The 72,089-nt window shown below is 46.0% G+C and overlaps 1 protein-coding gene and 1 pseudogene across 1 annotated transcript; both read right to left on the bottom strand.

The window, feature by feature from the left end:
* Positions 1-19,325: 19,325 nt before the first annotated feature.
* Positions 19,326-52,210, bottom strand: LOC149328204 (uncharacterized; annotated as a pseudogene).
* On the bottom strand, positions 47,407-51,760 carry LOC149328205 (uncharacterized). The gene is made up of 2 exons (XM_089561084.1): positions 51,725-51,760; positions 47,407-48,826 (listed from the first exon to the last, which is right to left on the bottom strand). The coding sequence occupies exons 1-2, from the start codon at positions 51,758-51,760 to the stop codon at positions 47,621-47,623; spliced, it is 1,242 nt and encodes a 413-aa protein (XP_089417210.1). The 3' UTR covers positions 47,407-47,620.
* Positions 52,211-72,089: the final 19,879 nt, after the last annotated feature.

The raw sequence follows: 72,089 nt of genomic DNA, 5'->3' as shown, positions 1-72,089 counted from the left end.
CCTCTCATTTCGCTTCCGGCAAAAAACAGCTCCCGAGGCCAGGTTACAATTCCATGATGGCAAACAGGAGAACATAGTGCCTTCTTCAGAGTGCAAACTGAACAATTTAAATACAAAGCTCTAAAAAACTCGCAGGATTAAAATTTGCCGCACAGCATAGCCCTTTTTTGCTCGGCCGCAAAACGATTCAAAACCGAAAAGTGGTTTTATCTTTCCTTCATAGCATCTCTTTACGCGACGCAAACGGGGATGAATTGCAGAAAAACTTTCGAATCTAGAGTATAATAACGGCTGATAAGCTTCTTATTCGAGTCTGACTTAAATCCCTAAATACAAATCATGCAAAGCGCACTCGCGCCCCTTTTTCACACCTTTTCCGACAGAACATTCCTAAAGATATCTATTCACGAGTCTTTGCAAGCTGCGGGAACGTGCTCATTTTCCCCATTTCTTCGGCGTAATATATATGCACCCTGCCCCCCGTCTACATTACTATGTCGCCTTCTCCCGTCCCTGACGGAGACTATGTCGCTTGCCCTGTCACCGCTGTGATTCTGCATCGTCAGGTGGTCTTTCCCCACACCGTGGTCCATATCACCGACATCTGCACCAGCCTCCCTGTCCTCCACTTCAGCCTAACTCCTCAGTTACTTTCCGCCGGCATTTCACTTGCTTCCCTGTCCCCGTTAACCGATTGCACAGTTCCTGATCTCGCTCCTGGCCCAACGACCGCCACCTCCAACGTCCCTGCATCGCATCCCTCCCGTACGGATCCTATTTACAGGATGATCGCGGCCGATCTGCGCCCTGCTGATTCTGCAGCTCTTCACAGTCTCTTGTCCTCCTACAGCGATATATTTTACTTAGGAGGCCGTCCCTTGGGTCAAACCTCGGTTGTCGCCCACCGCATTGACACCGGCCAGGCCCGTTCTATTCACAGACGGCCCTATAGGGTCTCTCCCTCTGAGCGTCGTGTCATTCAAGCGGAGGTGGACAAGATGTGGGCCTCCAACATCATCGAGTCCTTGGACGTCCCCTGTCATGCTTGTTAAAAAGAAAGATCAAACCTGGAGATTTTGCGTCGATTACCGTCGTTTGAATACCGTGACAAAGAAAGATGTCTACCCTCTGCCTCGACCTGACGACGCGCTTGATTGCTTGCACGGCGCCACCTATTTTTCCTCCATGCATCTTCGCTCAGGATACTGGCAGATCGCTGTCGATGAAAGGGATCCCGAGAAAACCGCATTTATCACCCAGGATGGCCTGTATAAATTTAAAGTAATGCCTTTCCTCCTCTGCAATGCCCCTGCGACCTTCGAGTGTATGATGGAGTCCCTGCTGCGAGGCTTAAAATGGACCACCTGCCTATGTTACTTGGATGACGTTAGAGTTTTCTCGTCCACATTCCAAAGCCATCTGCGCCGCTTTTCTGCCGGATCATCCGCAAATTTACGGAAATCGCCCTTCCTCTTACCACACTCCTCAAGAAGGGCGTCCTGTTCTCTTGGTGGGCCACCCAAGCGCCAAGGAGAGGGGGGCGGGGGTCATGATACGGACGCTGGGAAGACGGCGAAGTGTTTTTGGGAACGAAGACGACGCTGAGGTGCGTGCTTCTATGCTGTGCGACTGTTTCAAGCCGTCGATCCTTTGCCTAGCAGATTACCTCTGCTGCCTACAGCTATCACGTAACAATATATATGCCTCAACCTGCTACCTTTGTTGAGCGCACAATTTTCATTACCAACCTATGTAACTCTTCCAGCATACGTCCCAGGAGGGTCTGCAGTGTGTGTAAATAGTAATTATATAAATATCTCAGTATTATTTTTGCCTGGAATGCGAGAAAACGTTTCTGACGCTACTTTTTCATTTTTGTTAGTTTGATTCAAAAATTCTGGTGAGCTGATTGGCTTCTGCTCAGAACAAACCGCGTTATCGGCGTCAACCGTGATTCATTATAACACCTTGGCTTCCGTTGCCTTTGGCCTATTGGCCATCGCCGTAACCTCTCCACTACAAAGAGGCTACGGCAATTGCCGTAGCCTCTCCAATAAATTGCCTGTGCACGTGTTCGTTTCGTCTTTTAGCGGGAATGCAAGGCTTTTATAGCTATAACTGTTGTAATTGATTGCCACTAGAGTGGGATAGCTGGCATCAAGGTCTTTTATCGAAAATATGGGACAGCTAGAAATTAACATCATATAAAGAAGAAAAATATTCAGAGATTTTATGCATGCACGTGATATTCAAGGGCCATCCGAATGCAATAAAACATTATATTACTGCACTTCCTACTCTTTTCTTGCGTCGACTTATTTCGCATTTAAAAAAAACGACAAGTTGGCCGACCCGTCTTCAATTTCTCAAAAGCCTCTCTTAGGAGCGCTATGCTTTTCAACAAGACAGCAAAAAGACAGGGAAAACATTGGCATAAGAATGTTTAGGCCAGCGGCATGCGTCAATTAGTAAAACACTTATAATCGGTACTGCGGAAAATCGCCACGCAGGGTGAAAACGATGTTTAAGAACGTTCCGCCGCAGAATTCGGGAACTAGAAAAACTCGTAGAAATGAATTGTTTACGTAATCTGCTTGACAGGTACCTGTCTGTTTCTTGCTGTGCGAAGCTTATGCGAGCCATGCACACTAAATTCAGATTAAACCTTTCAGTAGGACTGACAGATGAGAAACTACTTCCATTTTACGTAACTCAACTTGGAGCATGTGTCGAAGAGAGCTTCGTTTTGCGATTAAACCTCTTCCAGCAGAACGTACAGAGTGCCTAATGAAATATCGTCAGGGTTCTGTTTTGCGAGAATTCTGTTTTGTTTCTTTCCTTCTGTTACTTAAATACATTAATTCAGCCGCCAGTGAAGTCACGGGTAATAGCTTGCAGCAATATCACTCACCGACTAAGTACGAAAGCTGGACTTGACCAAAGGTATTAGAGAAAGGATAGAAAAAAAAGAAAACTTACGAAATTGACAATTGACCACGACCATGTTGCAGCGAAAGGCACTCGTGCTGTGGGCATGTTGCGTAGATTAAGGAATCTCCGGTCTGGAATGCGCAGAGATGCACTTTTAATGATTTATGTTATGTACGTCCGACCAATGCTAAAATTTGGATCAGTGCTGTTTTCTGGTTGAGCTGCTTACAAAATTCGCCCGCTTGTTCTTTTAGAGCGGGAAGCTATACGGTTGTGCCTTGGCCTCCCTAAATTTGTAGCTAACGACATGCTTTACCTTGAAGCTCGAATTCCACCTTTAGTATCTAGATTTAAGTTTCTCACTGTTCAGACGTACCTCACGATATATGACTCAAGTTTCCACCGTTCCTCGTATGTGTTTTGTTGACAGCCGACCTTCTTTTTTGGAATCTACTGGCCTCGATTTCATACACCGCAGGTGGTACTGCTACAAACTTTACTCCACCAGTTAAATGTACTCCTGTCTGACATACTTCCGACACAAAACAGTGGGCCTTCCGTGAAAATTGTCTATGATGACATTTTCCCGAAGAATGCAAAGCATTTACCATCAAGCATTTTAAATGGATTATTAGAAGACCATTTACAAAGCCTACCTGTTTCCGTCATGATTGCTACTGACGCCTCCCAATGTGATGAAAAGGCAGGAGTGGGAATATAATGCCCGCTTCTGGATTGGTCTTTTTCTGTGCGTCTTCCGGCTTTCACCCCAATTTTCCAAGCGGAGTTTCTGGCGGTGGTGCTTGCTCTTCGCAGTCTAGACCCTTCTTTCTCCGCAGTGGCTGTCATTACAGACTCCTTTTCTTTGTGCTCGTCCCTTGCCTCAGATATGGATTCTCCAATCCTCAACACCTTCTTATCATTACTTCCTCCCCATTTGAGCCTGTTACATATGATATGGGTACCAGGTCATAGCAGTGTGGCAGTCAATGAAGTGGCTGATAGCCTGGCAAAAGCGTCCCTCAATGGCCCCGTGCTACCTATTCTCCCGGCTACAGCGTACATCACAGCAGCGAGGTTTCGGAGAAGCATTTTGTTAAGCATGACATCTGGATCAATTTTAAGATCTGATGATTTCCTGCATCTTCAATATCCGTGGAGCAAGAAATCATGCCATTCGCGACAGCTTGAAGTCTCTCTAACTAGGCTGCGCTGCCGGATTCCCCCCCCCCCCCCCCCCCTTAAATTTTTATTTGCACAGGTCTGGTTTGGCGCTTTCTCCCGTCTGCGCATTCTGTGGTGAACAAGAATCAATAGACCATTTTTTGTTGTTTTGTCGACGCTTCACCGTGATGAGACGTCGATATTTAGAGCAACCACTGCAACAGCTTGGCCTCAGTTTGAGCAGCCCGATCATATTGTCATTTGGGGCCACCATTCTCGATTACAGCCACAGGTCTGTTTTTACCGCCATTCAAATTTTTTTACTGGAATCTAAACGGTTACCTTGCTAACATTTTATTCTTTATTTATTTATTTAATTTTTACACATCATTACATTTTTTTCTATCCCCCGTTACTATTATTATTATTTTCATTCATTTATTTATTAACTCCTCTGCTAGAGATCTTGCTGAGTCCAGCTCCTGCGTGCGTTGTGCTTGTCCTGTTTCTTTTTGGTCTTTCTCCTTTCTCTTAAAGATTCTCTACCCGAGCATTCTGCTATTTCTACTTATCACTTAATTTATTTATTTTTCCCTAGAAAACAAAACCAAACAAACAAACAAAAAAATCTAAAAAACTCCCTATGCACCCCTCTTCTTGCCCGAACCCCCTCTGTGGGTATGCGCCATTCCATGAGGTGAACAACAACAACATAGTCGGAGTGCGAAGAGTAATTTGCGCTGGCTGTACGATGATGGGTATATTTTGTGGTTGAAGTAAATCTGAACAGGCTGCAAACATCGGCGCCTAGGTCTCTGGATAGCTACACACCTCCCGCATACCTTTCACTCAGCTTTCAAGTGAATTGCGCCTCAACCCGCACACCTGAAATTACTGCTGGTCTATGGGACTTGACGGACACACGTGGCGCGCGAACTGCAAGCAATGGCTCAAGTCGTGGAAATAAAAGGCTTTAAGAGGTCCAAGCGAACGCTCACCAAATATGTTGGGGGTGCCTGACGACTGGCTGAAATCCGCTGTCCCAGGGCGTGCGCTATAATCAGCAACTGAGTCGCTCTCCTCGTACTCCACGCTGTACCCCATGCTTTGCCGCCCCTGTCCGCCTGCTCTGGCTGGAATAGCGTGGCTGGCCACGTGGCTGGCCACGAACTGCCCGGCCCCGTCCGCGGTGGAAGGGCGGACGAGGTAGGGGTCCTCTCCGTCCCCGTATGAGAGGCATCGGTTGCTCATGTTGAAGCTCCACCCCCTGCTGTGCCTTCTCTGTCCGCTTCCTGTGGAGGGTTTGGCGTGGCTGGCCATGAACTGCCCTCCCTGTCCACGTCGGAAGGGCGGCGGAGATAGGGGTCGTCTCCGTCCCCGTAGGAGAGACGCCGGTTGCTCATCTTGGAGCTCCGCTGGAAACGTCGACAACGCTGGGAAGAAAGCGTATACTAGCGGGGTACAATGGTTTGTTGGTGTCCTGTGGTCCCCGTGTGTGTTTGTGGTCCCCGTGCGTGTCCTGTGGAACCCGTGTGGTCGTGGCCACGCCACGACCACATGTGTGCTCAGTGAGAAAGAAGAAAACAATTGGAACCAGATTATTGCAGGTCAAGAAAAGCGAGATAAACAGGAGCTGCACAAAGAATCTGGCGGTTAGAGATAATTAGTATAAACTAAGGTGTAGGCCCTAAAGGACAGCTCCGGAGATTTTTGGCCGCATTCATTTCATGGCTGATTAATAATGCTGTGAACGTTCTCATCAGATAACCCCAGTTGACGGGTCTAAAATGTGGAAATAATATGTTACCCGTCCAAAACAAAAATTGCCGGGAAACCAAACATCTCACGCGCTATCATTACGGAAGCCCATGGAAAGCGAGCTACCATTGCAAGGTGTTACATATGCGCTGCATAGCGATGCACCAGGAGTGAAAAGGGCCCGGAGGAGGACCTACCAAGACCGATATCAAATTAATGGTGTTTACTCCATTTCCTCCAATACTACAAAAGAAGTTGGCGGAAACGTTACTATAAATATTCGCCCTTTACAAAACACCCAGAACCCAGAGAAACCAAGCCTTACCAGGGTAAATGCCTGCCGGAAGAGCGCGTCCCTTTTTTCTTGTTTTCTTTTTTTGAGAACGGTGCACTGTTCCGGTCTGGACACCAACGTTAACGATGCACCAGGAGGTCATCAATCGTCATGTGGCGCATACAGGGCATGCGGCATGGTACAGAACTTAGAAAGGGTGGGTCACTTACTTTGGGTCAGATAGCACATGCACTTATGCGGATTATACATAGCGCACTGATAGCGCATGGGTGCTCCCAGCCACTATACAAAAAGGATTAACTTTAACGCGGAAGCCTTATATGGCACAACGACTATGAAACCCGGCGTTGGCGTTCAACAGGAGCAGAGGTTCTAAATTTCCATTGGACGCCAACGTGGCAACAAAGAAAAAATGAATTTCTTCCGATGGTGCGGCGAATTCAAATCGGACTTTTAGACCGTGAGTCGAGGGTATCCTTATATTTATATCAACTTCTCAAAGCAGACAGATCAATCAATACACACATTTTTGTGAAAAGAATTGGAGGGCAGATTTTTTTCTCGTGTTAGAGTGATCAAAGAGCAATGCTGTTTGAGTTTGGTTCGACTAAGTTAACCGTCATTATACTCGCCGTTTAAGTCCCTTGTCGTCCATATTACCCCCCTTCCCCCCTCCCCCATATTAAGATCAACGAACGCTCAGTCATCACTACATGCAAGTTTTTATTTCAGTACCACTCACGGAGGCCGGACACCCTCTGACGGAGCGGACGACAATACAATATTTGTCGTCCGCTCCCACAGGGGGCGTCAGGCGTCCGTGGGTGACTTAGTTGCTGGGAACACCGCTACCACTGCGCACAACGAAACAACCTCCAGCTTAAACAGCATCCCTGTTAAGACTTGTGGCACTTCTTCCAAGGGATAAGGCGGATCGATTTTAATATGTTACGGTAAAAAATGAATCCCGCTAAGCGGACTAATTTTGCAGCATTGCTGTGATTACAGATCTCGAAGTTCTTGACACCATAATAAAGCAAGAATGTAGTGAAAACAGGATCATTTGACAATGCTAAGTAATGCGCCAGAACTTGCAGGCTAGCTCCTCCAAGAGAGAATTCTTGCAGGCGTAATTAGGGCCCCATTCTAAGGCCAATGCGCGGCATATCAATGCATGGCCGCTAGTCTATAGGCGACAAAGTCAAACGTTTTCCTATCACGCACTTTAATTACAGCTTCTGTCGACTTCTCTAAGAAATATTCAACACTTTAACCTTCGTTGATGAATAAGGTCGTTGATGAACCTGGTAAATCTTATGCGACAATAGCTGCCCTTTAGCTCGGTTGCAGGTGAAATGTTTCCCTTCGGAACCTACTCATAGTCTGTTTACACCCATCTTGCAAAATTGTTGCATATTCGTAGGCATGCGGGTGCTGTCTTCTTGTGCTGGGTCATTGCGCATCACTTGAAACATACGCGACGCCAAAATTCAGAGTGCGCGGCACCACCCCCTCCCTTCGCCCTTCTCCACCCGGTTTCAAGGTCCATGCGCAGGGAATGGGAACGCAGCACCGCATAGAAAAATCCCCACATCAATATTCATCTCGCGCGGTCGTCTTGAAATTGGTGGTGGCGTTCGTGTAGGTCCGGCTTCGCCGGTTCTTGGAAGCCTCAGCTCTAAGAGCTTGGGAGGCACTGGTGAAGTCGGTCAAGCTTCTCGTGGCGTTTACCAAGTGCCACCTAGTCTGGTGTTCAGCTGTGTCTGTCTGGAGAACTGCTACGTCCTTCTTGAAGTCAGCTGGCGTTTCGGTGCCGTTGTAATACAGCCTCATTGGCTGCTCCTTCAGGCGACGTGCACGCTACACCTTGCTTTCGCAGACGTCCACGCACTCTTGCATAGTGTCGAACCTGCATTTAATCCATGCAAGAACAACAAAAGGCGCTGCAGTGAGCGCTGCGCACATGCAAATCAAGCCCGCAAGATGTAAGCATTTCTGGGCACCCAATAAAAATACCGTGATTCGGTAACTGCATTTTTGAAGCGAAAAGCTTCACTACGAGGGTAGCAGCCGTGCTTCGCGTAAGGGCCGTTTCACATGCACGCGATTCTCGCCTGCGACGCTGCGAATTCTGTCGGTCTTCGACTGGGGAGGGTCATCGGTGTAGCCGCAGACGGCCTGCGACCAAGTTCCGTCCGGTTGGAATTCAGTCGCAGCGTCGGTGTGTTCGCTCTGCGACCGACCAATGGGCGGTTCCGAGACGGCGCGTGACATCGCGTCGCGCGCCGTCTCGGTGGGGGGTCACGTGGGAGCTGTTCCCTTGGCGTAAGCAAAACTGTTTATTCTAATCAAAACATACGAAATATTGCCTTGCATCTAAAAACACGCTGGCCACAACATCATCAACACACTCCGTGCTGCGTTTCTGTCGCGTTTAATCGTGGGTTGCCTATGCGAAAATCGAGCAACCTTGCGTGTCCCTCCGACCGAATTCGCTGGGTACGCGTTGCATGTGAAAGCACTGTGCGAAAATCGCACTGCGGCGTCACCGACTAGGCCGACTATTTTCGTTCTAGTCGCAGCATGTGAAACGGCCGTAATACGTATACCTTATACCGTGACCGCGTGACGTCACGTGCATCGCTGGTGCGGCCGCGCGCTACTGCGCATGTGTGCTGCCTTCTCACAGCCACTACAACTGCGCGCTTCGCCTCCTCGCCCACCGTTTGACCTTTCTTTGCAGCCGCGTGTTACCCACGTCGAAGACGGCAACCCTGCTCTCGGCATTCCTGCGGTCAGTTTTAACCGCGCCGATTTCCGTCTCCTCCTCCGCCTCCGTACAGGCAGTGTGTGTGAACGGCGGAACGCCGTTACCGTTATCGTGGTGCTCCCAGTGCATTACGCGCGAACTGCGACAGCCATGACGTCAAACCACGCATAACCGAAGCTTTCAGCTTGTATATCCAGGCTTAACTAGAGGTAAGCCACTACCCTTATTTTTTTTCTATTTTACTGCTTGAAACAATCCTCAGCAACCGCATACAACTCGTTCCCTACTCTATTCAGCCGAGATAAGGCGGCAGAGTTCCAGCTCAAGATAAAATGACGAGAGAAATCTAGAGCCTTAGCCGCTGTGGAAGTATTTGCTGGTGGAGTGATCGCCTTCCCGTTGCGGCTTTGAATTGAACTTCGCCGTTGCGGGCTTCTCGTGGGTACTGGTGTTTGCAGGGTAAAAGTGGGTGGATAGCTTGTGGGTAGGTGGTTCTGGTGAGTGGAGGTAGGTGGTCATTGCTTATCACGTTTCCGCTGAATGAGAACAGGTGGGATTGTGGTGGCAGGCAACTGCTGGACGGTGAAAGTTGGGGATAGGCAAGGGTGGAGGAATAGTGGCCGGCCATTTCTTGAGGATCGAAAGGGGTGGTGAGAGGGTTGGATGCGGTCTCGAGGGTCGCGGAATCAGGAAAAAAACGCATGGATAGAAATGCATTGTGCCCCTACAATGTGCAATATCTGCAGATTCGCGAAAAGAGTAGGCCTAGCCGGTGTGCTAGATGAGATTGCTATGTTTCGCTGATTGCGCTTAACATCTTGAGCTCTAATATGGTTATCGGTCTAGTATAGCCACGTTTATGCAGACGACATATGCGCAAGAGAAACTGTGGAAAAAGCCATTATAGATTGGTGCTGCTGCAAGAAAACTGGGCTTTACTTGTTTACACGACTGACGTTATTAACGCGATCAACTCTACGCTTGCAAGAAGATGCACATAATAGCTCAAATAGAAAGCATAGAGCAGACCATCAGGTGCACTTTCATTACAACGAAGTACTAGTCTTCTAATGTCAATAATTCTATTCGCTAATATAGGCTATATAACCGATTTATAGTTTACTGAAATTTAACGTCCCAAAGCAACTCAGGCTATGAGGGACGCCGTAGTGAAGGGCGCTGGAAATTTCGACCACCTGGGGTTCTTTAAAGTGCACTGACATCGCACAGCACACGGGCCTCTAGAATTTTGCCTTCATCGAAATTCGGCCGCCGCGGCCGGGATCGAACCCGCGTCTTTCGGCACAGCAGAACATCTTAGCCACCGCGGCGGGGCGCTATTTAACCAAAGCGAAATTGAAGATTGGGACTGCATTCTAAGAGTGAACAGCGGCCTCATCTACGTGCTTTTGTACAGCTGCGTGCTACTTTACCTTCTTTGCCGACAAACGAGAACCTAACTGCAAATAAAGTGCGCTCGCACGGCATCCCGAAGTCTTTATTTACCAACACTGATGATATGCAGGAAAATGAGAATTGTGACACTAAGCAACTTTTGTTTCGATTATTCCAGTCACGGAGAAAGTAAAGTTGACATAGTGGGGCGAACGGGAACAGAAAAGATAAGCAAACGACAGGACAAGCGCTCGTCTTATTGTTTGTGTTTCTTTTCTTTCACAATTGAACGCGTTTACTTGCCCGCAGATGCAAGTGTTGAAATAGCAGGTTTAAAGGAATTACTCCGGCACGTTTCACTCTAGCAAATTTGTCTGGTATTGCAGTTATACACTTCTGCGGCTTTCATGTTAATTAAGGCGTTAACAAGCAACCCCGAATCTTCCGTGACTGTGCGGTGACATTTGGGCATGCGCGCTTAAAGACGGAACATGTCTTCACAGGCGCACGCTGCAAAAGTGACGTTCACCGGGTTCCTTCTGAACAGCTGCTGCTTCTTACAGAATGACAACACACAAACACGAATATGCAAAGCAACAGACTGAGGAACTGGTTAACCGGCAACACACGAAATTTGTGCATTGTTGATGCCGCCCGCGATACAGCTTCCGCTATCATGCATATTACCTGCATGGTTGGCGTCATACAGCTAATATACCAATTGGCATGGGCATATTTAAATGCAAATTAACATTGTGAGGACCACGTAGACAACGTAAATTAGCTATATCTTATGACGCCGCAAAGCTACTTTCGCGCAGAAGGTATAGTTGATTGGAAACTGGCCATCAGTTGTGACAGTTTTGACTTTCCAGCGCAAGCGAAAAAAAACCGAAACTGGACGTTGTTGGCTTTTGGTTCCGATGTCGCACTTGGCCGGATCGCAATCCTTGCAGGCTTTGAATTTTATAGCCCGCTTAACTTGTATGTACGACGGTTTATTAATGCTAATAGTGCGTAAGCACTTAACCGATGGGCGTCAACCCGAGCTAAATCGTCCCTTGTCAGCCTTAGCAACTGGCCTAGCCTGAGCGCTCCGTACCGCGACACGCGTATTCGCCAACTGCAGCCTGTACAGCCACAAGGCTTGAAACCACGGTGAATTGATCACGGTGACTGAACATTGTCACAATGGCTTACCTAAAAGGGATAATAAATCCTCTTAAACGGCGTTATATGCCACTAAGCATAACGATTTGCGACCTAAAAGGAAAAAGATGGAAAAAAATGAAATTAAAAAATTACAGTACAGAGAGCGGAGTCGAACGGCCGACTTTCCATACGCAACACGTGCCTCTAATCCACTGCGCCATAGCGGCGATGTCAAGCCGTCGTTCTGAATGAATATTTATAACCAGCCTTAATATGGCTGCTACCTGCCGGTGGGCGGCGCTGTCATCGCTGGCTGTACCGGCTGCATTTGGCGAACACGCACCGCTCGTCTTTACATCTTGACAGTGCAACGCCGAAACAAGCGTTTCAACTCACAAAGCCTATTTTTAAAAACTTTGCAAAGTCTTAGGTGCAAGGCCCTGTATATGTCATTTACTTGAACCTGAATAAATAGCTTGACGGCTTATGGGGGTTTAACGTCTAAAAACAGCTAGCCTATGAGGGGCGCGCCGTAGTGAAGCGCTCCAGAAATATCGACCACATGGGATTCTTTACCGCACACTGACATCGAACAGTACACGGGCCTCTAGAATTTAGCCTCCATCGAAATTCGACCTTAGCTGTTGACATAACAGTCAGACAAAACGCTACTCCTCAGGCAAATAGCAAGAGCTTACATTTTACAGTCTTTGAATTAAATGAATCAGACTGGGACCTGTGTCTATGCCTCGTGGTGCTGCCCACAAAGAAGTAGCTGCAAAGGAGCAGGCAACATATGCAGTGTAACTGCGCTTGAGTTTCACACAATAAGTGCAAGACATGGGGAGGACTGCATGCACAATGTACAACAAAGAAAAGCGGGGGTTATTTAATTTGAATTCACAGAGAAAGTTGTTCAATATTCTTTATTAGAACGGATGTGTGCAATGGCATGTAAATGCATGGTTGTTGAGAAAATGGGAGGTTCAAACTTTTCTACAAATTTTCAACCAACAAAACTACCAGACATTGTCGTGCCTCTGGTAATGCAATGCATCACAGAATAACTTTGTTCTGGGGAATAGCCCTGAATGCTGAAGAGAGTGCCCAGTCAAAAAAAACCATTGACATTTCCAATTGGAACCAGTTGATTTTTGGGCACTATTGGAACCAATTGGCTAGAAACTATTGGAAAGACCAATTGGTTCCAATGGTGTCTGAAAACCAAATGGTCCCAATGGTTTTTTTGACTAGGTAGTGCCAATCAACATTTTTCTACGGAATTGAAATTAACATGCTTTTATGGAAATCAAAGCCAACAGACACACATCACACACAAGCAACACTGCACATTCAGGCACTAGTAGCATACATTAGCTCAATATGTACATCCAGAGAACACACTTCTGCTCCAACTTATATACCCAATTTATTAGGCTCTCATGCTGGGGCCGGTGGTGCTTGCCCACTGAGCGCAGTTACTTAATTTAATTTCAGCTCCAGTGGTGGTGTAGGTGATGAGTACAATTTATTAGGCTAAGCTGCTGATAGCTCTTATTGTAAGTACCATATTAGTTCTACCTTTTTCGTCAAACATGCAAACATTCATTGGATAAATTGGGTGCAGTTCGGCGGACCAATTGGATGCAATGGGTAAGATCAATTGGGCTCACCAATTGGAAACCGAAATGGTCCAATTGGATAGTCCATTTGGACCATCCAATTGGAACACCATTCCAATTGGAACCAATTGGAAACACAAACGGTCCAATTGGATAGTCCATTTGGACCGTCCAATTGAAACACCATTCCAATTGGAAAGTGACCTCGTCCAATTGGAACCAATTGGAACCCATTGGAAATCCAATTGGTTCCAATGGTTTTTTTTGACTGGGTGATAGAAATTCTTTGCTGGATGCAAAGCATAATGATGTCTGTGGATGCTTCAGGTAAAATTACGGAAAAAAAATAACAGTACTTTTTTGAAGAACTGCCCTGCTTTTCAATTTTAATGCACAACATTTCAAGAAAGTGAGTCTTACAAATAGCCAGAATGCATTAAACGTTTTGCAAAGGCAACTGTAATAAAATACTCATGTGCGCTAAGCAATTTCTCAAAATTAGCCAAACTACGAGCTTTACAGTACACTACAAGATAACAATGTTTTTCGCAGGCACCAATCACGGTATTTCTTGTTTCTGTAATCATAAATCTTGCAGCTTATGAACACTCTTAAAGCCTGCAAACTAACACAAGATGCATCGTTTTGAGGCTGAACACCTTTTTGTCAACACTCACTCCTGCCACTAACACTGCTAGAATAAGCACACAAAGATAATCACAAGAGCACAATTTTCCATCATGTTTTCAATTTCAGGGACACTGTTAGGAATTTATTAATTTATAATGAACATGGCAGTAGGCTCCCGCACTATGTCAGAGCAATTGTTTGTTTGGGCTGTCTATGGGTGAAAGAAGTTCCAGTTTCTGACAAGTTTGTTAAGATGAACAAAACTTACAAATGTAACTAGCATAGGGGTTATGGGATATTCTGCTAGAATCTCGTTAGCTTTTACACAAAATGGCAGCTAACAAAACATACTGTCTGGGGTCATCACGGACCGCTGCTATTCGTTGTGTCTCGTCTCCATGTGGTTTTTCAAAAATTCCCTCCGAGTGAATTCCTTTTGGCACAAGTCACATTGGAAGGGCTTTTCACCCCTATGGGATCTCCCGTACCTCACAAGACCTAAGCGTCCTGTAAAGGCCACGGGACATAGCTGGCACTTGAATGGTTTCTCGCCCGTGTGGGTACGGATCTGTGCCACTAGGTTACTCTTTAATGGAAAGCTGCTGCTACTATCCTCACAGCAGTAAGGGCACTCGCCTTTGTGAGTGTGCTGGTGTTTCACTAAGGTGTTCTGTTGTGCAAAGCTACTATCACAATAGTCACAACGGTAAGGACGCTCGTCTGTGTGAGTGCGCTGGTGTTCACTAAGGTGCTCTAGTGTGCAAAGCTACTATCACAGTAGTCGCAACGGTAAGGACGTTCACCACTGTGAGTGCCTTGGTGCGACTCCAGGTGGGCCTTTAGTGCACTGCCACAGTCATCAGAATGGTATGGGCGGTCACCAGTATGGACTCTGAGATCCACCACTAGCTGGTATTTGTTCTTGAATCCCTTGCTACAGTGGGTGCATTCATACAGCATCCTTCTTGCAAATTTACCCACGCTTTGACTGGTTGAATCTTGCACAGAAGGTGTGCCATGATCGCTCTGTGTGATGAGCAAAGCTGCGTTTTAAAGATGAGTATTCTTTCAATAAAATGCGAGAACCTACGATGTACAGTTTCTTAGGAGTAAGGGTAAAATTATGAATGTGGGGGACACACTCAACAGCTTTGGATGCTTTTGGTGGCATGTTCTCTTCTCTATAGTGTTGCGGAATACAATACTATGCATGAATCACCCAGTGGCATTCGCGTACGACCGCTAAGTAATTGATAATAGAATTTTTCTTTCACGCTGTTTCGGTTTCAACAGCCAAACGATGGCGACATCAAAGAGAGGTTATAGGTGACTTGAGTTCCGGAAAGAATGCGACGTAATCGCTGCTTCTTCGTTTTAAATCACTACAGTACAGATGCCAGCCTTCCTGAGGAGCTGGAATAGCAGTGTATGCAGAAGCACCGATTATATTGCAGTTTTTTCATGCCTGAAGTGGCCTGTAGCCACACATTGATGTCACATTCATTGTTCGGATGCTGAAACAGAAACCAAAAGAGAACGAGCAACAAGTTTGATCAACAATTATTCAGCGGTCGTAAAAGAAAATCATATGGTAATCCAGGTATAATAATGCCTTACGCGTCATTACAAAGAAGAAAACACGCACCCAAAAGTTAAATGCGTATACTCATTTAAGCATGCGCCAAGTTACAGATAAAAAAGGAAACTGCGGGCTTTCGCGTCATGATTGATGATCGGCCATATTGTTCTCATCTGATGCGATATCCGGAGTAGCCCACCAACAGGATTCCGCAAAAAGTCCTAGTCTTGCAGTGTCCAAATGTGACCTGCCCACAGAATAAATGATGGAAAGAGGATGCCTTCGTACTTTTTTCCTAACATTTAGGCACAATCTTCAGAAGAGGAGAACGAGGAGGTAGAAGAGGAAAGGCAGGGAGACTAACCAAGGGAGGTTAACCGAAAGGAGGGAGGTTAACAATCTTCAGAGGTCCCAACATCTCTCTTGCTTTGTGACTGCCTGCTAAATAATATCTGTAAGAATGTCTCGACTGGTATTTATTACTAAAGAATTATTCATTGGTTGATTGACTGATTCATTTATTGACTGTGATTGCTCGGATGTAGTTTTTCTACACCCGTAATAGAAAAAAAAGAGCTATCTTTTCTGCGTCGGTTACCAATGCCATGATCGACCAGCACAAAGCCTTCCAGTCCCTCCAGCAATTGCTTGATTCGCTGCAAAAATACAGCTCTAAACTGCACTGGAAGTCCACTATACAGAGCAATGCCTGCTCATACAGATACAACCAAGCAACGGTGATCCACCAACGCACATTGTCACGCTTCAACATACCAACATACCAGAATTCACATCCACTCCAAAACTGCGCCCGTAATCATGTCTCATCTGCTTGTGGACTTCACATCAATGATAAATAAAACCTGCCCCATACCTGGTGTCGGGCACAAGTTGATGGCCTTAGACAGCAAGATTTGCGCACTATCACACCGCAATATACCACAGCACGCAACTACCATGGTGGCCCGAGGCCGGTAGTGAGATCGCTCTCCTTTGGCTCTGTAGTACAAGAAATGTGCTTGTGTGTGTGCGAGCACTCACTCAACTTCACCTGTCATGACAAAACATTTCAAGGTTGTGTATTGTACACTGAAAATATTCAGTCCTGCATTGCGCAGAGTCTAAAGTGATTCTTTTGTCCATTTAATTTAAAAAAAACTGCTGGAACCCGCATAAGTGAGAAGCATGACCTTAATGCCTGGCTTACTAGCCCTTTCTTTAATCATGAAATCATGAGCTAGAAATGAGAAACATGCGAATTGCTTTTTTTTCAGTCACACAGAAGGCATATTGTATGAAAAAAGTTGGGTATGCAACCGTTACGTGCTTTGTAATAATTTCTTGAGGACACAAGGTACAGTCTTTGTCAAAAATATACAGCCCAAGGGGTTTGCATCCAAGCCATCTAGCAGGGCTCTTTAGTCTATCTGACAGTCCTAAGCTTGGGAGGGTTGAGGGCTTAAATTCCTCCTTCCTTCGTCAGATTACAGCCCCCGAGTGAGCATGACGAGCTCCACTGCAGTGCTCAGAAGCAGACCTCTTAGGCTGTATACTTTTGACAAAGGCTGTACACAGTCTCCGAGTACACAGCTTAACCAGTATGAAGCGAAACTTCAGAAATATGAGAAAAACTGGAAAACAATTTGATATAAAAAGTTTATTGCACTTCACAATTTAGAATCGTGCTTTCATTGGCGGCAATAATTTTCTCATCAAATCACAAGCTGTCCTACAGTGTAGGATACAAGGCAGACCTGCTACTTGTTAAGTGCGCTAAACCTTCAAACATTTTACATCAACTATAAAATTGCATTTCTCATCACGCGTGGTGGTTCCCTTATGACAATGCAAAAATATTATATGTTCCTCTTGCAGAATTACAATGTAGTCAATGGGGCTGAACTTCAAAACTGGCCTCCAGAGAAGACAGTGTGATCTTTCAGAATGCATGAAACACACAAGACTCAAGGAACGCAATGCGATCATTGCATAGGAAACGTTTAAAGCCTCTTGACCCTACGTTGGCATGCGCAAGATTTGACAAAATAAACTTTGAGTTTATGCACATAGAAGAGCGGTGTACTACACATAGGACACGAGGCGTACATGGGTTAACTATGCTTGACCTTCAAAGAATGCGAGTGCGAGATATGGAAAGGGTTTCCCAACATGCAACGAAGAAAAGCAAAGGATATTTAATTAGAATTCACCGAAAAGGTTGTTCAATGTTTCTTATCAGAATGGATAGATGCAACGGCATGTAAATGCACAGTGCCAGAGAAAAAACAGAGGTTTAAAGTTTTCTCCAAAGCAGCCAAAAAACTACCGCCCATTGTCGTGCCACAGAAAATGCAATGACATCAGACAGGATAGATTTGCTGTGGGGACCAGAACCAAGCGCTGAACCAAGTGACGGTAAAAATTCTTTCCTGGATGCAAGGCACAATGATGTCCGTGGATGCTGAAAGCATAACGCTAAAAAAAGGAAACGTCAGTTATTTGAAGAGGCAGGATAACACGAGAATTGCACTGCTTTGGAATTTAATGCACAATATGTCAAGTAAAATTTACAAACAGCCAGAAGGTATTCAACATTTTGTAATGGCAACTGTAATAAAATAGTCATGTGCAATTTCACCCAACAAACCTACATTACGAACATTACAGTACACTACCAAATAACAATGCTTTTCATAGGCACCAATCAAAGCACTTTTTCTTTAAGCTGCCACGACCCTTGCAACTAGTTATCATGAACACCTTACAAACAGCCAGAACGTATTCAACAATGTGTAATGGAAACTGGAATAAAATACATCTGTGCACTAAGCAACCTCACAAAAATGACCCAAATTACGTGCGTTACAATACACTACAAGATTACAATGTTTGTCTTGTGCACTAATCACAGTATTTTTGTTTCAGCAGCCATGACACCAGCAGCTTGTTATAAAGAACACCTTATGTAAAAAAATAATGCTTCCTCAAGTAACACCAACACAACAAAGAAGCTAGCAGAAAACGAAATGGTCACAAACACCTAATATTCTGACAACCACAACAGATAAAAATGGTGTGAATATAATGCTCCACAAATATTATGCCATTTATATCCAGCAGAGAAAGCGGTCTGAGAAATGGTGATGTAGATGTTCGTAAACTCTTTTTGTTGGCTTTGATACCGAAGTACAGAGAACTGTTCTAAAACGTGCACACTAACACAGACACATCAATACGAGGTCGGACACTAGCCGTTCGCCCCCTCATTCCAGCCACTAGGACTGCCAGAATAAACACACTAAGATTAACACAAGAGCAGGTTTTCCTGTGTTGTCACACAAACTGAAATCGGTTCAATCGGTTCATAAATTCACTCATTAATAAATGAGTGAATTTATAATGACCATAACAAACATACGACCACTCAGACTGCACGAATAAAAAGAATAGTTGTGCATGTTTTACCCCCTTGAATCTTTTCACTGAAGCAGGCAGATAAATGGCATTAACAATAGAAAATTAGCGCAGTGGAGACGAAGTAGCGTAGATGTATACTGGTTTACTGAACGCCGGCTCCGAATGCGCAGTGCCCTGCCTGATTGTACCCATGTCACTACGCGTGCATAGTCAATTTGCGGTAAACTGGCATACGTCTATGCTATTACATCTCTGGTATGCTACATCTCTTTGTAATATTGGGAACAATGTTTTTAAAATCTCCCTCTAACGAGAAGTGATGCCATCCACGTATGACCGAGATTTCATTTCCATTCATGCGAGTTTACAAGCATAGCAGGATTACTCTCTGTGTTCAGGAAATACTTATCGCGAGTGTGTGTCTAGCCTAAGGGAACAACAAATGTATTTTTCTGAAAAAAACATTAAAAGTGAATAAAACATACAAATGTAAAGAAAGACGAAGGTTAGCTACCACCACCCATCATAGAGTATTCAGCTAGAATCTCATTAGATCGCACATAAAAAGGTAGCTAGGAAAACATATCGAATAAGGAGCAACAGAAACCGCTGCTATTCTTTGTGAATGGTCTTTTTGTGGAGTTTTAAATTTTGTCCCTGAGCGAATGTCTTATGGCACAAATCACATTGGAAGGGCTTTTCGCCCTTATGGGATCTCACATGCCTCGCAAGAATTGAATGTTGTACAAAGGCCATGGGGAACAGCTGGCACTGATACGGCTTTTCACCCGTGTGGGTACGGATGTGTGCCACCAGGCTGTTCATCAATGTAAAGCTGCTACCACAGTGGTCACAACGGTAAGGACGCTCACCTGTGTGAGTTCGCTGGTGTTTCACTAAGGTGCTCTGGTGTGCAAAACTGCTATCACAATAGTCACAATGGTCCTGTGTGAGTGCGCTGGTGTTGCACTAAGGTGCTCTGGCGTGCAAAGCTCCTACCACAGTGCTCACAATGGTAAGAACGTTCACCAGTGTGAGTGCGCTGGTGTGTCTCCAGGTGGGCGTTTTGTGTAAAGCGCTTTCCACAGTCATCACAATGGTATGGTCGGTCCCCAGTATGGACTCGGAGATGCACCACCAGCTGAGATCTGTTTCTGAATCCCTTGCTGCAGTGGGTGCATTTGTGCACCTTCTTTACTGCAGGTTTACCCCGGTGGCTACCACTGCCAGAAGGAGTAGATTCCATGCAGTGGCTCACTGGGCGCCTTTCACCAGTTGAATCTTGCACAGGAGGTGCACCATGGTCGCTCTGTGTGACGACTGAACCTGTGTGGTAAAGGAAGAATACTTTCATTCAAATGCAGGAACCAACATTGCACAGCTCACCTGGAGCTAGGGAAATGAAGATCAATGTACAGGACATAATTGTCAACAGCTGTGGATGTTTATGAAAAGTTTTATAGAATAGGTCGGCCTTAAGAAGAATTCAGGTCTGAAGAAAGATATCCCTAGAATGAATTCTGCAAGGAGCTGAAGACATTTCAGCTGCAATAAAATGTCATCCTTGCCAACAAAATAGGGTAGCATTTGAAATCCATTCTAAGCACTTGCATTACTGCCATCATGATAGACGCTGTCCTAAGCCCACCCAAGTGGGCCTAATACCCAACAAATGGCAATTAGCTAAGTTTAGCACATTGCCACTTTTGTGTTCTTTATTTGCTCCTTAGACAGGGTACAAGAGGAAGCAAAAGCTAAAGGCTAAAAACCTGATGAGGCCTTGGACTCCTGCACAAGTCCTAACATCAATGCATAGAACTCACAGGGGTGACAGTTTGGTCAACAGTTCACATTTTCTGGAAAACAACTTTCCAGAATATCAAGGGCAAATATCATCATAATTCACCAGAGCTGTATGAACTGAAGCTTCTGTATTCTTCACACTTCTCTTTGAAAGCCAACCTTCAGGAACAGCTTAATGAAGAAAAAGTGAAGATTCTAACCTGATGAGTTTTGTCCAGAAAATACACCGTATTTGCGGCCACTGGTGGTCAAGCCTGCAAGTGAAAGACAGGTTACATCCATAAGACATAGGATTACATGTGCAACAACTCACATGGTGTTATGTGGATGAGACGGTGAAAATAGCATGCCATCTCATACAAGCGTTGTGCTAGGTCAGGTAAATTGAGAAGGACAGGCTTAAAAACAATCAAGTTCCAAAGCAAACATTCCAAACTTTCAATTCTGCCTCCAGACGAGAACTATAATTATGCTCAAGAAAGTAACACAGTTACCTAAAAATATCAGAAAGCTGTTGCAAGCAAACCAACCGCCACTTTATAGACCTGTTCGCTAGCACAGTAGCTGGCTTCATGGGAAGGACTGTACAAGTCTGCCTATGTAGGCTTAAAAACTAACGAGTGTGAGTTATGGTTAGAGACAAAACACATTGGGACAGGATTCCTCCTGTTTTTTTAAGACCTCTTACACCCTTTGTACAGCACGTAGGAAAAAAAATTTCAGAGCTTGACAACTGGTAACTAATTGTCAGGAGGCTTGCTTGCAGCCAAGATTACAGCCGCCCACAAGTGTGGCCAACATGCCCAACACGGTGTTTCCTCTGCAGCAGCTCCAAGAGTGCCATTAACCAAACCAGTAGAAGCACATCTGAAACAGCACAGTACTGCGTGTCAAGTGCAGTTAGAGCGTAACATATTTACTCGTGTAAGGCCCACGCCTCGAATGTGGGATGAAAAAGTCTAATGAAAATCAAAGCTGATGACAATAGGTGAGATGGTGAAAGGGCAGTTTTGGCTAAAGAGGGCCACGGCTCAAGGCACTTTCTTCGACACAGGTTGGGGTTAAAGGCTCATTTCCAAGCACTGCACCCAGCACAAGCTAGGGGGTAAGCTTGCTTATTGCATCACTGGGGGGTATCCAGTGCTAGTACTGAGATTACAACCCTGCGCATCCTACATGCGTGGTGCATCCTCCACTGACTATGAAACTGATGCGGGGACAGTGAACGCAGCAAGAAATAAAGAATAAAAGTACACCTTGTCATCACTTATCAGAATCGCAGCAACACTAAATCAGGCATTTTGTGAGGCGTGAAGACCTGCCACGTGTCAGGAACTCACTCCGGCAAAATCAGAAAAAAAAGACAAACAGTGTGGTTCTTGGACGAGTAAGTCTGCTACAGCTTGCATTGCCTTGGCCAACACGGCAAAGAGCACTGCGTCAATGGGTCAGCACCGCACAAGGTAAACAGGGTCAACAGAGCAAAGAGCTATACAGAAACACTGGGGAAGCAAATTTTTTCAAATGGCTTCACATCATAACAAAAGAATTTCCTCCTCAAAGATAATTCAAGGTACATACAATCATCATGAATTGAAGTCCACACCTGATGAATTACAAATGCGCACAACAGCACTAAGCATTAGAAAACTAAAAAAAACATTGTCACCCCATACAGCCACCTCGCCTGCTCATAAAAGAGCCTCAAAACAGAACGGAAGACGTCAGAATGCAGGCTAAATGCACACAGCAACAAACATAGCTTGGACAGAGTCAGGAATGCTTCGCACATGACAAAGTGAGGTCAGTCACCTGGGACCAACCACAAGGAATCATAGCGTACTCTTCAGCAAAGCCATAAAAATGCCCATAAACCAATGAACGGCAGCAGATACGACACCATCTAGAATTCACCACACAATACTGACAGCAGGGTTTCTGCAGAGCCCCAATATTCATGAAGCCCCACCTAGCGGACAGAGCAAAGTGAAACCTGGTGGAGTCCCACCCAATGACGACAGCAAGCATTTTGAAAATATGTGTGGCTGTACAGAAGAAGATTCAATATAAAAATTGATGTGTCAATCACACATTCATCAAAAGGGAAATTCTTTCAATGCATGCAATATTCACACGATGTTTCTGCTTTAAGTGAAAAACACGAAAGAATTTGGTGTAAATGAAATAATCAATTTGCACACTTATCACAGCAACCACAATGTCCAGCACAATTACATTGTTTTCTTTCGAGTGTTCTCGCACACCGTCTTGCACAATGACCGTCTCTTCAGTTCCAGAGATCCTGCTTTGATCTCTGAATAATAGAATGGAGTCAGATTCACCCCACTTTGCACCAAAAGCAAAGGCGTCATTTTCTGCCGTTTGTATGTTTAACCGAGCATAATATCTTGGAACCAATGCCTCTCGTTTATTTAAGATGAGCACCAGCTGCTTATTTTTTTTCGACTCTCCACATCACAAAGTTAATTGACAAAGTGACATGCAACACCCTACAGACACCGGCACAGGCTATCTTCCAAAAATAGGCGAAATTACATGAATGTAATAACTGCCCTGAAACATATGCCAGTTTCATTCACTGTGTTGTGGAATGCAGAAGGACCACCCAGTATCCTCCTATCCCCTGTGCAACCCTTTATATGTGGAGTGCCTGGCTTGGCTAAGATAGCTGGAAGACCAATGTCCTTTGCACGACAGGCATAATCCTCTCTTGGTTCTTGGTTCTTGGTGACTAAATATCATGATTCTAATACTTCTACTACTGAGTGCACATCGCAAGAGTACATAGGTAATAGGCTGTGTTCAACTCCAGGTGTCCTCTTAATACCACGACAGAAATGGGAATGTCACCGAGAGCTTAATTGAAACTGGTCAACCATTCCACTCCAGTGATTTCTGCTCAACCACTATTGAGTCAAAACGAACAAAAAGAACCTAGCGCCTCGTCAGCAACAGGAACAACTGTTAGCGACAACTATGCTGCCACCCGTTATTCCCTCCTTCCTTCTCCTTTAAGCGAGCCTGTTGTGATTTCAGGGGAAAGAACCATATTGCTTACGAAACAAGTTCACTAAACAAATTTTTTGTTTTCACGGTAATGCCCACTTTCCTCGTTATTAAGATGCCTGTAATTGAAGCAATGACATCAAAACTATTTCCAATCCACTTTGTGATAGACACAATGCACTGAGATCACTGCACATGGAATTTTCCAGGTTATAAGCATGAAGTAATGGAGTCATGAAAGGGTGGAAGGCGTGGAACCTTGTACGCATTGGCTTTTCTGTAATGGCCTGCCAAATAACAGAGAGCAAAGGAGTGTCACTTTGGAATAAACACAAACGCCACAGGCATCGGAACATGCCCGCTTTTGTGTAGACGGTAATGCACAAAAAGCGCATTTAACAACACTTTCTGTAGCCTTTCTTCTCTAGACACAAAATGTGAAAGGATATGGATAGGAAATAGAAGAGCAACTTGCAGTGTGCTCTTAACTGCGAATGAAAAAATTTGAAACTGATGTTTTCCACCAGCTGAAATGCAATGTCAGTTGCAGTATCTTTAACAATGCTTGTCACTTCAGCCCAGCTGGTCAGGCTAGTTCTCTTGGCAGATCCAGGTAGATACTCATGAACCTAACTTTGCAGATGCAAATAAGTGAAAGTAAGGTTCTGCCCGTATTCGCAGCAGTACATTGCTTTCGAAGGTTCATCCTCAGGCACATTTTACCCTGGCCTCGTAATACTGGTCCTCATGTCTGAAAATCGAAACAGAGCACAGTAGACTAACAAGGAGTCTCAAAAACCACAACAGCATTGTTTATACGCTTTGTATATAGAGCACATATCATGCAGCAGGCACCTGCCTATTTTAAATCCATCTGCTTGTGTCTGTGGCATGATGCACGTGCAATACAGTAGAGCTCACTAATAACTGCCACAGACACAACAAACAATTGCTTGGCATGAACAAGTGCGGTGCCACCATCAAAGTATGCCTTGGGCAATGGCAATAAGTTTCAGATACAACTACGGCCGCATTAGTCGGTTATAGCAAACAAGGAGGTGCCGTTAATACCCCCAAATATGAAGGGGTTGAGCTTCCAGTATGCGCGGAGATCGAAGCGCGTCTCAGCCCTCGTGAGACCGCCCCGGAAAGAGCATGTCGATCTTACAGAGAAATAAAAAGGCAGCTTTGAAACCGTAAGTGGACGGCCTACAAGGGCCTGTGCGCTCGCCAAATGGGCAGCATCCAAAGTCGAGAAAGAAGAGAGAGAAAGGGAAATTGTTGAAAGCGAACCGTCTCCCCATGGCTACAGCCTCCATGAGGTAACCCAGATAACCACATACAGCCTTTTGACGTATCAAATACAGCACTTGCTGGACATTGTGTATGTCCAATAGATATCCAAATATGTCTGCATAACATTGAGGGGATATCTACAGGATTATCAGAAATGCATCCGTACCTCTAAAATAGTATGTTGTATAGATGTTACGGCTGGACATTTGTTGCATATAATGGATGTGCACATAGGGCAGTTAGACATCTACAGTACTTCCTATGCATTGCAACAGAGGCCTCACTGGCAGTATACAGATCTTTCTAAAAAGGGCTCGCTGTGCGCTGCCATATTGTTCCCTGGACTGCAGTGGGCACCTCGCGCTAGCATGGTGGAAGCGGCGAAACACCTCCTCTCTGGATTGCTGGAAACCGGTTCCCCCGTTGCTTCCACCCTGCTAGCGCGAGGTGCCCACTGCAGTCCAGGGAACAATATGGCAGCGCCCAGGAAGCCCTTTTTGGAAAGGTGTATAGCACCTGGTATTTACCTGAAGCCTGTGTATAAACTGTATTTAGGCTAGCTAATACAGATAGCATGTTGGTTGACTGATAATCGCTGTAGTAAAAGTAAACTATAAGATTTGAGTGATGTGCAATAATTAGGATCTCAATCCTCTAGTCTAGGCTAAGGTCAAGAAAAAAACTTTCAACAGATATTCCATGTACATCAAGCTTTCCAGAATCTTCGCAGCCGCGTTAAATTGGCATCAATATCTTCATTGTTTAGCAAAATGTCTTACAACAGCATATAACACATTTTAACACTAAGCAGCAAAACACTCGAAGAAAACCCAAATGGAAAGGGATTGTCTTTAGTGTTTATAAAATGAGCATACGAAATACAGCTACTACACTACAGAAGAACTAAACACCAAAATGGTCACTTCAGTCAGCTCAATAACAGTGCCTATTGTGCTTGGTAGGTGAGTATATAGAGCACAGCTCTCAGCAAAACACTACTAAAACATGCTAACAGTGGCTACTCTTTCTGTCACAATTAAGACACATAGCACTGTAATAAAAAAGGCATACTCAAAAGAATACAAAAAGCAAGCAGAGTGCTACTTGAGTTCACTGTGAAATATGCATACAGCCACTGCAAAAGACTGAACAAAACGGTGAGTACTTAGATCTGCTGCCGATTAAAAAGAAGTCATAATAATAATACAAAAAATGAAACTAAAATGAATATGAACACAGTAGCTTGTAGTCCAAAAAAAATTGCTGTCACAAAACTACAGCATGAATGTTCAAACAACCGAAGCTTGGTTAGTAGATACTTCTTTCAAAATGAATAGAAAAGGAAGTAATGTACATGACAACATCGATGTTAAATGATAAGAGCAGGAACGAAAAGAAACACAAAAATTCAAATAAATGCGGAATGGCTAGTTTTCCTCCTAGCCAAATGAATAGAAAACAAATGTGTGAAGAGTAACAAATTCACTGTTTTGTGTAAATACAAAACAATCACATAAGACAAATGCCAAAAGAAATGCAAAGAAACATAACAGCTGTTACTGTTATTTGCAGACAAGGCGCAGCACTGTACAGAAAGGACTAAATCTACTTAAGTGAGTGGAACAGTGACAACTTAAGGCACATAGAAATTGCAGTAAAAAAGCACATTTTCAAAAAAAGAAAAGATGACATGAAATGCTATTCACGTTAGCTGTGAGGTGTACATAACAGAACCACCTTACACTCACCGTCAAAAGTAAATAGAAGGCGACTTTTTCAAAAAAATTTAATTACGTTAAATCTAAAGCATAATGGTCCATGCTTGTTTGGGCACAGTGCAATTCGCACAATCACAATTGGGCTGCGCATATGTATTCAAGGATGCATGAACTGGGGGCCAATGATTAAATTTTTTCCTGACTATTGCCTTCCATTTACTTTTGACGGCACCTGTACATATAAATTCCAAATGAATGAGGACCATATGGCATATTGCTTTGCTCTCTACCATAAAAAATAAATGCTGCGTTGAACAAAAGAAAGCTTAAATGAATATTCAAGCAGGAGCTTGTAGAGACTAGCAACAGGAGTTGTCATAAACTCTAGCATAACACTTCATAAGCAACTTTAGCTGTGTTGGTGGATATTCAATTACCAGCTTATTCAAAGAACATTTTGTTCTCAGTCCCTGCCAGCCCATTCACTGTGATTTTAATTGTGATGCTAGAGTTTTTTGTGACAATTCCTGATTCTAGTCTGTCTACAAGCTTTTGCTTGCATACTGTTTCCAGTTTGTTTTTTCCACGCCTTTATAACTTTTAAAAATATGCAGTCCCGTAAAGACCCCTCGGCAGCTCTTGCTTCAGCCGGTCCTCACAGTACAGCTACACATGGGCCACTCCAATGGGCAACAAATGCGACGAGGCCTTGCAGCTCTTGTTCTGGCTTGAAGTTAGTAGGTTCACTGTTCAGCTGTGCATAGGCCACTCCGCTGGGCAACAAAAGCGACAAGGAAACTTCAGCGCTGTGCCCAAAATAAATAAAATACCTTAAACTTCTAGCATGCTCAAAATTTAGTTTCCTTAAACTAGCTGTGTGCATCCTATACTGATTACAAATGAACAGGGTCCATGGGCATGCTTGGACTAACTATAATACAACTTCAACGCTAACTTTTACGCTTTTAGAAATGAACAATGGAGCCTGTTTCCTCATGTGATCTTTCTGTCCTGCTTCCTTATATTTTCCGAATGCCAAATTAATAGTAAAAAATGAGAACACACCACCACTGCTTTCGAATTTTTCAGAATTTCCATTCACCAGACATCACAAACACAAAATAGAAAACATAATCATTACATCTATGTGGCACTACAGTAGAAAGAAGGTGGGGAAGATTAGATTCTCGACAGCATAAAACGAGTTAGCCAATCCAAAAGGAGCCTTAGTCTGCTATAGCAGACACAAACAGCTATCCTCTCCTCCAGCTTGTCCCTTGTTCATTTTATGCCTTATCTCTACACTTCACTATAAAATACAACAGGCAAATTATCTCGCACCAGTTCACAAGGCAGCTATTTTGTAATGGCAGTTTGGCTGAAGTGAATAAACAAATTTTCCACATGGTTATCTGTCACGTAGGCACTCCAACTCATAAAACACTGCAGTAGACTACACAAAAGTTGTGCTTCAAAATCAACTCAGCCATGACATAAAACCTTTTTTTTTGTTTTCAATTTGCCCGCTTAAATGCAACTGTATTTTAGTTGGGACAGACACTGCAATCATCTAATAAGCTGAATGGCTTGCCTTCTGGACTGTCGCAACACATGTAGGCAATCGTATGCTTGCACCTAAACAGAATGTTCCTGCAGCTTAAATGTTTAGTTACAAGAGTAAGGTATGTGAAAAATTAGGGTGATGGCTAAGCATCATCTTAACAGTAGACAAGAAAGCGTCCACACTAGTAGACACTAAGAGCGCCATCACAAGTGCTCCCCCAGTCACTAGTACTAACTGTTTATACCCTGTGTGATATGTCATCGTTCCACGGTACCCCCAGCTGCAACCACACCTGATGGAAACTTCACACATAACAGCCTACTCTCTTCCTGATGGCCATCTGTGAAAAATTGACACTTTCTGAATTTATCAATTTTCAATGTTGAATCACACCATTGATTAAAATTATCGATGAACAATCTCTATAATCAAACAACGCATCCGCTAGCTGGTCGCTCCTGTAACGCGCTCAACCGACAGCACTTCATTGCCTTTGTGTAGCATGCCCACCTGGCCCACAAAGGGCCTGGGTTTGAGCTGCAATACACGAATTTAACGAATTACCTCTATTTTACGAAATACCCCCAAGACTAACCTCCTCGCTAATTGCACTTACATTTGTACCCTCCCCTAACTTCATTTGAAATTTGATATTTTTTCCAGATGATAAAGGGGTTTGCCGGGTTTTCAGCCGAACGAGCTCGTTAACTATAGTGTAAAAAGGCGGATTCTCTACATGTTGAGGCAAACGTTTTGTAGTCTTGGGTAAGAGACTCCAAGTTCTGACAATAAAAATTGGTTATCACAGTTGGACTAGTACAAAATTCATGGGACACTATCGAGAGCTTCCAAGTGGAATCTTCACTGCTGTAAAATCAGCACAATAGCAACACATTGGCGTATGCCCCATGCATGCAAACTGCATGCTCTGCTCATTTTACGTTTTTGTTAGAACAGCTGAATACTCCCTTGCCTAGGCATTAAAATGTTTCCAAAGTTCTAAAAGAAAATATCACGCGCCATGTGAACTAGTTGCACCACTTCAGCCCATGCAAAAATATAGCACAAATTTGGCAACAAAATGATAATACACAATGAAATTTTGAAGCATAGGAAGACTGAGTGAAATGCCTTTCCAAATGCATCTCGATGCCTCGCAGGAGCATGGCGAAGCCAATCTCTGAGTGCAGTCTCAACCACGAATTCACTGCTGTTGTGCACAGCAGTCATGGCAGCTGCCAAAGACCACATGAAAATTAATGAGCATACCAAGAATGTCTGCTTCATGTTTGCACATTCAAAAACAGCCGCACAGCAATGCTGAGCATTCAATTACAAATTACAAAAACGAAAAGCAAAACGAAACTTTCTAGCGTCAGCCAGAGGTCTACACAGAAAGATCGGCTGCTTTCGCAGCCCACATTTCCTACATTTACGGAGTAACATAAGAAAGCAAGGCAGTATAACATATGCGAAACCGGGTAAAATAAGGGCACACATAACGGGGGAGAAATAAACTGCAATGAATCGACTGATTACAGATATGGACCTTGTTGCAGTTAGGTGGTGCTTGGCCCTTGCAACGGGTCGACGCAACCTGTGCGACTTTCCACGGCTGTAGAAAGAGTAATCAAATGAGATTTCCAGGATAAAACAAAGCGTTAGACATCTTATTTCAAGGATTACAAAAAGGTGGTTCCTTCCGCGTCTGCACTCCACGTTTGGGGGGCACAATTAAAGTGTCCACGAAACATCCGTCTCTGGAGAAAATTACCTTATAAATTTATTTGATGACCAAGTTGTACGTTGCAGCTGTTAGGTGGCACTTCGTTCTCGCAACACACCGATCGAAAATATTTGTGCAAATCACACTTCAATTGAAGTAAAAGAGAATCCAGCATCAAACGGCGGCTACTTAATACTCTGCGTGAATTACGGACCGGTGGCTATTTCAGCCGCTAAAATTTCCCGCCTTTTCGAGTAATCACGACAAAAGCAAGGAAGGTAATGTGGCCGGCTTCGCGTACGCGATACAGGTTACAATTAAAGGCATTCACTCAATACGGCACCTTCTCTGGAGAAAATATCCTGATATAACACTCGTTTTTTGATGTCTGAGTACCAATTGCTGCAATTGACCATACGACAGAGTAATTAAGCAGCTATCGATTCATTAATTTTACAAAACGACGCAAACCGTGGCACTTCGATATGGTTCTGGGTATAACAAAAGAGCAGTAAAACTTACTGCCTCAAACGGGGGATGACAGAAACTTCCCGCCTTTTCGTCACACGAAGCCAACCTACACAAAAACAATTACCGGCAACTCAGATGTGCCTTGCAGCAGCTAAAGGGCAGTTCGCGTAGCCACGTCCCGTACGACGCACCTCAGGGTGCTACGGCTCGCAGAGCTGCCACACACACAACCGCCACTACCAGCACAGATTCGCAACAAAGAATGACAGCGTAACGCCAGTGCTACCGCATATCCTCGTCGCTAGCCCTAAATGCACCCGCCGTTACGATGGTTACGAGCTAAAGCCAATAAGCCCCTCTGGCACCTCATTACGAGCGTGTTAACTTAACCTACGTAAAAACAATTATGCACGCCCCCAGATGTAGTTGTACATACAGTACTTACCCATAGAGAAAGATATTGGTAAAGAGCGGACACTCTCATAGCGCCCAGCGGCCAATTTGACTGCAGCGCACCAAGCGGGCGGTCCTACTCAATGCAAAGCAGGAAGCAGTAGGAGTTGTGAAACGACAGCCGTATGCTCATTTCTTCAACCTGCAGAGCAACGAGGGCCACTACAAAAAGCGCTTATGTGCAAAAACATAATGGAACACATGGAATGCACTCGATAAATTAGGCGGCCCCTAGAGCAATCCTGCAGAAGCTTGCACATTGCTTGTGCACTTAAATCCAGTCCCCCCCACCCTTCAAGTCCTGTGGGCTGACCTTCCATCCTGTGTACTTCTCTGAAAGATTATGTTGAGGCACGTTGGTTCCAAGTTCACCGTATGCTTCAACGCAACATTAACCTTTAAATTTATCAAGTTGTACACCAGAAACTGACGACTGAAAGCGAACTTTGTCTAAATTTCTGTTCACAAATCTCACATGCCAGCATAAACGAATTCTAGAATACATTTTTACAAACTTCTGCCGGCACTCAAGAGAACAAAAATCAAAATCCCCAATGCATTGGAGATGTCGCAGCAAAACATAAACCCTTTCTAGATGTGCAGTATCCTCAACCAAAGCAAGAAAGTGGGTCTCAAGTGCTTGCACAAATGTGCATGCCCTTTGCGATGGTACAGTTAAATTTCCAAACACTTTGCCTGGTAAATGATATGCTTTCAGCATCGTAAAATATTGATGAGAACCCCTCAATGTATTGTCTTCATCTTTCAACAACTGAGGGCAAATGCAATTCTTTGCATTTTTACCAACAAAATATTTTACCAGGAAGCCTGCCACGTAATAGACAACAGAATCATCAATAACATGAGAGTGCTTACCCGCGGCTAGCTCTGAAACATCTTGCAAGGACGGAAAGTCGTCAGCAGGAGCCTGCACAACATTATCAACTTGAGATGCCCTTCTAACAGAGAATGGTGAACATTCCAGTAGAAATTCACATCTATCCTCCTCAACATTGCCTTGTTTACAAAGTTTAAACAGTTTCTGAATGCAAATATGCTTTAAACCAGAGATGAACTGGAAAACATTCGGATTCATGTTGCAGCCTTGCTTCTGCCTAATGTGCCCAAACATTCTCCAGCGAATCCTGCTGCAGCCGACGAATGAGGATACCAAAAATTATGATTTTCAGAAAGATCACTCCAAAGAAGCAAAGCAGCCTGAATAGTTATCTGCCAGCCTATGATTGTTTGTGGCTGACGCTTGACAGCAAACTTCCACGTTTTAATCCAGTGAAGATGATCTTGAAGGAAGTGAACAAGTTCTTCATCACCCCTTTTAATCGCATAGCGATATCTTTGCGCTATTTTTTTCGAAGTTGAGCTGTTCAGTGCATCAAACAGTTTATCCATTCTTTTGCAAAACTGCGCTGTAGCCATTGCTGCTGCGGGCAGCTCCTCTGCATATATTGAAGCCATAATGGCCACACTCACTGAAGCACTCAGTACTTGTGCTGCTCTGCTTACTTTCATATTAGAAAACGGTTTTTGAAAAATGTGCCGCTCGGTCAGCTTTGGGGCTAAATGCAAGCGCAACTCGTGGGGCGAATTGTACAGGCGCTCAATGTAAGCCCAGTCCACAACCTCTTCCCCAATTAGCAACTTGTGAGCTTGCACATTATTACCAGTAGTTTTAATGAGACGGGGCACGTCCAAAATAAAATATATCCGCTCACCCCTTCTTTCAAAGAAAGGCCTGTCAACAGACACGCCCAGCTGATAACACAAGCTGATGTTTGACGCCCCTTGGTCGCAAACAAGTGCTTTCACTGTCAGTTTGGCTATGTCTTTATGTTTATCAATAAGGGACATGAGCAATTTACGCATAATAGGTGCTGGTGTTGACAATTGTAAATGCTATTGGCTGAATCCACCTCTTAGAGATTCCACCCACCAGAACAACCAAAGCCCTGTCTGTAATTGTCGATGTCCGCACATTACCATCATCCACAAAGCCATGTATAGCATCCTGACTGGAATCGTAGCACAAGTTTTTTTTCTGTACTATTTCATCGAAGATCAAAGTGCATGATTGATCTCTTTTATCCCAAGTCTGACTTGTCGCTGAAAGCGACTCAATGACCCCAGGAATCACACCTGGTTTCATGTTGACGTTAGCCAACCATCGTCTCAGCGAATGCTGGGTTGGCAAGGTGAAAATGGGAGCTAAAAATCTATACGCCCGTGGTCCACGAAAGTTTAGGTGCAACGAAAATTTCTTTAGCCACAAAGGAAATCGTTTGCCTTTGCCCCTTGGCTATGAACGCACGTGGGCAGTGAGAAGTTTGAACGCTTCGTCAGTGACAAATGGCCGGATGACACCAAGTGCCCTCGAAATAGTTGGCGGCAAGCTGTGTTGTTGTCTGCGCAAACCTGTGATGGTCTTGCGGCAGCTCTTCGCCTTCGCCTGCAGCCTCCTTATAGTTGCTGTGGCCCTGGACTTGGAATACTGCAGACAATTTGTGTATGGCGAGCCATTGCAGGATCGCTGCCAAGAACAATAATACAAGAAAAAGGGTAGCAATAAAGGCAGTCTTGACACAATGCTTTTTAATGGTTCCGTCACAGTAAACATTGCTTGCAGTAAGTGCAACGTATTGCATTACGGTTATTTTTCTATGAGCATAATGCACTCTGCGCGATTCATTCATACAACCCATGTACACGACTGTCCCGAATATAACTTGTCCCGGAGTAAGATTCCTGCATGTGAAGTAAACGCTTCGAGTGTTACATTATGCATTCAATGCTATGGTTAACACCCCTAGTTTCCTGTGAATGCACCAAAAGACGTCCACGTAAGCATTTGCCGCACATTTGTGTAAAGAGCCGCCTTTTCTTTTTGGGTGATGCTCTCACCGACATCAGTAGGAACACGTCAGACAAATGACTTTTACCTTATCTGGATGAATACAATGATGGGAGCTTGACGGTTGAGGAGATATTTAAATTAATTGAACAAAAAAAGGCATTGCTTCAGACGCATGTACCAAAACAGTGAGGACAAACCTCCGACACTTTAATGCATGCAGCTCCCCACACAGCACCAGCAGCAGTCGCTACTGTTTCCAGACACCCAGTGCTTTGCTGTTCTTTGCTGCACTAAATTCTGCCTGCGTCTTCTCTTTGTGACCAAAAGGTACTATGGGTATAAACTTTTTTTTATGTACACTGCCACCTTCCTTGCACTTACGCACCAAGTCGCAAGCTCACTGAAAACATGGCCTCTCTTACCAGGTTATGAGCCTAATGGCAAAGGTTAGCTTGCCTACTGTGAATAGGTAGGGAAAAAATGAAACTAATAGTACTCATTATTACATGAGGGGCACTGAAGCGCATTTTGATGTTTTCTGCAGAATACTGCGGCTTGTTTGTTTTTAACGCATGGAGTTTAAGATTTTCTACAGTGGAAAGTTATGTTTCTGAGGTCTAAAGGGAACACAAGAGCCGAACACCACGTCATGGAATACACAAATTTGCATTGGCACATGCAATTCAGGTAGTAACAGTGGTGCTGAGGCAAGCACACATTCCTCTCTGTTCTTGTTTGCAATGCCTCTGTAAGGCATTTCCTGTCATCTCTTGTCAATTGTAGTTAGTGCCCTCCATATTGCAGTTTCACTGAGTGATAGCTTTACTCAGCGTGCCAACCAGGTTGCGGGTGACGGGACCTTGTCCGGCGCATACCAATTACCTACAGCCTAGGCAAGGTCAAACTCTACTTAGTGACAGGTCAACCATGTTAGTACAGAATATTGTTGACTTGTCGAAACTACTAAATAGTCGTCTAGCCTAATTTCAGCATTGGGAAACACGATTGCGACAACTAAACTTTACCCAGGCCACCTGAAGTATAAACTTTATACATAACAAATATACTATAAAAATTTATTCGAACTGCATATACGAAACATTAATGAGCATGTACCAGAACAGAAGTGAGGAACTATGTTTATGTTTACAACAGTTCACAAATCTATCGAGTGAGCTGTATCCGCACTTAAACCATAGCATGGAAACTTTTCCATCAGCGGAAAAACGGTAGACAGACGTTCCGTATGATGTAACAAGACACGATAAACAAATTCAAAAGTCAGACAAAATCAACGCTTCCCTAAATAATTTTAAACTGACTGTTCTTACAATGGGCAAAAATGATACAGTGTACACTATACGAAGAATATGTTGCATATGCTACTGAACACTACTACTGAAAATGCTACTAAGCAGCTTTAAAGGAACAAGTACTAACCAACGCAGCTGCTTTCTTGAGGGCTTGCACCGCTTTCAGCCAAGTCAGGAAAGCGGCTACTGCTTGGGGGAAGAGAACACCCATGATCTGCCACGTCCGTTGTGGTATGGCCATGGTCGATGAGCAGATGCGGCGCTGCAGGCAATGGCAGAAAACATGAGCAAATGTCTCATTTGTAGTGCTTTGTCTCAAAGCGAATCAGGCTACGAAAGACATCCTGGTGAATGACTCCGGAAATTTAGACCACCGTTATGCATTCATGCGTGCTGACATCACACAGTACACAGGGCCTCAAGCATTTTGCCTGCATCTAAATCTGAATGGGATCGAACCCACTGCTTTCAGATCACCAGCCAGGCACCACCAGCCCTGAGCCACCACGGCAACTAATCAATGTTCAGAATGAGTACGGCAGTCATATGAGCGCACATCTGTGAATGCAGAGCCTCTTGCTTGAAAAACAGTGTGGAAAGGCTCAGCAGAAGAGTGAAATTATTGACCATGAAGCAAAACAAAAACTCTCAAGCCAACTGAAGTGAACTGCAGCATAAGGAAAGATACGAACTAGGCACATATACATTACATACAGTATAGCACGTCAGCTTAATTCTTGATTACCTGCTACAATATTTACTTCATAAATATATATGCTGTGACCAGCTTGCCTTGCAAACCTGGACACACAGAAGGCACAGCCAATTTAGTGAGTCCCGTGTGCCCGGGATCCATAAAGTCCTTTGCTGTGAAGTGGTCAGTGCACATCCAGTACCTGGTGTACAATGAACTGGGCGGTTTTTCCAAAAGGTCACTTCTTCCGCTGTATGACACCCATGCTGTCAACCTGCGTACGTGTTTAAGGCACTCCATTACTTCATTGCTGAAACTCTGCTTTGCTTATTATGGCGTTTAACGTCCCAAAACAACTGAGGCTATGAGGGACGCCGTTGTGGAGGTCTCCGGGTAATTTAAACCACCTTGGGTTCTTTAACTTCACTGACATCGCACAGTACACGGGCCTGTAGCATTTCGTCGCCATTGAAATGTGACCGCCATGACCGGGATTGAACCCACGTGTTTCGGGTCAGTAGCCGAGCACCATAACCACTGAGCCACCGCGGTGGCGTCATTGTTGAATGTATAAGCATGAAGTGCTTCACTAGCATCCAAACAAGTCGCCGCAAGTGTTCTTCATAACAGACCATGAGACATTGGGAAATGGTACATTACCCGATTGTAGAAAAGCGCCGTCGCAAACGTTTTCAAACTGGTGCATAGGTGCTTCAGCCTACCTAGTATTCATCTAAAAACAAAAATGTAACACTTGCAAAATTATTTCTATCCACAGTGCACAACACTTTCATTATTCAAATGGCTTCATTGTTATACATGTCCCTGATAGCTTGAGTCATTTCGGGACGTTGCACCATACAAAGTAAGCAGCCTTAGTATGCCAGTTATCACATGACGAATTTGCTGCCATGTGAAAATATTCACTGCTACTCATATCTGTCAAACAACGTCACGGTCATTTATTTTATGCCTTTAAACACATTCACAGTTACATCGCTGTGGAAATAGACGACTATATGAAACTATGACAAATGGCAAGCTGAAAACCACGACAGACCTGCTGTCCCGTGGGATGCGGAAGAAGATGGATCCTGGCCTCCTGCTCAAGGTGCTCCTGTTGCGGCACCACGGCGCACAGCAGGTGTTGCCGACGGGTGGCATCACCTGAAAAATTCGCAAGTATGGTCATTCTCAGTCTCCTTATATTGTAACTCTGTAAACAGTGAAAAGGTGCGAAAGCGGCGAGGGAATGAAATTACGAGCGGAGTCAACATGTTTTTGCGAACCTGGCGTGCTGAACGCCGTTGCGCAAAGTACAATACACATACCCTACTACACGGCAGATACCAATCAACTTTTTTCAAGCATTTCTACATTCCCCGACATTTTTGTCTACCTCCTAACACCTAGGTGGACAGCAGAGTACGCGTTTTGTTCGAGAAAAATATTTCGTATACGAACGGCCACTACATGGACTACGAACAAGTACACAGTGTGTTAGGAGCACTGAGAAATACACGGGTGCAACGTATGTTTTAAGAGGCATAGAAAATTAAACTATCGGTGCAACAGTTCTTGGTTTTCAAGCATTTTAGAGTTTAGAAAGGCCGACGCGTTCCCTTTTTTTGCCGGTTTTCAAAAGCGCATTGCTGTGTAGTCAATGCGCGGGTGAAATGTGCGTTTCCACGAGTTCAGATAAGAGTCTTACAGTCCCGTACTTGCTGCGCGGGAACGGTCGTCTTCGCCGTTCGCCCACTTTCAAAAAAGTACGTTTTAACCTTGCACCGACAAATGGCACCCAAAAGAAGTTACATATTGTCGGGGGGCATACAAAAACGTCACGTCCCGAGAAACAAAGCACGAAACCAAGCAAAACTAACCGCTAGGCACTGCGCGTCGGGCCACAGGCCGTGGGCAGGTTTTTTTTTTCTACGCACTGACCGGCGAAGCTGCATCATGCACCATCATTCCTCCCGCCGCTCCCGCCCACGGCGTAGCATGACCCAGCGTGCGCACGCCCTTCACAACTGCGCCGGCGTACTAAGGTAGACTGCTTGAAATGCAGCGTAATTTTGCATGAAGTGCTTGAAATGTAGCGTACTTTTGCGAAAACAAAACATTCCTTCCTTGACTTTGCCTCACACTGCAATGCCGTGAACAACAGCCGGCAGGCCACAGAGCGAGCGCGCCGCTTCACGAACTGCAGACAGGCACCGGCGGCCGGCGCGGCCGCCTAAATTGCTTGCAATGCAGCTTATTTCCACAAATAAACATTTCTCACCTTGCCGCCGTCATAAACAGGGGGAGTTCTGCGTCGAAGCGCAAGAGAGACGAAAAAAAATTGCGGCCTGCCCGCACGAAGGAATACGCCGCACGCTTTCACGCGCACAAAACTGCCCCCACGAAGCTCCGTCGTCTGCTGCTCGGATGGGTCTGCCGCCGCGCCGCAGGGTTGCCAGATGGCTCCGACCTCAGGTAGCCAAATTGGCCTCCGTAGTAGCCCAAACGTAGCCAAGAGCGAAATTTTTTGCGTAGCCCAAATGTAGGCAAAAAAATTTGCTTTCTTTTTCTTAAGCATATTGAATTAATTTTCGGCAAGAATATTTACATATTAGATTTCTTTCCAGCAGATGATGTCTGAGGGGGTGCGCATGGCGTGCTCTGCCCGTTGTTACGTTTCGTATCCGTCATGCGCGCTAACCAGTGCGGCTAACAGGTGCGCTAACCAGGTCCTAAAGATGGGGCCGCAGTTCCACTTTGCAGGCGCGGCAGTAGGCCATATATATCACCTGAGGCGGGTGACGACAGCCAGTCTGCACGCGGAAAAGAACGGCGGCGCTATATAACGCAATCGCAGCTCTAGTTGCGGAATATTTCACCTTTTAAATGTTCGCGCGCTGATTAGACTTGTCGACAGTGAAAATACCTTACTGTATACTTACGCAGCCTCACTTTCAATTGCATATTTTAAGAGGAAGACTCTCACTGAGAGCGTCACCTCATAGCATCGAGCATGCGCCTTCTTGAAGCTACATTCTACGATATGCATGAGCTCAGAATAAATCAAGGATATATGCCATTAGATGATAATCTATGTCGATTTTATCTTCAGTCTAACGGCACCTTCACAATAATGAGAAAAACAATTACCCTTGAATTCCGGCTCCTTTTTCCATTTGTTTTTTAGTTCCGGTTGTACATCGCCCACTTGCCCATTCTGAAAGTTCTCGTAGCGACGGATCTAATGTCATGTCACTAACTTCCGCCGCCTTCGTTAGTTACAGTGCGTTCCGCGCCGCGCCGTAGGATGGCTCCACGGCTCCGCATGAGTGCAGGCAGATTACGCAACGGACACGGCGCTCTCGCGACGCTTGCAATGAATCTCGAGGGCTGCACGTGTGCCGCTTGAGGCTGCAGAAAAAGGGTAGGCTCTTGCGAGTGGCGCGCTTGCCGTGTCCAGCACGAGAATAGGAAGAAACAGAAAAAGACTTTATTAATGCCTAAGCATTGCTTGCCTCATGCGCGAATCTTGAGCAGAATGTGTCCTCACAACCAGAATGAACAATACAAGAAAACAACATGCCTGGCGGTGGGTTTCCAAACAGCCACCTACCGCAGCCGAAGGGGACGTCCAAACCACTAGGCCACGTCTATGGTTAACGGTTAACACGTGAGGAACACGAAACAAGGCAACAGAAGCGAAGTAGTAGCATTTAATGCTTACGCATTCGCACCACGTAGGGAGCGCCGCGGTGGCTCAGTGGTTATGGTGCTCGCCTGCTGACCCGAAAGACGCGGGTTCGATCCCGGTCGCGGCGGTTGAATTTCTTTGGAGGACAGATTCCAGAGGCCCGTGCACTGTGCGATGTCAGTGCACGTTAAAGAACCCCAGGCGGACGAAATTTCCGGAGCACTCCACTACGGCGTCTCTCATAGCCTTAGTCGCTTTGGGACGTTAAACCCCATAAACAAAACAACAAACAAAAAAACACGTAGGCAGACTTAAGTTCTCTTAATGTTTTCTCTCTATTCTGGTACCATGGTTGTCATGGCCGCCCGAGGTGCACCATAAATGGGAGAACGCTCACATGTGCAGACGGCAACAGTCTATATTCAACGGCGCGCGCGCGCGCGCAGGTGGCGTGGATTAAGTGGAATCTATAGGCCGTGAAGTGTTTCCGCGGCGGCAACTTTCACGTAGTGTCAACTCTTTATGAAAGAAATCGAAAGGCCATGATTCTTGACCGCCTGAAATACAAGTTTTCTCGAACGCAGCGTTTACAAATTGTCATTTTGTAGCAGACGCGCTCAATTTCTTTAACATTCTATAGCGTGCATTTTGATTCCGCATGCCTTTTATTTATGTCACTGTATAATTGTAACAGAGCACATTATAACTACTTTAACTTTTTTTTCACCCATGAAAAAGATGTAGCCCAAAAGTAGCCACATAGCCCAAACGAAATTTCTGACGCCGACTCGGACAACAAGTAGCCGAATTTGGCTATTAATAGCCCAATCTGGCAACCCTGGCGCCGGCCGCCCTCGCGCGCGTTGAAAGACTGGTGGCGCCATCCCCTAGGCGGCAGAGTATCTATTGGAGGAGGAGGATTGCGCGTCATTTCCTGGGGCCAGATTTCGCCGAGTGTCCGCTCTTTACCAATATCTTTCTCTATGACTTACCTTGCAGCTGCTTAAGCGACAGTTCAAGTAGCCACGCAGAACATGTTGTTTTACTGACTGACTGCATAGCCAAGGCCAAGGCCAATCCCAGCCAAGCCTGTGGCCCGTCACGACTTTTACGCACGTAGGTCCCGTTTCTCTTTAGCTTGCGCGGCCGCGGTTGTCGTCTGCTGCGGCGCCAGCGCGGCGGCGCGGGAGGCGCAGCCGCAATGCGTCACGTACACAAAACTTTTCACGAGTACCTTACTTTCTAATACTTCTTAGTATTTAAAATTCAATGCAAAAGGCGGGAGGGCTGTCAGAAATCTCAGTCTCGCAACCCCGGTTTTTCTCCCGCACTTGCAACCGTGCTTGAAACTTGAATACAGTTCACAATATTGACCAAACGTGGAACGACATTCAGTAAAACCCGCAGTTTGGTTCACTTACACCGACGTTTTTTTTAAAAACTGGAAAGCTTACGAAGAGTTGGCGGAGGCGCTTGAGGCGCTGCACGGACATTTTTGGTTTTGGTTTTACAGGGTCGGCTACTAATTGGCTATGAGGCCGCCGCAGTGGATGGCTCCAGATGATTTCGAACATCCGGCCGGAGGTCATTAAGGTGCATGGACATCGCACAGTACACAGGCGAAAGCTTTAGTACACAAAAATATTCAAGGTATAAAAGAACAAATTAACGAAAATTTTCTCAATGAAAACTTTAATTACAAAAACAACAAAAACGCAAATGCAAAAGTAAAAGTATGACCAATAAAACAAACCGTAACTGAAACCAATTTAATAATTCTGAGCTGCGTGCATGCATGCATGCAGGGCGTTGCCCCTTTCCCCCTTTTGTGTGGACAGCGTAGTGCAATGTGCTCTTAGTGCTTTGTGCCTCCAAGGTTTCCGCACACAGTGATATGATTTCTCCATATAAAAAGAGTTTTTTTTCATGTAGACAAGGAATGACTCATACGATGGCGATCTGCGAAAAGTGGCTCGCAAGTCGGTTCAAAAGCGCGTCTCTTGCCCAAACCCGATCAGCCGTGAAGAAGGTATCCAAAAGCGTCGGCTTTGTAATCAATCTGTGGCTCCAGCCGGGTTCGGTTATTATCTGGACAATGCGTAGCGCTGAGCTCAGAAGAGATGTATATATATGTGCGATATTCAGGAGGCATATATCATGCGTTGTGTGGCAAGTTTGGTCGGCCACGAGTAGCCAGACATTGCACATCCCATGCTCGTGGTTCGTGTATGTGCGCAAGATGAACAACAACATGGCATATGCTACATACCATGGATGTCTGCTATGAAGTGACACATACTGGTAACGCTCAGTGGACGTTATATTTAGACATAGACATTTGGATCTATCTGGTACGAGGTTTGTGGTTAACTGGGATGTTGAAGTTGGGCGGAAGCTGGGAAAACGCTAGAAGACGGGAAAGCTGGTGACCGCTGCTGCCGGCGGCGCGATGAAAATGCAGACCGCCGCCGCCTGCCTGCAGCATGGAGCCGACGGCCCACGTGCGAGAAACTCATGCGCCGAGAGAGCTGCGGGGTTTACCGTTTCCTTCGGCTGTTCGAGTCAAACTACTGTTTCATCTCTCAAAACGACGAGTGCAAGAGCAATACCTTCTCTCCCCGCAGCTTGTGGCGCGAGGGAGAGAGAAAAGAGAGCGAGGAGTCGAAAACCATTGGTCCCGTTTCTTGTTGAAACGGGACCAACGGGTCCAACCATTTTTGTTGAAAACCATTGGTCCCGAAAACGTTATACCCAGTTACCTTTCTGGGACCAAAATGTATAATTGTTCTTTGTTGCTGCTTAAAACTACCGAAAAACCGCGTCTAGACCTTTAAAGGGAGCACTGCCTCTTTGCTTGTACTTCTATGTTTTGCCTCTATGGTCCGGAAACGTTTGATAAATGCTGTACTGGGGCTGGGACATTCCATCCTTTTTGGGTTCACATGGGGAGGTCCGTTGCTTGTTGGGCACGGTTACGAAACCCTAGGTTGGCAACGTCTGTGAGGTAGAAGAGTATGTTGCTCAACTTAACAGAATCGTCCCACCGATTGTAAGTGGTAACGCGCTCGTATGAGGCTAGGCAGTCATCGACGTCGTGGTCGTCTGTACCACTGAATGGAGAAGGGTCGCGCTTGTGTTGCACCCCGGAACAGACGGTCGGTCTGATGGGCGGCGATGGCTGAGTTGGAGCGTCTGGCATTGTGGGTGGGGCGAGTAAAGTTCCGCTCCGAAGTTCCAGGTTGAGGACCGGAACGGAGATAGAGGCACCTCCACCAAGTGTAAAGGTGCTCCTTCAAAGCGCAGGCCGGTGGTCGTCAACTGAAGAGCGTCACTAACAGAACACTCCCAGGCATCACTCAGGATTCAGCACTGCACTTAGTCGACCTCTGTTCCAACGCAACGCGATCCTTGCATAGGAAAAGTTTATACCCTCTTGAACCTACTTTAGCAGCCGCAAGCTTTAACAGAATGAACTTTGAGTTTCTGCACACAAAAAGCGATGTTCTACATGTAGGATGCAAGGCGTATATGGGTTAACCGTGCTTGAGCTTCAAAGAATGCCAGTGCAAGACATGGAAAGGACTTCACAACGTGCAACGAAGAAAAGGTGGGGCTATTTAATTTGAATTCCACGAAAAGGTTGCTCAATGTTTCTTATCAGAATGGATGTATTTAGTGGCATGTAAATGCACAGTGGCTGAGAAAAAAAAAAGGTTTAAAGTCTTCTCCAAAGCAACCGATGAAACTACCACCCATTGTCATGCCACAGGAAATGCAATCCCATAAGACAGGGTAGCCTTGCTGTGGGTACCAGCATCAAGTGCTGAAGCAAGTCACGATAAAAATTCTTTCCTGGATGCAAGGCACAATCATGTCTATGGATACTCGAAGCAACACTAAAAAAACAAGAAAACATATGCTATTTCAAGAGGCAGGCTAACCAGTGAAACGCACTGCTTTTGAATTTAATGCACAATACATCAAGTAACTTTTACAAACAGGCCAAATGTACTCAACATTTGGTAATGGCAACTTCAATAAAATACTCATGTCAAATTCACACAACCTAAATTGCCAACTTTACAATACACTACAAAACAGCAATGTTTTTCATAGGAACCAATCGCAGAGCTTGTTTCAACAGCCAAGACATTTGCAGCTTAATATCAAGAACACCTTATGCAAAAAATAAGGATTTTTCAAGTAACACATTACACAACACAGAAGCTAGCACATAATGAAATGGTCACAAACAGCTGATATTCTCTCAACCAAAACAGATTAAACATTGTGCACACATAATGCTCCACAAGTATTACGCCATTTATATCCAGCAGAGATAGCACTCTGAGAAATGGTGATGTAGATGTTCATGAACTCTCTTTGTTGGCTTTCATACCAAAGAACAGAAAACTCTTATAAAGCCTGCAGACTAACACAACAGATATCAATATAAGGTTGGACACCTGCCTCTCACCACTCTTTCCTGCCATCAGTACTGCTGGACTAAACACACAAAGATTAGCAGCAGAGCAGGTTTTCCTGTTGTCATACAAGCACAGATAAGACAGGTTCAATGATATTGATACGTGGCGGCTAGAAGCAGCAATAGAAACAGCAGAGGTAATCTGCTACGCAAGGGACCGACGGCTTGGAGTAGTCTCACAGCACACAAGCTCGCACCTCAGCGTCGTCTTCGTAACAAAACCACTTCGTCGTCCTCCCAGCGTCCGTAGCATGACCCCCCGCGCGGCAAAAGCACCGTCCCGGTGCGCACTACACAGGCCAGCTAGACGGCGAGTTGTAAGGTTTGAGGCGGGACACATGGACGATGTCGGTGCGGGGTGCAGCGGCCGGGGATGACGGATGTAGCGGGGTGATCTCGTAAGTCACCGCGGTCACCGGACGTACGACCCGATAAGGGCCTGTATATCGGGGAAGCAGTTTTTCACAAAGGCCCACACGGCGGGAAGGGACCCAGAGTAAAACAAGAGAGCCAGGAGAGTAGGTGACTTCACGACGGCGACAGTCATGACGTCGTTTCTGATTGACTTGTGAGGCTGACAGCCGCTGGCGGGCGACAAGACGGGCAGCGTCGGCGCGAGCGATGGCGTCCCGAGCGTAAGGACTCGTGGAGGCGGTGGCGGGCAGCACACTGTCGAAGGTCAGCAAAGGATCGCGGCCAAAGAGAAGATAAAAAGGGGAGAAACCGGCTGTATCGTGACGCGTAGAATTGTAGGCGAATGTAACAAATGGGAGGCTAATATCCCAGTCGCGGTGATGGTCGGAGACGTACATGGAAATCATGTTGGTGAGGGTACGGTTCAGACGTTCAGTGAGCCCGTTCGTCTGCGGATGGTAGGCCGTGGCGAATTGGTGACGGACGGAGCAGAAGCGGAGCAATTCGGCGACCACTTTGGAAAGAAAGCAGCGGCCGCGATCGGTGAGCAGGTGACGGGGAGCACCGTGGTGGAGTATGACGTCGTGCAGGAGAAAGTCAGCGACATCAGTTGCGCAGCTGGTTGGGATCGCTCGCGTAATAGCGTAGCGCGTGGAGTAGTCCGTTGCGACCGCGATCCATTTGTTTCCCATAGCAGACACCGGAAAAGGGCCGAGCAGGTCGAGGCCGACACGGGAAAACGGGTCTTCGGGGATGGGAATCGGCTGAAGGTGTCCGGGAGGGAGAACCGAGGGCGTCTTCCGTCGTTGGCACAACTCGCAAGCGGCCACATAACGGCGGACAGAACGGTATAGACCGGGCCAAAAGAAGCGGCGGCGCACGCTGTCGTAGGTGCGGGAGACTCCAAGATGACCGGCCGTGGGAACGTCATGAAGCTGCTCAAGGACGCTGCGGCGCAGGTGTTGCGGGACCACGAGCAAGAGGTCAGCGCCGTCAGGCCGCATATTGCGGCGGTAGAGGACGTTCTCATGGAGCACAAACGGGGCGAGGGACGCATCACAGCGGTTGGCAGTGAGGCGGTCGATGAGGGAACGTAGCGAAGAATCCAAGCGCTGTTCTTGCGCAATGTTGCGGAAGGCCGAGATGGATAAGACGCAGGCGTCAGCCTCGCATTCGTTGGAGGAAGGCGCATCGACAGGGTAACGGGACAAGCAATCCGCGTCCTGGTGCAAGCGGCCGGACTTGTGGACGACACAAAATGTGTACTCTTGAAGGCGAAGAGCCCAGCGCCCCAGCCGGCCTGTAGGGTCTTTGAGCGAAGAAAGCCAGCATAAGGCGTGGTGATCCGTGATAACAGAGAAATGGTGCCCAAACAAGTAAGGGCGGAATTTTGCAATAGCCCAAACCAGGGCGAGGCATTCCCGCTCGGTGATAGAACAGTTGCGCTCTGACACAGAAAGGAGACGGCTGGCGTACGCAATAACGCGAAGCTTGTTGCGTTGCCGCTGAGCAAGTAGGGCACCAATGCCATGGCCGCTCGCATCGGTCCGAAGTTCCGTAGGGGCTGAAGGATCAAAGTGAGCCAACACAGGAGGAGCAGTGAGGGCATTGATAAGGGCTCTGAAGGCGTCAGCTTGAAGGGGTCCCCAAGAGAACGGCATGTCCTTCTTGAGGAGCGTGGTAAGAGGTCGGGCTATTTCCGCAAAGTTCTGGATGAACCGGCGGAAATAGGAACATAGGCCGAGAAAGCTGCGCACATCACCGGAGGAGCGCGGAGGAGGAAATGAACGCACGGCGCGGACCTTGTCGGGGTCGGGTTGGATCCCAGCAGAATCGACCAAGTGGCCAAGGACCTTGAGCTGTCGGCGGCCGAAGGTACATTTCTTCGAGTTCAGCTGAAGACCAGCGCGGCGGAAGACGGCAAGGATGGCTGAAAGGCGATGAAGATGGCTTTGGAATGTGGACGAAAAAACAATCACGTCATCTAAGTAGCAGAGGCATGTCGTCCACTTAAAACCGCGCAGGAGGGAGTCCATCATGCGCTCGAAGGTGGCAGGGGCATTGCACAGGCCAAAAGGCATGACTTTAAACTGGTACAGGCCATCCGGGGTGACAAAGGCGGTTTTCTCCCGATCTCGTTCATCGACAGCGATCTGCCAGTACCCTGAGCGAAGATCGATGGAGGAAAAGTAACTGGCGCCGTGCAAGCAGTCGAGAGCGTCGTCAATTCGGGGCAAATGGTAGACGTCTTTCTTTGTGACGGCATTCAGATGGCGGTAATCGACGCAGAATCGCCAAGTTTGATCTTTCTTTTTAACAAGCACGACAGGGGACGCCCAAGGACTACTCGAAGGCTCGATGATGTGGCGGGCCAGCATCTTGTCCACTTCTGCCTGAATAACACGGCGCTCTGCGAGGGAGACCCTATAGGGCCGTCTGTGAAGAGGGCGGACCTCGCCGGTGTCAATGTGGTGGGCGACAACAGAGGTTTGACCCAAGGGACGGTCCCCAAAGTCAAAAATATCACTGTAGGAGGACAAGAGACTGTGAAGAGCTGTAGAATCAGCAGAGGGTAGATCGGCCGCTATCATCCGGGAAATAGAATCCTCACTGGAGGGCTGCGATGTAGGGACATTGGATACGGCAGTCGTTGGGTCAGGAGCCAGGACAGAGACTGTGCAATCGTTTAATGGGGACAGATCAGCAAGTGAAATGCCGGTCGGAAGTACCTGAGGGGACAGGCTGAAGTTGAGGACAGGGAGGCAGGTGCAGTTGTTGATGATGTGGACAATGGTGTGGGGAAAGAGGACGTTACGGTTCAGAATCACAGCGGTGATAGGGCAGGCGACGTAGTCTCCATCAGGGACGGGAGGAGAAGGCGACATAGGGATGTAGACAGCAGCTTGTGGCGGGAGACGAGCAAACTCGGTGGATTGAAGGCGAGGTGAGCTGGTGGAGTCGTCATTGCACAGGGGCAGATCCAATCGGAGAAGGCCTGAGGAACAGTCAATAAGAGCTGAATGGGCGGTTAAAAAGTCAAGGCCAAGGATTATGTCCTGAGGGCACCTGGTCAGGACGGTAAACAGAACGGGTATATGACGTCCGGCAATGCTGACTCTCGCAGTGCACATTCGAATCACGGCAGCGGGGCTGCCATCGGCGACGCGAACCGTGGACATGGCGGCAGGCGTTAAAACTTTCTTCAGACGGCGGCGCAAAGAAGAGCTCAGGACAGACACTTGGGCGCCAGTATCAATGAGGGCAAGGACCGGGACACCATCCACGAGAACATTCAAGAGATTACGTTAGGCAGCGGGGGTCAAGAGAGGATTTTCAGGCCGGGTCAATGATGCAGCGTCACCTCCGGGGGCTGCATCGGCTAGTTTTCCGAGAAGTGGCGGGAGGTCGAAGGAGAAGGGCTGCGGCGTGTGGTAGGAGAATGGGAGCGGCGGCCTAATGGGGAAGGTGAGCGGCTGGACCCACGAGCGTGCGGAGCGGGCTCGTCACGGAGCGGATCGGGACGTGGGGTGAAGCGGCGCGGGCCGTAGTCGTTGCGGCGGTCGACGAAGGAGTAGGGGCGAGGTGGCGGGGACCAACGGCTGCGGCAGTGACGGGAGATGTGTCCGACGCGAGAGCAGGTAAAACAGATCGGCCTGTCATCAGAGGTACGCCATTCGGCAGGATTGCGATATCGGTACCGAGGCGAGAAGCTGCGACTGTAAGTGGCAGCTGCGATCACTGGAGGGTCCGGGCTGGCATGAGCGTTGTCCACGACGCGAGAAGGGACGGGCATGTTCGCAACCTCCTGTCGAACGACGGCTTGGATGAGGGCCAAGGTGTTGTCCGGCAGTGGCAAGGAAGAAAGAGCGGGCGTCATCGCCTCCAGTTCGCGGCGCACGATACGGGTTAAGTTAGCCGGGTCGGAAGGCTGCCGCAATGTTGGCAGATCTTCACAGGAGGAGCTAGCAGCAGTGTTCGGCAGCCGGTCAAAACGGTGAGAAATGCGCCGGTGTTTGGCTTGCTCGAAACGCCGGCACACCTCAATAACAGAGGCGACCGTGGAACAGTCTTTGCATAGAAGCAGGTTAAAGGCATCGTCGGCAATGCCTTTCAGTATGTGGCCAACTCGATCTGCCTCGGACATGTCTTTATCCACTTTACGGCACAAGGCGAGGACGTCTTGTATGTACGCTATGTATGGCTCGGAGGAAGTTTGGGCGCGTGACGCGAGGGTCTTCTTGGTGGCGAGTTGGCGGCCGATGGGTTTTCCGAATAGGTCGCGGAGCTTCTGTTTACAGATGTCCCATGAGGTCAAGTCCTCTTCGTGGGTTTCGAACCACACTCTCGCGGTGCCGGTCAGATAAAATATGACATTAGCGAGCATCAGCGTTGGATCCCACCTGTTGTGCGTGCTGACGCGTTCGTAAAGGGCCAGCCAGTCGTCCACATCAACGTCGTCGGTACCGCAGAACGTGCCCGGTTCGCGGTGGTGGGCGACGACGACCGCTGGCGGTGTTGACGGAGAGGGAGATGGCTCGGACTCGTTAGATATGGTGGCGAGACGGCGGCCACGGCGGAGAGCCAGCTTGAGGTCGGGGATCGAATTTAGCAACCTCCACCAAATGATACGTGGCGGCTAGAAGCAGCAATAGAAACAGCAGAGGTAATCTGCTAGGGACATGCTACGGACGCTGGGAGGACGACGAAGTGGTTTTGTTACGAAGACGACGCTGAGGTGCGAGCTTGTGTGCTGTGAGACTACTCCAAGCCGTCGGTCCCTTGCGTAGCAGATTACCTCTGCTGTTTCTATTGCTGCTTCTAGCCGCCACGTATCATTTGGTGTCAGGTGCTGGGGTCCCTTCATCGCCATCCTGGTCCCGGAGCTTCGGTGTCCTGCGCCTGCCGTGGACGTCGGCCGTGAGTGCCTGGTCCGCGCCGCCCGGCCATGCCCCAGCCCGTCCGACCTGAACCGACCTCGCCGCTCACCCCAGCCCCGTCCCCCGCCCGGACCACAAGACACGACTACCCAAGACCCGACCGACCCGAGACCCGACCGACCCGAGACCCCACCGACCCGAGACCCTACCGACCCAAAACCGAAGACCCACACGTGAAGACACCGCCCCCCTGCCCCTGCCGTCCGGTGCGTCCAAGGACCTCGGCCGTCAGCTCCTGGCACCCTCCGGCCCGGATGCTTCGTGGACCGGGCCTCATTCTCTCATCTTTCTCATCGTGGCGGCCAGCACTGCACCATCTTCTACATATTGTTCGATCCTTCACTCAAGACCATCGCCATTTCGCCGTCTGTTCGTCACCGATCGGGACGATCGCTCGGAGGCCCCGGGTAGTGTGACGAAGAAGAAGCTGGCAGTGGCGCGGGACGGAGCGCTCGCGCTAGGCCAGCGGGGATTAAACCATCTCATAGCCATCGTTCACCACGTCTCATTCTTCGGCTGGCCGCCACGTAACAATATTAACGAGCGAATTTACAATGAACGTCACCAAAAATACACCCACTCAGACTGAATGAATAAAAAGAATATTTGTGCATGTTTTACCACCCCAAATGTCTTCACGGAGTCAGGCTGACAAATCGCACCAGCAACAGAGATTTAGCGTAGCGGAGGCGTAGTAGTGTGAACTTATACTGGTTTACTGAAGGCCGGCTCCAAAAGGGTGGTGACCCCGCCTGGCTGCACCCATTCTACTGCGCGTGCGTGGACAATTAGGAGTAAACCGGCATACATCTATGCTATTAGGGCTCCGGTATGCTAAATCTCTCTCTAATATTGGGTACAAAGTTTTTAAACTCTCCCTCCAACAAGAAGTGATGCAATCCATGTATGACCATGATTTTATTTGCATTCGATTTTACAAGCACAGCAGGCTCACTCTTCATGTTCAGGAAATACTAAGAGCGAGTGTGTGTGCAGTTTAAGGAAACAACGAATGTTGTTTTCTGAAAACTCAGTAAAAGTGAATAAACCTTACAAACGTAAATAATGATGGTTAGCTACCAACACCTTTCATAGGAAATTCAGCTAGAATCTCGTTAGCTTGCATATAAAAAGATAGCTAGGAAAACATATTGACTAAGGGCATCACAAACCACTACTATTTTTTGTGAATCACCTTTTGTGGCGTCGTAAGTTTTGTGTATGAGCGAATGTCTCTTGGCAAAAGTCACATTGGTAGGGCTTTTCGCCCCTATGGGATCTAACATGACTCTCAAAACTTGAACGTACTGCACATGTCATGGGGCACAGCTGACACTGATACGGCTTTTCACCCGTGTGGGTACGGATGTGTGCCACCAGGTGACTCCCCTGTGTAAAGCTGCTATCACAACAGTCTCAACGGTAAGGACGCTCGCCTGTGTGAGTGCGCAGGTGTTTCACTAAGGTGCTCTGGTGTGCAAAGCCCCTACCACAGTGGTCACAACGGTAAGAAGGTTCACCAATGTGAGTGCGCTGGTGTGACTCCAGGTGGGCCTTTTGTGCAAAGCTTTTTCCACAATCGTTAACAATGGTATGGGCGCTCGCCCCCCCCCCCCCCAAGTGGGCCTAATAACTAAACAAACGGCAGTTAGCTATGTTTAGCACACAGCATACTGCCATTTTTGTTTCCTTTATTTGCTCCTTAAACAGTGTATAAGAGGAAGCGAAAGCCAGTGGCTAAAAACCTCATGAGGCCTTGGACCCCTGTACAAGTTCTTACATCAATGTTTAGAACTCACAGGGGTGGCAGTTTTGGTCAATAGTTGACATATTACGGAAAACAACTCTCCAGCATATCAAAGGCAAATATCACCATAATTCACTACAGTTCTACGAAATGAAGATTCTGTATCCTTCATACTGCTCTTTGAAAGGCAACATCCAGGAATGTATTTACGGAGAAAAACTGCAGATTCTAATGATGAGTTCTATCCAAAAATACACCATATTTACAGCCTCTGGTGGCGAAGCCTGCATGTGAAAGACAGGTTATATCCATAAGACACAAGATTACATGTACAACAAGTCATATGGTGTTATATGGATGAGACGGTGAAAATGGAATACAATCTCATACAAAAGTTGTGCTATATCATGTGAATTCAGTGGGCCAGGGTTAAAAACAATCGAGTTCCAAACTTTCAATTCTGAACGCAAATGAGAAGATATAATTATGCTGATAAAAAAATCACAGTTACCAAAAAATATCCAAAAACCAGTTGCAAGCAAATCAACAGCCTTTTGATAGACCTGGTCGCTTCCACAGTAACTGTCTTCATGGGAAGGACTGTACAAGTCTGCCTACGCAGATTTAAGAACTAACGAGTGTCTGTTATGATTACAGACAGAACACATTGGTACAGGATTCTTTTTTTTCCTGTAGACCTCTTACAATCTTCTACAGCACATACTAAAAACACTTTTAGAGCATAACTGGTAAAAAATTGCCAGGAGGCTTGCTTACAGCCAAGATTACAGCTACCCACGAGTGTGGCCAGCATGTCCAACAGGGTGTTTCCCATGCAGCAGCTCCAAGAGCGCCATTAACCAAATCTGTAGAAGCACATCTGAAACAGCACATTACTGCGTGTCAAGTGCAGTTAGAACAAACCATATTTACTCGTGCAAGGCCCACACCTCCAATATGGAATGAAAAATTGGAGGAAAAAAAGAAGGAACTGTCATGACCGAGCTTTGCAATGCGCTGCTCTGAAAGATGTTTAAGATGACAGGCTTTTCTGACACCATGGATGGCAAGGAAAAAAACCATCTGTCTGGTGAGCTCTTTAGACACCAACAATAGTGAAAGCTGATGATGACAATAGATGGTGAAAGGGCAGCTTTGGCTAAAGAGGGCCATGGCTCAAGGCACTTTCTTTGACACGTTGGGGTTAAAGGCCCATTTGCAAGCACTTCAACCAGCAAAAGCCAGTGGGAAAATTTGTGTATTGCATCACTGGTGGGTACCCAGTGCTAGTACTGAGATTCCAATCCTGCACATCCTACATGCGTGGTGCATCCTTAAATGACTATGCCACTGCTGCAGGGAGAGTGAATGCAGCAAGAAATAAAGAATAAAAGTATAACTTGTCATCACCTACATTCCAAACAGAATAGCAGCAACTCTAAATCAGTTTTACAGGCATTTTGTGAGGCTTGAAGACCTGACACGTGTAAGGACCTCACTCTGGCGAAACCAAAAAAGAAAAGAAAAAACCAGTGGGAGACTAAGATGAGTAAATCTGGAAAACTTTGCATTGCCTTGGGCAACAAGGTAGAGAGCACAGCATCTATAGGTACACACAGGACAGGGTCAACAGGTTCAATAGAGCAGAGAGCTATACAGAAACATTGGGCAGGCAAATTTTCTCAAATGCTTCACATCATAATAAAAGAATTTCCTCCCCAAAGATAAATCAAGGCTGGTACAATGATCATGAATCAAAGTCCACGCATGATGCATTACAGATGTGCAGAACAGTATTTGGTATCAGAAAACTAAAGTAAAACATTCTCACGATACATCGCATACAGCCAAATGTTGCCTGCTCTTAAAAGAGCCTCAAAACGGGATGGCACATGTCCGAATGCAAGCGAAATGCACACAGCAACAAACATAGTTTCGACATAGTCAGGAATACTTCGCACATGACGAAGTGAGGTCAGTCACGTCTGACCAACCACAATTAATCATAGCGTACTCTTCAGCAAAGCCATAAAAATGCCCATAAACCATTGATCAGCGGCAAACATGATATCATGAATTCTTCACACAATACTGTCAGAACAGATTTCGCAGAGCCCCAAGAGTTCATAAAGCCCCAACTAGTGGACGAAGCAAGAATGTAACCTGGTGGAATCACATTGAATGACAGAAGCAAGCATTTGAAAATATCTGCGGCTATACAGCGACAGAATCAATATAAAGATTGATACGTGAATCACACGCACCAAAAGACAAATTATTTTAATGCTTGCGATATTCACCCTTGATGTTCCTGCGGTAAGAGAAAAACACTAAAGATTATCTCATAAATGAAATAATCTAGTCGCACACTTATCAGAGCAACCACACAATATCCAGCTTAATTACACATTATTCTCTTTCGTGTTATCTCGCCCATCCTTTCGCAATGACCATCACTTCAGTTACAAAGATGCTGCTTCGATTTCTGAATGATAGGATGGAGTCAGATTCAGCCCATTTTGCATCAAAAATAAACTCGTCATTTTCTGCCGTTTGTATTTTAAGCCGAGCATAGTGGTTTTGAACCAATGCCTCTCCTTTATTTGAGATGAGCACCAGCTGCTTATTTTTTTACAATTCTCGAAGTCACAAATTTATTTGACAAATTGACATGCAACGTCCTACAAGCGCCAGCACAGACTTTCTTCCGGAAATATACAAAATCACCTGAATGCTATAACTCCCCTGAAACATATGCAAATTTCATTCATTGTCTTGTGGAATGAAGGACGACCATTCAGTATCCTCCCATCCCCTATCCACCCCTTTTTCGTGGAGTGCCTGGCTTGTCTAAGATAGCTGGAAAGACCACTGGCCCTTGCACGACAGGCATAATCCTTTCTTGGTTTTGAGTGACCAACTATCATGATTCTTGTACTTTTACTACTGAGTGCACACCGCGAAAGTACATAGGCCACAAGCTGCGTTCGACTGCTGTACGTGGTCAGGTGTTAAGTTGGTACCACGACAAAAATGGGAATCTAACCAAGAGCTTATTTTAAACTGGTCAACCATCGCACAGAAATGGTTTCTGGTCAATGACTATCAAGTCAAAACGAACAAAGAGAAGCCAGTGCCTTCTCAGCATCAGTAACAACTCTTAGAGACCACTATGCAGCTAACCGTTAATCCCTCCTTCCTTCTGTTTTCGGCAAGCCTGTTGTCATTTCTGTGGAAAGAATTATATTGTTTACGAAACGAGTTCACCAAATGAATGTTTTATTTGCAGGGTGATGCCCATTTTCCTCACTATTAAGATCCCTGTAATTCAAGCAATTACATCAAAACTAATTCCAATTCACTTTGTGAAAAAACACAATGCACTGAGATCACTGCACATGCAATTTTCCAGGTTATAAGCATGGAGCAATGGAGTCATCAAAGGCTGGAGGCGTGGTATTGAAGGTTTCTTCCTCTGGAACCTTGTACGCATTGGCTTTTCGGTAATGGCCTGCAAAATAATAGAGAGCAAAGGAGTTTCACTTTAAAATGAACCGAGATGCCACAGGAATCGGAACTTGTGTGCGCTTCTGTAGATGGCAATGCACAAAAACAAAGCCTGACAGCACTTTCGGTAGTCTTTCTTCTCTAGGCACAAAATGTAAAAGGGTAGGATAGGAAAAAAGAAGTGCAACTTGCAATGTGCTGTTAACTGCAAGTAAAAATATTTGAAACATCTTTTTCTACCAGCTAAAATGCAAAGACTGTTGCGGTATCTTTAACAATGCTTGTCAGTTCAGCCCAGCTGCTCGGGCTAGTTCTCTTGGCAGATCCAGGTAGATTCTCATGAACATAACTTTGCACATGCAAATAAATGAAAGTAAGATTCTGGCTGTGTTAGCAGCACTACATTGCTTTGGAAGGTTCTTCCTCAGGCACGTTTTACCTTGTCCTTGTAATATTGGTCTTCATGTCTGCAAACCGAAACAGAGCACAGTAAACTAAGCAGGAATCTACAAAACCACAACAGCATTGTTGGTATGCTTTGTATATGGAGCACGTATCATGCAGCAGGCCCTAGCCTGTTTTAAAAGCATCTGCTTGCGTTTGTGGCTTCATGCACGTGCAATACAGTAGAGCTCACTTGTAACTGCCACAGACACACCAAACACTAGCTTGGTATGAACAAGTGCGGTGCCATCGTCAAAGTATGTCTTGAGCAACGGCAATATGTTTCAGATACAACAAACACCTTTGGCCGCATCACTCGGTTATAGCAAACAAGGAGGTGCCATTAATCCCGCCGAATATGAAGAGGTCGTGCTTCCACTAAGCGTGGAGATCGAAGCGCGTCTCAGCCCTCGTGAGACCGCCCGGAAAGGGCATGTCGACTTACAAAGAAATAAAAAGGCAGCTTTGTGACCGTAAGCTGACGGCCTACAAGGGCCTGTGCGCTCACCGAAAGGGCAGCATCCAAAGTCGAAAAAGAAGCGTTACAAAGGGAAATTGTTGAAACCGAACCTGCTCCCCATGCCTACAGCCTCCGTGAGGGATGCTTCCGAAGGAAGGTAGGCCTGCAATGGGACGTTGCAGGCAACTACTGCAAGTAGACAAATGATAATCGTTTCATCGAGAACTTTTGCCACTTCTTAAGCAAGGCTTGTTTACACTCTTTTTTTCTAATTTTCTCTACCTTTCTCACGATGCCTCATAGCAAATGTCTAGAAATAAAATTAAAAAAGAAACAAAGAGCAGTGATTTGAGAAGTTTGAACACCTTGCTGTTCATGTTGGTCACGTGATACGCTTCACCTGCCCAGTCCACCGGTACATTTTTTCAGCTGCTACCACACGCAGGTAGCGTCAGAGAGCGGACAGTGCAGCTGATACATTCTGTGCCACGCGTGCTACGCTACTTTAGTCGCTGCATGGGCATACGGACTACAGATCAAACTCTTGAAAACACACGTGATCAGATGCATGGAGGCCTGTGGCAACGCGTCATTGATGCATTGCTGGCCAGATGTTTCCTCGCAGGACAACATTCCGGCGGACCACAACATCCCAGGTAGCACACGACGGCGGGCCAAGATTGAAAATCCACTGGCAAAGCGTGGCCCTAACTAGGCCCAGAGTTTCCAGTGAGCATCCGATATTGGTTGTGCCAGTCCTTAGCACATCCAACCATGGCCCTGGTTGTCCGTCGCTTTGCCAGTATTGGCTCAGCCGTAATTAGATCCTGGCTATCATGGGCCAGGTTAGCCAGGATTGCCCCACTGTTTGCCATTGCTGGCTGTACCATCATCGAATCCTGGCTATCATGGGCCATGTTAGCCAGTATTGTTCCACTCTTTGCCAGAATTGGCTATGCCATTTCCGGGAGCTGGCTATATTGGCCTAGGATTGCCACCGCTTATCCAGTGTTCAAAGTATACTGGCAAACGTTGGTAAACATTGTGTCATCCATTAAAATGGGTTCAAAATTAATTTTATGGTCGAGTACCGTATCGGCAGTTCATAATTTTCGAACGCCCTAAAACATGCGAGTTCAAAGATTTGGTTTTATTTATTATTATATTTTAACCGAACACTTTTGCAGTTTGTGAGCAAAGCTACCCATGATTCCGTTGGAAAAGCTGCACTCTGGTTGCGCAGTGAGCAGCAATAATACGTTTAGGAGAATTGCGATCGAAGTCCTGTTGATCAGAATTAACGTTCTGATTACACCCGTGACGCCTTCAACAAAAATTGTCAACAGGTGCCTTCAACAAAAATCAAATAAGTTTCATTTGGTTAAATTTTTGGAATAAAAAAATCACTTTTTTTATTCGCTCTAGGAATTCACTGCCGCAGTGCGCAGCTGGTGTCTGCTTCAGGGAGATCGCGATACAAACGTAATAGATTAGCCCAAGTGCATTCGCTAAACCGAAATTGTGCTCAGTTTTGGCAACGTCCAGAAACGAAGCAGTCGCCTCGTAATTTCGAATTATGCGTTGCGCTCGTGAAATATTAGGCGGGTACTTCATAAACGCACGCGGACACGTGCTAAGCAATTCCTACGCTTCCCTACGTCGTGCCCTGTGATCGCGCCTGCCCGTGTTTTCTGATTTGCTATTTCCTTCCTTTTCTGCAAATCGTTGTGTTGGAAATTGTTGTTTTTGACCATTTTATTCTTCTGTTGCGTAATTTACATTGGGGGCTATATAGCTCTTGCTCAAGTCTTTGCATATTTACTCGCAGGTTTTGTTTGTCTTTCGAACATCACCTTTATTGATGAAAACCATCGAAAGTAGTTGCGAACCACAATTCAACATGCCTTTGTTTGTTTTTGCTTTTTTGCGCGAATCTTCCACCCCAACAAACAATTTGAGGATTCTTCGACGACCACTGAATAAATGAACTGACAACTGGCGTTAGACGCATGTTAACCTAGCTTGTTTGGCGCATGTACGGTACATGAAACTATGAAAGAGCGCGCATTCTGCTTGGATATTTTTTTTGTTTTATATTTTTGTTATTATGTGGTAACATTTTAAGCTATCTTGAACTAACAGAAGCCACATCATACGGCCCCACAAAATACGCGAGTGTCTGAAGTCGTTTTGGCGAAATTCATCTTGAAGCTCCAAGTTTTTCACTTCAAAATTTTCACGCTTTTGCTGCAGCTTTGTAGCAATACTTTGGCGCTTCCGTGTTTCCCATCCACTTCTCTCTTGTAGATATTGCTTTCTGTACTGCCTGTGGCCATGTGACTCATTCTCCAAAAATTCCAAACCCTTTTCACGTGTTTTGGCCTCTTTCCCTCTCTCTTTCAAGTCTTCAAGTCCAATATCTCCCCACCTGTTCTCCCGGCCGTGCCCTTTTCCAGGTAGCGGGCTAACCCCCCACCCCGCGAAGCGCTATTTTTTCTTTTTGGTTGTCACTTTCTAAAATCTGTTTTCCCTCGCGCGCAGCTACGCGCTTCGCTGTTCCTCCACCTCCCTGTCTCCACCTTTCAGCTCGAGGACCTTTCTCGGAACCACAAAACCTGTGTAAAGGAAAATTACTCTCTCCCCTCCAGCCAAACACCCCCCCCCCCCGCCCCCCACACACCATCGTCTCCACTGCTCGTCTTGGAACCGCGCGACTCATCACAATAAGACATTCTTGACTGCACGGCGGAGCTCAACCACGTGCACAACCAACGCGACGAAAATGCATGCACACTCGAGCTAGCACCGTTCATAGTCTGTGCACGCGAAAAGCCACACTCATATATTAGGAGAGCTCCGACGTTGTTCGTACCGCCTCCAAGATCTTTTGTAAGTACTAAAACTCTTTTATCTTGATATACGTCTGGAAGTTAAAGTGGTTTTTGTAGTAAATGTTGCTTTGACTACATGCGGCTTTATTTTTTCGGCAGGAGAAGAGAGCGAGCCAAAAAGCACGAGGACGATTTCTGTGTACCCACTCTCATTGCGAAATGGCTTGCTTTACGTCGTGCGCAGTGGAATTGTGGCCGAATGGTGAGAATTTAATTTTTCGTCTTTGGTGAGATGAACTCACTAAAGATTAACTACTTTGGCTAACAGCGAGTTTGAACTCATATGACTTGAGATAGGATGCATTCGGGAATATGTCCTTTACCGCTTATCACGACGGAAATCAGAACCGCTTAATTAATTTTCCACTGCAGACTAGTTGGTAAGGATATGCGTAATACTTCCGTAGTGTTTCTTTTTGCCTTCTACTCTCTCAGACTCAATAGAAAATCCGCAATTACTGGTTAAAGCTTTTGCCCAAGTTCTCTCGCAATGAAAAAGGGCATTACTCTGGACTATCAGACTAGTATTTTTGTGTGGTTTTCAAGTTGCAGTTTCGAATCCAACTATAGCATGCATGCGAAGCAACTAAGGTAAAACAAAGGTGCCCTGAGTTCCTTGCGTTCAGCGTATCTCGTCAAAAATCGCAAGCCACATTTTTAACCCTATTAAATAAAACTAATCAAAAATGTTGTTTTGACGTCCATGTGGAAGAGACGCTACAACCTGTGCATATTTACTGGAATAAAAATTACCTCGCAATTTAGAGATACGAGTTATGATATTAAAACAAAATAATACATTAATCTGTTTTCAATATCACATTAATTGGCTTATCTCGCATTGAATATATTTAATGGGAGTGCGACACGACGCATTAAACTAAATTAAACCATTTGGTATAAGGGAAGTTTAGTAAATTAAATTCCACTTTGTGCAACTAATGTGGTGCTGGTTCTTAAGAATAAATTAAAAATTATCCTGTAAAATATGTTGCTAGTGTCTTCACGATGACTGTGTTTCACAAATTTCGGTGTTATTTAATCATTTTTGTTTTTGTTCTGTGATGGCCATAATTCAACTTACCATGACATCATGCATCTCTTTGCAGGCTTGGCGCTTCGTGAGGCCATCGTGCAAGAACTGGACGAGGAATTTGTATGAATGCAGTCCAGCAGCCCCCTTGCAAGTGGAGTGCAACGATTACTTCGGATATGACTGATCAGTTCACTGGAGGACAGCTCCGTTGAGCGCTTTATGGATGCCTTAGCCGTGACGCAGCAGCTTGCCGAGATGCTTTGTCCAACCTGATCAGCACACACCAAACTTGAAAATAAATTGTTTTCCCACGACATCTGCCACCATGCTCTTGGGCCCCCTTTCCTTACTCCCCACGGTGGCTGGTGGTAGCGCAAACCATCCTGTATGCGCTAGAAGCGTGATTCTTGTAACTCAAAGCAATAAACGGGTCTTTTTTCTGGAATTTTTTCGCACCCTCATTTATGAATATTTGCTAGGTAGAATGGTATGTATGTACATCCATCCACAGTGCCGGTCATTGGCGAGTGGGTTAATTGCATGTGCCAGCGTTCGAAAGCTGGATGCCATTATTCGAAAGCTGGAAACCATTATTCGAAAGCTGGAAACCATTATTTGAAAGCTGGAAACCATTATTCGAAAGCTGGATGCCAATATTCGAAAGCTGGAAACCATTATTCGAAAGCTGGAAACCATTATTCGAAAGCTGGCTACTAATGTTTGAAAGTTGGCTACCAATGTTTGAAAGTTGGATGCCAGTATGAGACCTTTGCTGGTCCATGCTGCAGAACGAACATCGGGACTGCGTTGGCCGCTTGATCGGCCGAGCGTTGGCCCAAAACTGGCATGAAAGTAAGGCCAATGTGTGAAGTGGTAGCGCTCGGCCCAAATGCCAGTGTAGGACCGATGTTCGTGCCAAGTTTTGCCAACACTTGCGCGACGTTCGGCCAATGTTGTTGTGCTGCCTGGGATAGCGTAGCTCGTGTGCACTGACGAAACTGTTGAACGCAAATTAAAAGAATTCCCCTACCGCTAGTAATCCAATTAATGCGGTCAGTCCGTCACCACATGCCGTGGATGCTTCAACTGTGATTTGTTAATGCGATACCGTTAAGGAGCCAGTGTCGCAGAAAAACCAGCATTGTTATTGGTGTCGTAGGCCAAGAGCGAAAAAGCTACGAATATTCTAGAGAGATGCAACGTAGGTGGCAGATGAGCCAACTGAGTCACATGACTTTGCGATGTTATCACAGCCTCTCGACCAGATTGTGATCAAACTGGCCGCCGTGGCAGTAGGCATTTAAGTAAATGCTTGCTCGTGAGAGATTACTGGTCATGGGAGGTTACACACACACACATATATAGTGGCAGAAAAGTATGAACAGATTACCAGCCACGGAGGTGATATGAAGCTGTGAAATAAACTTTGAATACTGATACACCGGCGCTGCTGGCTTTGTAGAAATTTTAAATGATATCTCAGAATTTCATTTATGATGAATGATCAGAGGCTTACCATGTTTTGTGCGAACGTATGTGGCTGCAGAGATTTCAGCGGATAACTGGGGCTTCCAACATTAAGGTTTTCAAAACATGCTACTGCAAGGCTTGCAGGTTACAATGTGACCCTGTGCTTTTCCACAAAAACATTTTCACTATTTGGCCTATAGTCGCCATCGTGACGTATGAAAACACAGTACGTAGGTCAGGAAGATGTTCTCCATTGTTACTTTGGAGGTATTCCTGAACATAAAAATATGGTAGTACTGATGAATGACAACCAACCAGCCAAACCAAATTCAAACAGTGTTTCGGTCTGGTTTTAAAGGGTTTAATGTCCCTAAAACGGCTCAGGCTTTGATGGACGCCGCAGAGGAGAGTTCTGGATAATTTTGACCACCTGGAGTTCTTTAACATGCGCTGACATTGCACAGTACACAGGCCTCTAGCATTTCGCCGCCATAGAAATGCGACAGCCGCGGCCGGGATTGATTCGGGTCAGCAGCTGAGCGCCATAACCACTGCGCCACTGTGTTCACTAATAGATTATTTTCAATCTGGGAAGTAACAGACGTGCATAACAAACCATAAGATTTGCTCAACCAGAAAAAGATTTTCTCAGCTGCAATTACAAGCTCAATATCCAACTGCACTGCAAAGACAACTCCTGTCTTACTTTTATACAATCTTTTCACCTGATACTTCCAAGCACAAATGTTATGCCAACTAACTGACAAAAAAGCAGATATGAAATAAATACAATGATAGTTAGAATTAGAAGGGGCATAATGACAATTAAGGAAGGGAATTTGTAAACAAAGAGGAGATATCGCGTAACTTGCAAGGAACTCTTACAAAAGCACACATTGGCTAACGAGCCATCAGACTCCAACAAACATAATAATAAAAAAACTGCACAGCACATCACAGAAATTGGAGGAATACAGCGTAGGACACCAAAAAAAGCCTTGAATGTTAAAAAAAACACACGAATTCAAAGCTTACAAATAAGGAAGGGACTGTAGATAAACAAAACTAGGTGCGGTGGCACTTGCCACAGGCTTGATACAAAGGGGATGCCAACAGTGATTTATTTATCTAGGGGAGATATCTTGGTGTGTGGTACAAAGACATGTCCCTCAATACATTGTTTTACAGGACAGGAGCATCAAGCTGTGGGTCGACATCAGTTGGCAGCAGTTCCTCTGGCATGTTCTTCCCCTGGCTACTGGTGCTCCTCCAATGCCTGCAAAACGAGATAACAGGCACAGCACACACACACACAAACGAGAAACGACACCAGCATTGCTCTGCAATGCAGGCAGTGATGTATTTTAAATCAGACCATTTAGTGCAATGCTAGGGTAACATGCACTTTTCATTCTTGGGTGGCGGCGAATAGGACCTGAAAAAAGGTTTTTATACTTGCATGCCATACCAGCATTCAGAAGGGTAGAAAATTGGGCGAGTCGGTAACTTTGATTCTTGGTATGTGAGGTAGCGCAAAATGGGACAAGGGACAGAGAAAGGCGCACATAACACAGGCGCTATGTTGTGCTGTGTTCGTCTTTCTCTGTCCCTTGTCCCGTTTTGCACTACCTCACATACCATGAACCATACCAGCATGCAGAGGGTGACCACCTGTATATACAAAAAAAAGCCTGCTGAGATGCAGAAACTGCTGGTTGTTTGCACAAGTTTTTGGCGTAAACTGCTGGCTACAGGTACCGCCTTTTTGGATATGGTCCGCCAGCTTGCACAAGCCACCACAGTGCACCGCGAACGCTTTTCATAAATACCAGCGAATAAACTAATCGTAGCAATTTCCACGTGATTACGGACAGAGGAGAACGCATACATCGATCGCCACAAACTTTCTGTGTTTGCTAAAGCCCGCTACAAGAGAAATAAGGCGTGGAAAGCTGACTGGCGACCGAGTGAGTGACACGGACACGTAAGGAATTTAGATAGGTTAACGTCAGTTACAATCCTGTAACCTGTTGCGTTTACTTGCCTGCAGATGCAAGTGTTGAAATAGCAGGTTTAAAGGAATAACTCCGGCAGGTTTCTCTGAAGAAAATTTGTCCGGTATTGCGGTTATACATTTATGCGGATTTAATGTTACGTAAGGCGTTAATAAGGAATCCTGAATCTTTCGTCACTGCGCGGTGTCATTTTGGGACACGCCCGCAAAGACGGACCATGTCTTAACACGCGCACGCTGCAAAAGTGCCGTTCACCGGGTTGCACGAAGTTATCCTTGTTCTGTAGGCACATAGATTTCCTTCTGCAAAGCTGCTGCTTCTCACAGACTGACAACACACAAACACGAAAATGTAAAGCATTGACGAACTTGCACAACTGGCAAAACACGAAAAGTACGAAAAGTGTGCGATTGTTGATGCCACCTGCGATGCAGCTATCGCCATCATACATCTTACTGCATGGTTGGCGTGGGCACATTTTTATACGATTGAACATTTGAGGACCATGTAGACAGCCTAAATTAACTATATCTTATGGCGCTGCAAAGTTTCATTCGTTCACATGGTATAGTTGATTGAAAACTGGCCGTCCATGATGAAAGTTGTGACTTTGTAGCGCAAGCGAAGAAAAACCGAAACTACACTGTTTCGATGGAGGCGGAACGCAAGGCGCCTGTTGTTGTTGTTGCGATTGAGGGGACTACCAGGAGATACTCAGTTTCAGTCGGGCCGTAGTTTTTCTTTTAGTGGGCTCCGTCGCGTAAGCAAAACGATGAGTCCGGGCGGAGGCTGAGCAGTTCCTTCGAGGTACTCAATGAGAGGCAACAGTCGGCAGTCGACCCTCTGCTGTTGGGCAGCGTGGATGTGTGGACAGCGCCGAAGAAAGCAGAATTGTCTTCGGACTCTTTCGGTGGGCACGGAAGAGGACTCGGAAGAGATACTCAGCACCCTATAATTCTGACCTGAATTACCCACGATTGTGACGACGAACTCCTTGAACCGAAGGCTCCAGCAAGCAAGCCGCGCTCATGGATCTGCCAACACAAGGAGTGATCATAGCTCACGACTCCAAACGGGCGGCCGTACAGGTATGGACGAAATTTCGTGACTGCCCACACAATAGTCAGACACTCCTTTTCCGTGGTGCAATATTTCTTTTCGGAACGGGACAATGTGTGACTTGCATATCCGATCACGCGTTCTACATAGTCTTGCCCCTCCACAATCACCGCACTGAGGCCAACATTGCTGGCCCATGTGTGCAGTTTAGTGTCGGCCTCCTCGTCGAAGTAGCCAAGGATAGGCGTAGATTGGAGGCGGGCCTGAAATTCTGTGAAGGCTTTTTCCTGAGCTGGGCCCCAGAAGAAGGGTTTCGGCGTCTTTTGTCAGGCTAGCTGGCGGCTCTGCGATCTTGGAAAAGTTTTGAAAGAACCTCCGATAATAAGTGCAGAGCCCCAGAAAACGACTCAAGCTTCGTTTATCTATTGGCTGAGGGAATTCATCAAACGGTGGCCGTCTTTGCTAGGTTGGGGGTAACGCCTTGAACGCTCACGATTTGGCCAAGAAACTTGAGCTCCCTAAATGCGAATTGGCACTTTCTAGGCTTGAGAGACCGAACTGAGAAAAGAATGGCCTGGAACACAGCGCGCAAACGCTCCAGGTGCTCCACGAACGTGTCGGAGAAAATCACATCGTCAAGATACACAAGGCAAGACTGCCACTACAGGTCACATAGCACAGTGTCCATCATGCATTGAAACGTTCCAGGGGCTGAAGACAATCCCAAAGGAAGCACCTTTAACTCATACAATCCATTAGGAGAAACGAAGGTGGTCTTTTCTTGGTCACATTCGTCGAACTCGATTTGCTCATAAGCGCTACGCAAGTCGAATGACGAAAAATAGGTGGCGTGGCGTAGGCGGTCTAAGGAGTCATCAGTGCGCGGCACCGGAAAGACATCCTTTTTGGTAACGTTGTTGATACGTCTGTAATCGACGCAGAATTATAAGCTGCCGTCTTTCTTTGCGAAGAGAACAAGAGGTGATGCCCAGGGGCTCGTCGATGGTTGTATGGCGCTATCGTCGAGGATTTCGGCAACTTGGCGGCGGATGGCATCAAGTTATTTTTACGAAGCAGCTAAGGAGGCTGACAGAGCGGTCTTTGGTCACTAACGACGATAATGTGATGCTGTGTGGTATGCGTCCGGCGAACCTAGGGGGCTGACGCAAAACAGTCGCGGAAAGAGTCCATAAGGCTGTCCTCGCGGCGTTTCTCATTGGCCAGAAGGTACGGGATCACGTCGGACTTCATGGCTGTTGCCGTGCCCTGTTCCACGGTTCCGGGGTCCGTTGTGGTGGGTAAGGCACATTGGCCGGCATGCACGCCAAGTTCTTCAAAATGAGCAATCACCTTTTTTTTCGTTAAATGTTGGGGTTTGCAACTAAAGTTGCTCACTAAAAGCTCGGTACGCCATGAACAAGGTCGACAAGAGTGCGAGCAACGCCAGCTTGCCGACACAATAGCAGCGAGATCGGAAGCATCAAGGAATTTCTCTTGAACCTAACAGTTAGGCTCAATGTCGGAGAACTAAAGTCGAAATTGACGCGGCTGGAAAGTAGGGGCAAACCGCATGGGGGGTGTTCACCCCACTGCTCTTCAACATTGCCCTAATGGGACTACCGAATAGGCTGGACAGCATACGGGGTGCCAAGCACGCGCTGTATGCTGACGAAATTACGATTTGGACCTCCGGAGGGTCAACTGGGAGCATGACGGAAAGACCAGAATGTCCTGCCTTTACCGTGCAACGATACGCTTATGGCTATGGACTCCAATGCGCACCGAACAAATCGGAATTACTAATATTTAGGAAGAAAGGAGACTCTGACCGTGTAGTAGTATTTTGAGGGGGGGAGCGCAAGTTAAAGAGAGGCCACTTGGGAAAATATTAGGTCTGTTAATAGACGCCATGGACAACAACCTGGAATTGATTAGGCGATTACTGGCAACAGGGAATGATCAGTAGGGTATCAAACCATAAGCATGGACTCAAAAAAAGGAGCCAAAATGTTAATGCACGCTTTAATTGTCAGCAGGATCGCTTACAGAGCCCCTTATCAGAAATGAAACAAAAATGAAAACAGGATGGACGTCATAATACGCAAAGTATATAAAAGAGCACTTGATATCCCGGTCAACGCAGGAACAGAAATATCACTACAACTGGGAATTCACAATATTGTAGGTGAAATTACTGAAGCGCATTCGATATCGCACAGTATACGGCTATCAGCAAACAGCAGGAAGGGAGGTACCCGATAGGCTAGGGCTGCCAAGCATTTGGTCTACAGAGGACAACGACGACTTGGGAGATTAGCTCAGAAGCAAGATCGAGCTGCAGGCCATTTCGAGAAATATGCACACCGAATATCACAAGAAAAGAAGAAACGCTAGGGCGAACTCCATCAGGAGAAAATGGGGTGCGATGGAAGAGCCAATTTACGTGGACGCACCGGGTCATCAGTTCTTCCCTGTCCTCATAAGTAATGCGCTGGAGGAATGTGGCTCACAGAGCTGAACAAAAAACAGCGTCGACTATCACCCATCGCGCAGCACGGGACATAGCAGGGCGATAAGCCACACTCAAGTCCAGATACACTAGCAGGGAAGGCATTGCGGCAGGCAGAAAAAAAAAGGACTCTAAAGCAATACTTTTATTTGCATAAGTAGTTCTGTTCAGAGATCTTGGCACCAGCCATAGAGGCAAGTGCTATAATAAATGATCAGCTTTTCTCGAAGGTGTCGAAGAACATACTGTACAGTCGCGGGTAGAAAGATTAGCTCACATAACGGAACACAAGAGCGCCGGAATGACAACGCGTGGCGCTGCGGGTGGCGAAGAGGCTGATAACGAGAGTGCCGGGGCCGTTCCCATTCTACAGTATTAGGGGGGTTCAGCGGACTGCCACGGGCAGCAAAATTACTGGATAAAAGCAGCGCTATCATCTATTGTTCCCGCGAGTTCCTTTTGACCAACCATCGCGGACATACAGTAATAAAAAGTAATAAAACAGTAATAAAAAGAATCCATCTTTGCTCATGATAACCGAGCCAAAATAAATGCTGCAAGCACAGTCACGTAGGGTCGGCACTTGGACGCTCGGGCAGTGCACGCTTGATAAAGCTTACATCCTGCCGTCCCCCCCCCCCCCGCCCCCCCCAATCTTAGGCTGCAAACATGGAAACGGCCCGTTAGGTAGGTCTGCGTACCGCAGCGCCGCGTGGTGAGATATACGAATTCTAATCCCCAGTGATCTGTGCTAAAATTTTTTGCTCGCGACTGTACAACAAATATCCATCCCTGCTGTCTGCTGGTATATTCCAAAATTCAGTGGTGTGACGTTTTAAACGTTAGCTTGAGATTATTTGAGGAGGTTAAAAATTTACGGATGATTTACCCATGTGTTGCGGCGAAAAATAAAACAAGACATTAGAGCACCGGTGATGCATAAAGCTAGACTAAACAAAAAAATTTGGAAAAGCCAGTACATGACTTACACAATGTGAATGGTCCCAGGTTCTCTACATTCCATGCCGCTGCTTTCCACAAAGAAGGATGGGTAAGATATTCTGTAATTGCGCTCGCACGTATGTAACCGTACCACTTCCTAGGCAGACTGCGTTTCTCGCTAAGAATTGTTAGGTTTGTTTGATTGAGAAGCCTTCTATGGAATTTGAAATTTCATCATCATCGTAGGCATCTATTTTTCTTAATGGCCCTTAGGTTGGGGCATTACTTAAAGGGGGGGGGGGGCAAAGGAAGATCCATAACATTAGAATAGTTGTTCACAGGCAAGCATTGTAAGCGTCATCGACGCTAATAAACGAGCATACTAATATCATGGTACGAACAGCAACGAGTGCTGCACGACCTGAGGCAACAAATCCTATTATCCTTCACTCTATTAGCTCCACTTCTTCGGATCTGACGCCGGAAGTCAAGTCCTTATAAGTTTCTTGAGAAACAGGCTAGATAAATATAGCGGGTATTTATCAAGGACAAGGCAGATTGTGGGCCACGTGCTGCATGTAAGATGACATATTGCTCAAACCTTGAAAGCCCTTTGCGCGCCATGACTCTAAGTTTTCTGGGAAATCATATAGTCTTTTGTATAATAAGCAATCACTTCGACGTTATGTAACCGTGCTTTTTGCGCCGCTCTTTAAGGATTTACAGCCTATCGTGCATCACGCAACTTCTGCTTCGCGTCATTGCCTACTAGCGTTTTATGACGAAGCTGGGGACAGATATCATCTGCATCAAGAAACCATTTTGCAATTAGTCTTGCCTCGACATTTAATTTTTTGTCAATTTGCTGCAGGCCGTTCTAAGTATATTAGCGTGCTTCCATCATATAATAACGCCTTTGGAGACTTGGGGCTCACTCTTGCGAGCCACCTTTAAAGTAAATGCACCACAGAATGCTTTCTATATCTCTGTGCATCATTATCTTACAGGAAGCTGGCGGTGTGACGGCTTTCCCATTCTACGAAGATAATCCTCGCCATTTCAGAGTGCAATTCGCTCAAGACGTGAGTTAAGCGCTGTTCTCAATAGATTGGTTACAAAGTCTTCCACAGTGCGCACCGCTTATTTGCTCGACTAGAAATCTCGTGCAGAGCACCAGTACGAATCGGGCCACAGCCGTTTTCCCAGTGTAGGATACCTGAAGGTCTTTGCATTAAATACTCTCGTACATCCGGTACAAATTGGAGATGACATAGTAAAAGTTGTCGATCAATATAAGTACCTTGGCATAATCATGCCAAGGGACATGATGGAAATGGGAGAAGCATGAAAATGGGACAAGCATATAGCATACGTAACATCCAAAGCATTTTCCGCGCTTTGCTCATTAAGGCACTCCATCAATTTAGCCTCACCCGATGAAAATTGCTTGTTTATACATCCCTCGTGCGACCAATCTTAGAATACAGCATAATATGCTGGTTTCCGCACACAAATAATTTAATTACCAAATTAGAAAACATACGACGCAAGGCAATTAGGTTCGTCTATAACAAGTATCGCCGCCACGAGTCACCATGCGAAATTCGTACCCAGGCTGGTCTCAGCACTATTAGTAATCGCGCCAAGCATAGACTTCTCAAATATATTTATCTTCTCTTGTCTGGAGCCTTTGGAATCCACAGTGAGAGTTACATCTCCCGCTCAGCTCACCGCAGCACTAGAACACAAGACTCCAAGCATTTAATCATATACCGGGCACACAGCAACACTTTTATGTATTTGTTTTTCCCCCAAGCAGTCCGCGAATGGAATGCCTTACATGATGACGTGGTCAAGTGCCCGTCCCTGGAAAGTTTTCTTTCCCAGCTATCAACTGTGCCCTGACTGCAGAATGTTCTCGATTTGTTACTTTTGCCCTCCTGCAAATTTTTTCGGACTTATGATCTCTGCCTGTAGTTTTGTTTCCTCTGTTCCACTGTGCCAACTAGAACTGTACAACAATCAATGAAGTGTAGTTTGTCTTACTGTCGTTTTTCTCCCCTTGTATAATATGCCCCAATCCTACAACAGCCTCGGCATGAGGCTAGCAGTATGTACTAAATAAATAAAATAAAATAAATACTGCTTTACCAAGCGTACAGGAGCCTACATGAAGTAGAAAAAACAAAATGACCTTGAAAACAACTAGTCTCCTCAAAGACATACAACAGGAAACGTGAAATTAACATTGATAGGATTCGTCTGGAAACTTTTCACAGGATTGAAAAAAAAAAAAACAAATGAGCTTCAGTGGCTTACTTTGCCGCGTTCTTATCCTGATCAGCAAGCGCACCAGATATTCTTATACGCCACTACTTTGGGTAGTTTACACTCTACTCTACTGGATTCACAACTTCACATCCCAAGAATCGTAGAGATGGAGTGTAGCTGGGGATCCTGAATCTTAAACACGGTCTTTCTTTTAGGTTGCGGTACTAGGATCACAAGACTAAATTCTTTTATTGTACAATTCTTGCTTTAAAAATGCAGAAGTTATGCGAATACACATGCAACATGCGCTTTATTAATTTTTCATCCTTATATATACTGAAGATGCATGTGTTAGTTAAGTGCCTATTGTGCGCGTTGTGTTTGGGTTCTATTCACCCGTAATCTTCCATTTGGGCAGCTTAAATTTTCGAAAGAATTTTTAAGGCGTTTCGGGCGTCTTTTGGAACCGAAATGATCTCGCTTTCCCAAAAATCACGTTCTCTTCCAACTACTCCAGGTAATAATCGCCTGAAATAATTCTGCAACGGGCTGCAACGTACTGTGTAAATAATGCTTAACACGATTAGTGGTTCCCATGTCTCCTTAGACCCTTTACTCAAGCCATGCTAATTGTTGGCGAGTAGTCGCATTCTGTATCTGTCCTCGCTTCGGCGAGCGCGGCTTCGGCCGCTTATCTGTATTTTCAGAAGCGTCCGCTCCGGCGGACGCAGTTGTTGCTGCTGCGACGAGCGTTTTTTCTTTCCTTTTTCTCTTTCCTCTGATCTTTCAACTCTCCTCTATCTGCACGTGGCAGCGGTGGTGGCTTGGCTCGAGCCAGTAGGCAGGCCCGTGCAATTTTCTTTTCATCCTTCTCTCAGTCGCAACAACAACAACAGCGCGTAGCGCATGAAGGCACTTTCTGAAAACAATGTCTCCTGCTTCTCCATAACTTCCAAATTGTCCTTCAACTGCACATATTTGGACTATCTACCTACTGCCCAGCTCCTGCCTGTGGCATTGAGCTTAAGCATCAAAGCTGGATACTGATGATTTAACAGGAAGTTGATAATTGAATTTCTTTTATTTGGGAACACCTGTTGATCTAAACAGATGGAAAAAAGTCTTATGTAGTCAGTTTACAAGCATAAGTGGCAGACCGCAAGAAGAGTGACGTATTTACTACGGAACACGTTACGGTCCTAGCGTAGACGAATTCCGCCCGTCTACTCCGCTCAAAACAAACAAAACTGCACCGACGTCAATGAAGTAGGGGTCCCTATGAATTGGGGAGCTGGTTTTGGTTTTGGTTTTTGAGGAAAGGGAATGGCGCAGTATCGGTATCAGCCGCCGCGGTGGCTCAGTGGTTATGGTGCTCGGCTGCTGACCCAAAAGACTCGGGTTCGATCTCGGCCACGGCGGTTGAAATTTCTATGAAAGAGAAATTCTAGAGGCCCGTGTACTGTCATTCTGTAGAAATTCTAGAGGCCCGTGGCCGTGTCAGTGCACGTTAAAGAACCCCAGGTGGTCGAAATTTCCGGAGCCCTTCATTACGGCGTCTCTCATAGCCCCAGTCGCTTTGGGACGTTAAACCCTGTACCAAAACAAACATAAATCGGCGGAGACCTGGGCGGACACCTGAACCGCGCCGTTAGGAAAGGGAGGAAGGTGGGAGCGAAAGAAGAAAGAGAGAAAGAGGTGCCGTAGTGGAGGGCTCCGGAAAAATTTCGACCACCTGGGGGCATTTAACGTGCACTGACATCGCACAGCACACGGGCGCCTCTTGCGTTTCGCCTCCATCGAAGCGCGGCCGCCGCGGTCGGGTTCGAGCCCGGGTACCCCGGCTCGGTAGACGAGCATCTTACCACTGAGCCACCGCGGGGATTGTTAGGTCAATATCATGTTATTTAGTGTGATTCATAAGGTAAAACTGGAAGAGCGATCTTTCGTTGTTCTTTTATGGATAAATATAATTTACGGGTATGTATTTCCCCCTTGTGCTCCCGTAAATCAGAAATGGAATTGAAGGTTGAGAGATTGCAATAGGTCTATCGCATAGATTTCTTATGAAATATTTCTTTTTATGCTAATTTTGGAATGCCTTCAGCATAACATGCAGGCAGACTTGTCCATCAGCCTATTTAGTGTCTGCTGGCGAAGTTGGCCTATAGGAGTAGTGCCTTGCAAAGTTTATGGCTTAAGAAGCCTTGCTTTCAACATGCAGATAAAAAAGTGCCTAACCGCTAATAAAAGAGCACCTTATCAGCGAGCATTGACCCTAAACAACAGCATCTTGCGATTTCGTCTAATATTCGTGCTGAGATTTGGTCAAAACACAATCTGAACAACCCTGCCGCTGTTTTGGAGGATATAGAAGCTACCGCAAAATAAAAGTACAGTACTAGGCAATTTCTGCGCTCGCCACCAGTTTAGTGTCCGGATATTCGGTGCCAGGTTACGGACGCAAATCAGCGCGAAATGGAGTTTTAACAAAAGACTCGCTAAGTTAGTGTTTCCAAGTCTTTCCTTACGACACTTCTCCGTATTCTCTCTGTGTGTCCAG

This window comes from Amblyomma mixtum, chromosome 9, assembly GCF_055824585.1.
Source record: "Amblyomma mixtum isolate Tamu chromosome 9, ASM5582458v1, whole genome shotgun sequence".
NCBI lineage: Eukaryota > Metazoa > Arthropoda > Arachnida > Ixodida > Ixodidae > Amblyomma > Amblyomma mixtum.
Note: the sequence above shows the minus strand (reverse complement) of the source record. Positions and strands in the feature narration are given on the sequence as shown.

Excerpts from the sequence above, each read along its gene's own strand:
- LOC149328205 (XM_089561084.1), bottom strand. The coding sequence starts at position 51,760 with ATGGGAAACACCCTGTTGGACATGCTGGCCACACTC. Across the intron at positions 48,827-51,724 it reads TGGACATGCTGGCCACACTC|CTGGCTCTCCGCCGTGGCCG; the intron begins GTGGGTAGCTGT and ends CCCGACCTCAAG.